The sequence below is a fragment of the Nelumbo lutea genome, chromosome 3 (genome assembly GCF_056320005.1).
Source record: "Nelumbo lutea isolate HS-2025 chromosome 3, American lotus-T2T, whole genome shotgun sequence".
Classification (NCBI taxonomy): domain Eukaryota; kingdom Viridiplantae; phylum Streptophyta; class Magnoliopsida; order Proteales; family Nelumbonaceae; genus Nelumbo; species Nelumbo lutea.
In genome coordinates, this window is record NC_142686.1 from 100,689,866 (window position 1) to 100,750,813 (window position 60,948).

Consider the following 60,948-nt stretch of genomic DNA (forward strand, 5'->3'; position numbering starts at 1 on the left):
CTCCCTGAAGGGAACTTTGCGATCAGCACTCTGAACTTCAGGCAGAAATGACAGAAATGGTCTGACAAGATGCAAAACTCTGAACCCTCCTCCCATTTTGGGCTATTTAAATTAAATCAGTACAACCTAAGGCCACTCATTCATAAAAAAGGAATTCTCAGTACAAACAATTCAGCATAAATACTATGTTGGATTACTATTATTGGTGTTGCAGTTGTTTTTCTTTACATAGAGCTAATCTTAAACAACTTTCAAAAAAAAAAAAAAAACATTTGAAGCAAAGCATATGATTCATTCCTACATTTTGAAGAACAATAATGAAGCATGACTCTAGCAGCAATAACCTGTTCATCAACGAGATATTAGAACAACCACAAGTTGTAGAGCAACAGAGGATTCTGATCATGACCTTCACTTGGGAAATAAAAGGAGAGGAGTGTAAGGAACAACTCAATTATGGAATATGACTCAATCAAACATGTAACAAAGGTCAGCTGGACGGGGGGCAAGTAAATAAAAGCATCTACAGATTAACACACGCGGTACATAATCCATCAAATTTGGAATCGTTGCAGGGAAACCTTATCTACCTAAAAGCAAGGCAGCAAAAATCCAGTGATTCACCCGTTCAGCATGCACATCCATCCCATAGAAATTTAACTTTGAAAGTTTTCACGAACTGACTAAACTGTAAGATCCCGCATTTTCTACATAATTGTGTTCCTATGTTAACCAAGATTCACGGTCGAAAGCAAAACTTTAAGACGAGAGCATCAACCCCGTAGACAAGCCAGGATATCAATAAGCACAGGTTACATAATCAACAGATTCGCTTTTCTCCGCATATATTTTAAAATGTTGACAACTCAACGCAAATTCCAATACGATCCCACGATAAATACATAACGGAAATCACAAAAACCTCGCATTTAGAGAATAAAGATTTAAAGTGTAGTAACAGCTCCTAAACATCCATTTTCCAGATCCAAATCCGACTCCATGAAACGAGAAATAAGATCACCAAAGCACGATGACGGAAGAAATTGAATGAAGACGAGAAGTTTCAAATACAGATCTACAAATTTCCAAACCAAATTAAACAGCGTTGAAAACGATTTGAGAACTCACCCTTTCGAAGATCTGAAGGATATGCAAACGAATCGAAGCCGGATTAAAGAGATCGAAGGCGTACAAGTTCTCCCAAATCCTCCCCCTCTGAAATTGTTTGTTAGAATGGGATCGAAGAAACGAAGAAATACAAAAAGAGAAAACCCTCGCTCAGGGTTTCAGAGACGGAGCGAACCCGAAGTCCAGAGGTCCCGAGGAAAATATGAAACCATGCGGGTGAGAGTTTGAGACATCCGTCGGAAATGCTAGGCAGGGAGTAATAACAACTTACGTGTCTTAATGCCACGGCATATTGCCCAGTGGTTTTTAGCCACGTGTAAATAAAATGACATGGCAGGAGTTGTCCAATTCGGTCATATTTATTTGTGTACATTTTTACCCATGTACGATAGATGAAATTACCACAATAACTTCTGGTTCAGACTAGTTCTTAAATATCCAAATCCAAAAGCAATTTATGACTTATCTGATGGGAGGTCCCACAACATCTGATGTTGCGGCAGGAATCTGACGACTATCTCTTCTTGAAGGCTGGAGAACCAGAATCTGATCTGATAAAAAATGATGTAACGGACGGTGATGATGAACAAGGCCCACATCTTGTGGTTACTTAGGGCCGGCTCTGTCACACTTGAGCTCAATTGCTTGGATTCGGGTCGAAGAATTCACGAGGACGAGGGAATTGGAACCAGATCCAGAATGAAGGAACCGCCGAAGTGACAGCAAAGAGCTGGGTTGGGTGGATTGGCGGGTCGGACTAAATCCACATACTGAAATGTGAGAAAGATGGGTCGGGTCGCCCAATTGAACTAAACAATTCAATCTGGATAATTAATGCATCTACAAATGGAATGAATACACTTGCCGTTGCTGCTGGTAGCGGAGAACAGGAGAAGGTTATAGATGGGTCGGGTCGTCGGTTGAACCAAATAATTCAATCTGGATAATGAATGCATCTACGATGCATGTGTTGTTCCTTTTTGATTCACCCGACCCCTTGGCCGTGCGACACGTGGAGGCCACCCGGTATGACCTGGCAGGAGCGTCAACTCGGCACAGCGATATAGTCATAGCCCAAGAAGAGGCCCGAGCTCCCCAAAGAACCCATGCTTCTCAGGAGGTAGAACCCGAGCTTTCCTTAGAAATCCCGAGCCCTACAAGGAACACCACGAAAGGCAAAGCCTGGACTGACCCACCTCGGGTCAGTCCGGGCCACGCCCCTGTCCGAACTCAAGACTTCACCTCATACACCACTCCGGCACCTCAGCTCCAGGTCGTGTGACTGAACGACCATACCTGACACCAAAGAAGTTCGTACTCTGAGGCGATGCGCCTGACTGATCAGGGATCTGACACATGACAGCCGCACTCCAACAGCCACCTGCTACCGCCATCTCAGTTGTTGTAGAGACGGCTCTGATAGAGAAGGCAGTGGCAGTTTTGTCTGCCCCTGCAGAGGCGGTTACACCTGATCTGGCAGAGGCTTGGGAGTGATTGCACCAGGGCAGTTATAAAAAGGCCCTATTCCCCTAGAGTAAAGGTAAATGATACTTTGCGCCTTCTGGTCTAAGAGAATTTCTCATCTTCCTTGCTTTCTCAAGAGTGCTAACTTGGGCGTCGGAGCATTCCCATCGGGTTCCTCCCCCGGGAATCTCTTGTTTCCTCCTTGTTTCAGACATCTCCCGCTCCGTCAGGGGCAAGGTTACCGACAACTAGGACCAACCGGATCGTGCATCATCATTTGGCGTCGTCTACCTCTAACTCCTTCCTAAAGAAAGAAAACTTAGCATTCATGGCTTCCTCTAACAGTGATAGACGTAATGCTGACCTGAATGCCGTCGGGGAACACCCTCAGCCCCCCACTGTTTGCATTGGGCAGTTCACCATCCCCCTCTCGGTGGACGGAGTCCATAGCCTGAATGTGCCATGAACAGTGGTGCCTGTGAATGTTCCCCTTCCCCCCTCTGTTGAGACAACCTTCGCTGAACCAACCGTAACTCGATGATTTGATGCAATGCATGCGAGCAATGCAAGCCCAAATGCAGTAGCTTCAGCAACACCAACTCTACCAGCAGCAGGAGCTACATCACGTCTCTTAGTACCACTACCAATAGCAGTTCCCCTAACTGCCTCAGAGCCAGCCACAGCTCCCACCTCGGCACCCTGCTGCCAAGCAAGTCAAGCCCTCTCCTCAGGGCGGGCGCCCTCACCGGGGAGAAACTTCCCAGCCTCAAAACCCCTCCAGGAGCCAAGCCTCATCCCCCGGTAGGAGGGAGAGACCAACTACCCCCGCTTCGCAGCATGCCGGCAGATCGGGGACCTCCCGTCCTATCAAGTCAGCTTCACCTCGGCACTCTCAGTTTGGGTTCCCGCTCACAGAAAATCAGTTCGACGCCTTAGCCGCGGACTACCACCAGAAGTCCGGGCCCATTGAGCTCGGCAACATCGAAGCGAGCAGTGCCAACACCGGACCTTCCAAGCAGCCACGGAGGCGCCAATGAACTCGCCGAACTACCACTCGCGTCCTACCCGAGCTCAGAGGTAAAGAGGAAGCGAGCTCGGACGAGGTAAAGGTTACTCCTATCCTTTCAGTCCCTTCCCCCCTGTCATCAAAACTCCTCGTTGTCCCCATGCACAAGGATTTCAAACTCCCCCTGCTAGACAAGTATGATGGTTCCTTTGACCCGAGTGATCATGTTGATGCTTTTCAGTCCCAGATGCACCTGGCGAGGGCTAACGAGTCCTGCATGTGTGTGGCCTTCACTACCACCTTCAGAGGAGTGGCCCGCACCTGGTATGGGAACCTGGCCCCCGGGCCGATAAGGAGTTGGACCCAGTTCGTGCAAGTCTTCACCGCGCACTTCATCACCAGCAAGCGGTGCCCCCGAACTGAGGAGAGCCTCCTCGGTATAGTCCAGAAGGAAGGGGAGTCCATCCGGAGCTATATCAAGCGATTCAACGACGCCTGCTTACAGATACCATGCCTAGACCCCGCAGTACGGCTCGCAGCGGCCAAGAGAGGTGTGACGCACAAGGAATTCAAATGGCACATGGTGGTCAACCAGCTCGCAACCATAGTTGAGTTCCTCAAGCTCGCGGACAGGTTCATAAGATCGGAGGAGGAGATCAATCAAAGAGTTGAGGGCGGGTTCGAAAAAGAAAGAGGGAAAGCGAACCTTCCAACCAAGAGGACAGGAGGAAGAAAGACTCAGCTCGGGGGGCGAAGCCATGTCAGCCATTCCAAGCTCCAGCAGCAGATCGGCCAGACTACACACCCTTGAACGTGAAGCGGGCTGAGATCTTGATGGCGATCAAGGACGCCCCGTACATAAAGTGGCCACCTCGTCTGAGAGGGAACCCGAATGAAAGGAATAAAAATTTATGTTGCAGCTTTCACAGAGACCACGGTCATAGTACCGAGCACTGTAAGAATCTCCGCGACGAGATAGAGGAACTCATTCATCGCGAATATCTAAGGAATTTTGTATAAATAATGGTAATAATAATAATAAAGCAGGTCGGCAGGGGGAGCACAGTAGGGATGCTCCCGAGTCCAACAACAGGCTAGCAGAACAGTCACAGAAGCAACCCTCGGAGGAGAGACCAGTTCAGTGAATGGTCCATGTAATCGTCGGAGGGTCGACTGTACCGGGTTGCACCTTGGCCGCAGCTCGGGCATCAACCCAAGAGGCCGCCAGAGAAGAGCAGAATCCCCTGAAGCGGCCAAGGGCAGAAGAATCCATACTCTTCACCGAGGACGATGCGCGCGGGGTTCACTACCCCCACGATGACGCGCTCGTCATAAAGGTAAAGATCAATGATTTTGAAGTCAAGCGCGCCCTCGTTGATTCAGGCAGTTTGACAGACATCCTTTTCAAAACGGCTTTCGACCAACTCCAGTTCCAAGAGAGTGACTTGAAGCTCGCGAACACCCCACTGGTCGGCTTCAATGGAGAGGAAGTCAAGCCCTTGGGAAGGGTTACAATACCTGTGGAAGTCGAAACGTGGCCTAGCACAGTGAGGCTCAAACACGACTTCTTGGTGGTTGCGAGCCCCTCCCCATACAATGTCATAGTAGGTCGGTCGATCACCCATGCTTTAAGGGTTGTGGTGTTCACCTACTATTTGTCCATGAAGTTCCCCATGGACTTCGGCATCGGGGTAGTGCGGGGCGACCAACTTGAGTCTTGCAAATGCTATGTCGCCGCCCTCAAGAGAAAAGCCAAGGTGGCCAACGACCTCGAGTTGGAGCGACCCATGGAACAAAATGAAGAACGAGCTGTGCCCATGGAGGAGACCGTTCTCACCCCTGTCTCGGTAGAGGACCCAACCCGAGCACTTCAGATCGGTGCCTCCCTAGAGGAGCCCTTGCGATCCGAACTGGTACATTTCTTACTCAATAACTTAGATGTTTTTGCTTGGTCCGCGGCATAAATACCCAGCATAGACTCTAACCTCATAACTCACAAACTCAATACTGACCATGTAGTTAGGCCCATTAGATGAAAGAAACACAACCTAGACACAGAGCGATGGAGGGCAGTCGACGAGGAGGTCGAGAAGCTCCTCGCAGCAGACTTCATAAGGGAAGTTCATTACCCGAGCTGGGTGGCCAACCCCGTTTTGGTGAAAAAGGCTAACAACAAGTGACGCATGTGCGTCGACTACACCAGCCTGAGCCGAGCTTGCCCGAAAGATTGCTTCCCCCTCCCCAGGATCGACCTCCTAGTGGACGCGACCTCGAGGCACGAGTTGCTAAGCTTCCTAGATGTCTACTCGGGCTATGATCATATCAAAATGGACTCGGTCGACGAGGAAAAGACCGCCTTCATAACCGAGTTTGGCCTGTATTGCTACAAGGTTATGCCCTTCGAACTGAAAAATGCTAGGGCAACCTTTCAAAGGCTTGTGAATAAGTTGTTTAAAACCTTAATTGGCACTAAGATAGAATGTTATGTAGACGACATGGTCGTCAAAACCCAATTTTCACATGAGTTAATACAAAATTTGCTCATTATGTCTTTCAAATTTTGCACCAATTTAACATGGAGCTAAACACAAACAAGTGTGTATTCGGTGTCACCTCGGATAAATTCCTAGAGTACATCATCAACCGGCGCGGTATTGAAGTCAACCCGGACAAAATAAAGGCCATCCTAGATATGAGACCACCCTGAAAAGTAAAAGAGATTCAAAGGTTGAACGACAGAATAGACACTCTGAGTCATTTTATGTCCAAGTCAGTAGACCGCTGCCTGCCTTTCTTTAAGGCAATGAAAAGTAAAGGGTTCGAATGGACCCCAGGTTGCTAGCTCGCGTTTGACGACTCAAAAGATACCTCGCCAGTATCCTAGTTTTGACCGGCCCGGCGAGGGCGATGTCCTAGAGCTGTATCTCTCAGCAAGTGACAAAGTGGTCAACTCAGTACTAATAAAGGTAGTAGATCGGGTCCAACAACCCATTTACCATGTTAGTAAAGTATTGTAGGGAGCAGAAACAAGATATCCAGAGATAGAAAAAGTAGCCTATGCATTGGTCATTGCAGCCTGCAACCTCCGCCCATACTTCCAAGCCCATACCATTATCGTCCTCACCGACAAACCTCTAAGGCAAGTGTTACTCAGGCCCAAAATTTCTGGTCGACTGACGAAGTGTGCCATCGAGCTCAGTGAGTACGACCTCCAGTACAAGCCGTGAACTGCTATCAAGGCCCAAGCTTTGGCGGATTTTGTTGCAGAGTGCACATTCAACTCCGAAGTCCCTAGCCCGATTGATCCCGAAGTCCCCAATTTGGGCGAGCTCGGTGCTCCCAGGCCGATTGAGTCCGAGCACCGTGAGGTCGCACCCAATTCGGTATCTCTCCTGGTTAGGCTAAGCGCGAACTGGGAACAAGAGCCCTGGATCCTTCACGTAGATGACTCATCGAATCAGCAGGGCAACGGAGCCGGAATAGTTCTATACGGTACGAGTGGCACAAAACTAGAGTACGCACTATGCTTTGAGTTCGCGACACCCAACAACGAAGCAGAGTACGAAGCGTTGATAGCCGGGCTAGCCTTGAACCAACAAGTAAGAGCTAAACACATCGTCATCTGTAGCGACTCCCAGCTCGTGGTCAATCAGGTTACGGGCGAATACAAAGCCTGCGAACCGACTATGATCACCTACTTGGCCAAAGTAAAGGAAACTCTACTTAACTTCCAATCACACTTCATTAGGAAAATCCCGAGGTCAGAGAATGCTGAGGTCGATGCCCTGTCCTGGTTAGCCAGCACTAGTGATAACACCATGAGGACAATGTACATAGAAGATTTACCTCGGCCTAGCATTCTCGGGGGGGGGGGGGGGGGGGCGGAGGAGGTAGCTCCTGTAGTCCAAGCAGAGCCGAGCTGGATCGATCCACTCGTGAGCTTCCTGCTACATGGGACCCTCCCCGCAAACCACAATGCCGCCAGAAGGGTAGAGCGCCAAGCAGCCAAATACGTCATAATAGACGGACAGTTGTACCAAAGATCCTACACGCTCCCCTACCTACACTACTTGCGGCCTCCCGAAGCCGAGCTTGTACTCAATGACATTCATGCGGGCCTATGCGGCGGACACCTGGGGGGCAGGGCCCTCGCTCAAAAAGTACTACAATAAGGGTACTATTGGCCAACAATGAAAGCAGACACCGTTAAGTTAGTCAGAAAATGCGATAAGTGCTAGAAGCATGCCAATATCCACCATCAACCCGCCGTTGATCTCAAGTATCTCACTAGTCCATGGCCCTTTGCGCAATGGGGCATCGACCTACTTGAGCCATTCCCGCCAGCAACAGGTGGGAGGAAGTTCCTAGTAGTGGTGGTAGATTACTTCATAAAATGGGTAGAAGTTGAACCTCTCGTGACAATCACACCTTGAAACGCCCAGAACTTCTTTTGGAAGAACATAGCGTGCCGCTTCGGGTTACCTCGGATACTGATTTTCGACAATTGCAAGCAGTTCGAGGATATCAAGTTCTAGGAATGGTGCCAAGACTTGGGGATTCGCTAGAACTTCACGTCGGTCGCGCACCTGCAAGCAAATGGTCAAGCAGAAGTCACGAATAGAGCTATCCTCCGCGGACTGAAGGCCAGGCTAGATCGAGCTAAAGGACTATGGGTGGACGAGCTACCCAGCGTCCTATGGGCCTACCAAACTACAGAGAAAACCGCCATCGGAGAAACTCCCTTCAACCTCACCTACGGCACGGAGGTAGTCATCCCAGCCGAAATCGAAATCCCCTCATTACGACTGGAAGCATACGGTGACAAGACCAATGAAGATGAGCTACATACCAACCTCGACCTACTCGATGAGGTGAGGGACCTCGCCTACATTAGGACCGTAGCGTACCAGCAAAGGGTAGCTCGGTACTACAATGCCAGAGCCAATAAGCGAAACTTCCGCGTAGGCGACCTGGTTCTCCGCAAGGTCATGGTACCTAAGCCCGGTGTTGGCAAACTCGAATTGAACTGGGAAGGACCCTACCAAGTAAAGAGAGTGCCCGGAGGAGCGTACGAGCTCGAAACCCTAGAGGGTAAACAAATACCCCAGGCATGGAATATCGTCAACTTAAGGCGATATTACCTGTAAACTACCGAACTGGGTGGACTATGAGTTGCTCCGAAAGCCTAAGGGCCAAAATGCCAAGCTAACAAGGACCTCGGCACCATAAGACCTAATCGCCTCTTCGGCATGGGCAAACCCGAGGAAAGTATTGTAGCCAAAGGGCTAAAGCGTCGAGCTAATGATGACCTCGGCACCTCATCGACACAGACCAAGTGTTAGTGTTGAAAGAGCAGGCAGCATGAGTACAAAGCCTGAGGTGCATAGCCTGCTCCGAGTTAGGCCTATTAAAGAACCGATATCAACTTTGACCCAGGTGGAGAACAGATCGGGTGTATAGCCTTACTATGTTAAGTCGCCTCGAGAAACCCCCGCTTTGGGGACCTAATTCTAACAGTTCGACAATATAGTCACTTCGGCAAAAAGAAAGAATGACAGTGCACAACACTTAGCCAAAAAGGGTATTTTCATTACCAATGTTTCATTTACAATCGATTTAATGCAAAGACAAAGAAAAAACGAGCTCACAGGCTCGACACATATCACTTCGGAGGCACACCTCCCTCGCCCAAGACATTAGAAGGAACTTCGGTGGCACTCAGGGCATTTGCTTCATCTTCGGAGTCTGGGTCATCATCAGCCGCGAGAGCCATCTCCGGAGTAATGCGCAGGTGGTTATGGCACGGGTGTCGAGTCTGGGGTATATATGCCTTATCATCCACCTGCTCAACTTGAAACCCCTCCGATATGAGCCCACCATCAGGTCATCAAAGTGCTCCGACGCGATATAGTCTTCGACGGCCTTCACTTTAGTGTCCTCGATGGCTTGGAAGAAGATCTCAGACTTTTCCTTGATATCAACCTTAAGGTATTCCACCTCATGCTCCAAGACCCCTTTTGAGTTCGCGAGGTGCTTTACAACAAGCCTCAAGGCCCCGTTCTCCCTCCGAAGCCTCTCCAACTCACGGTTAATTGCGACCTTCTCCGACGTCAAGGTCTCGATGGCATTCTTCTAAGCCGAAGTGTCACCCTCGAGATGATAGATCCGCTCTCAAGCTATCCTCAGCTCGATTTGCATTGCACGGGAAGCATTTTCAGCAGCTTGAGCCCGCTTCAGGTTCCTCTCCAATTGAATAGTTAGGGCGTGGATGGAGGAGGGCGGAGAAAATTTCTAAGTCTAGTGGGAGGACATATTCACAATAGAGGGAGATGGTCACAATGTTGCAGATGGAGATCGGGTGGAGTTGACCAACGGTTACACCGAAGTGATTTAAGACCTCGACGATAAGGGAATGAAGAAGAAGGCACAGCCCGACGACAAGCTGCTCCCGAAAAATCACGATCTCATCTGGACCGTGCTCCCAAGGGAAATCGCCCATAGGTAAACTATAGGTGTACTCCACGGGCATATTGAATTGATGAACTAGAGACTAAAGTCTCTTAGACGTCATAGTGGAAGGTCCGAGCTTATCTGGCATCCAAACTTGATGAGAAGTGGATGCCAGACTGCCAGAGGTGACCCGAACTGAAGGCCCTACCTGCGGTTCATCCAGAAGGCTGTCGAAAGAAGCAGCCTGAGCTGAGGTCCCCACCTTACCGGACTAAGAAAAGTGATGCAAGCTCAAAGAACAAATGCTGAAGACTATGGTGAGGGAAAAGTGACCAGGACCGCCACTATTTATAGCCGCTATACCCGCGCATCAACGGCCAAGATCAAACCCATCCAACGGCTCTCAGGAAAACTGGCTGCACGACCCCCAAAGTGAAATCGGTTTAGCACAAATTTTTGACATCCGAAATCTAATAATCGTTTGACGTCCGCGCATGAGCTGTACACGACCCGGGATGACCCTTGGTCGAGCCGAGCTAACCCTGATCGAGCCAAAGGCATAGGTGGATCAGACCGAAGGATCACCGAGCTAGACGAAGCGCACCACAAGGCAAATCCACCCGTCATCCCATGAACTCCCCACATCGGGTCAGGACCTTGAGCACGGGGAATGAGGGGAAATTGATGGAGGGAGATTTGACCCGACCCCTTGGCCGCGCGACACGTGGAGGCCACCGGGTATGACCTGGCAGGAGCGTCAGCTCGGCACAGCGACATAGCCATAGCCCAAGAAGAGGCCTGAGCTCCCCAAGAAGAGGCCTCGAGCTCCCCAAAGAACCCGTGCTTCCTAGGAGGTAGAATTGAGCTTTCCTTAGAAATTCCGAGCCCTACAAGGAACACCACGAAAGGCAAAGCTCAAACTGACCCACCTCGGGTCAGTCTGGGCCACGCCCCTGTCCGAACTCAAGACTTTACCTCATAAACCACTCCGGCACCTCGGCTCTAGGTCGTGTGACTGAATGACCGTATCTGACACCAAAGAAGTTCGTACTCTGAGGCGACGCGCCTGACTGATCAGGGATCTGACACATGATAGCCGCACTCCAACGGCCACCTGCTACCGCCCTCTCAGTCGTTGTAGAGACGGCTCCAATAGAGAAGACAATGGCGGTTATGTCTGCCCCTGTAGAGGCGGTTACACCTGATCTAGCAGAGGCTTCAGAGTGAGTGCACCAGGGCAGTTATAAAAGGCCCTATTCCCCCAGAGTAAAGGTAAGTGATACTTTGCGCCTTCTGGTCTAAGAGAATTTCTCATCTTCCTTACTTTCTCAAGAGTGCTAACTTAGGCGTCGGAGCATTCCCATCGGGTTCCTCCCCCGGGAATCTCTTATTTCCTCCCTGTTTCAGGCATCTCCCGCTCCGCCAGAGGCAAGGTTACCGACAACTAGGACCAACCGGATCGTGCATCATCACTTGTAAAGCAGTAAACCTCACAATTGTTTTTCTGCTTCGTTGGCAAGAAATCAATTTTCATTGATTCAGTTTGAAAATGTCTGGCGTGATGACTCGTGATATAACCCGTTACACATGAGTCCTTATTGGGTGTAAACTTGTAAGAAAGTTTGCAAATTTGTATTTACACCCGATCCATTGGATGGAATACGGATGGGCTCACCACATAGCGTGCCCCACGTGTTATGGGGAGACGTTTTCAATGCAGAGTTGGAAGTGCATGCGGGGCATACTGGGCGTTCCTCACAGCCACATTCTACTGGTATAGGGAACATCCGTGAGGAGCAGATCTGTAAGAATTTCCATTTGATGGTCCAATGATAATAGAAATAAAGGCTCACTTTGGAAAAGAGTACAAATGTAAATATGTACAACTTAAATACATAAAAAATAATACAAAATATAAGGTTTTGATTCTACATATTTGCATTTGTACTCCTTCCAAACTCAGCCAAAAGGTAGGGCTGTCTATGGATCGGGCCTAGGTCGAGTCCAGGTGGAACCAGAAACAAATACTAAGGATCCAAAACTGAATCGGATCCAATAGGGTCTATAATATTAGACCCAGAATCAAATTGATCAGTTGGGGCTTATGCAATGAGCTTGATTATAATAAATCTATTGAAAATATTATAAAAATAATATTAATTTATTTAATATAGAGAGATACACATTATATACACACATACATATATACATATATATATATATATATATAGTTTGGGTCAGGTCCACCCAATCCCAAACCAATAAGATTTGGGACAATATTGATAAGAATAAAAATTATCATATTTTTATCCCTAAATATTCAGTCTTTTATACTTAATTAGTATTTAATTGGACTCATTATGCTTGTATTTCGATTCAGGGCATGAAAGAAGGCGTTAGGAGAAAAACAAGGCTAATTGGGTAATTTTGCACAGTTTCGGTGCCGTGTAGTAATATGGGTATAACTCTCCCATCCAGACTCCGATTGAGATGATTTAAGATGCATTGGAAAGATAATGAAAAAATCTACAACTTTCAGGTTTTGATTTTTAATAGATTCGGACTGCATTAAAGTCAAAATCGGGCCCAAAATCTTAGAAAATTCATAGAGAAGCCCAATTCGCAGCAAAAGCCCAGTTCACAAAAAAGCCTTGCAGTGGCCCAATAAGTTAAGGAAGCCCAATACGAATACAAGAATAAGAAACTGCAAAGAGTCCTATCATATTCAAATTTTTTATGTAATTCTAGATGGTTGAGATTACCAGATAAGAGATAGGATAGGATTAGATCTAAACTAATAATTATGAATTAGGACTTTCTATTTTTGGGAAAGAACTCCAAAAAGGAGTTGGAAACAATCCCTCCTCCTAAAGCTATATAAGGGGGGGGGGTGGACTAGCACCAGGCATCAATCATTCAATCAAGGGAGCAAGGAGAAATCCTCCAAGAGAGCTTCAGCCTCCAAGGAAGCAATCAGCAACCCAAGAGGAGAAGAAAGGTAGCGAAGAGAAGAATTGGAGATTCAAGGGCAAGGAGTTCCCCTTAATCAACTTTTATTCAAGAGTTTTTTTTCTTCAAACTTTACTCTCTGTTATTATTCAATTTCACTTATGTTTAATCTAAGTTTTATCGTTTTGGTGATTATTTTCATTAATAATATGAGTAGCTAAATTTCTTGATCTAGAATTTGGATGTAGTCTTTTGATTTGCCTATGATAGATTTTGTTTAATTGATTGGGTTGTTGATTGTTGGGATTTATCTTTTATCTTAGGGCTTAATGCTAGTAATTAATTGACCATTAATTACTTGAATTAAGGTGTTGTGTGAAATAGCGAGAGTGGAAGCATGATACTTAGTTCATTGAGATAATTGACCTAGGGTATGTGTTGCTTAGAGATAAGAACACTCATTTGTGATTATTAAACTGATTTCCATTGATCTTAATGGGTTTGTGTTCATTGCCCATGATCACGAGAGTAGAAACGCGGTTAGCGTAAATACATGTGTTGTATCTTGAGAGAGAACTTCATATAATTTGGGGAAATTTGATCATAAATTCCTAAAACAATAAACCAATATAAGAAAACATAAGTATGTCATAGGCAATAATTTGATGAAACCCGAATCCTAGGCTTTTTATAATATTATGAATTAAACCTATTTACTTGCATTATCATTTCTTTAATTTTGTTTGAGAATTGAATTTCTAATTTCTAAATAATAGAGAAATATTAAAATTTGGTACTTGACAACACCTTCCCTGTGGGATCGACACTCTATTCACACACTATTACTTGCCCATGATTTGTATATTTGCAGAAATCGTACAACAAATATATTAAGAATCGGAACCAATCCAATTAGTTTGGGTCTATTGGGTCCAACCCAACCCATTGACAACCCTATTAAAAGCATTGGCTTTTAAGAGATAAGCTTTATTGCTCATAAGATCATGCTTACATTGTTCGCACAACCTTTTTACAGTCATGCACTCAGAATATCTATGTACTTGTATGCTTTTTTTCATGGAGAGATATTTCCAATGCACAACTGCAAGGGATTGTGCGAACAGCGTGAGCACAATCTGCAAATGGTGAGAGCACAGTCTTGTGAGAACTGAAATCAATTTCGGCTTTTAAGGGAATGGGGTCGTCTGTCCTCTCAACCCAACAGGCCAACACTCTTCATTGTCCATACATTTAAGGAGTGATACTGTGATACATGTCCCTTACACGATTTCATGTTGTCTAGCATGCGAAATGTAAATAAAAGGTATTTTTGAATAAAAGTTAATTCTTAATTTTTTTTCACTCTCTCCTATTTATCTCCCAAAACTAATTTTTTTTTACTAGCAGTAGGGACCCATGCGATGCATTGGCTTGGTTAAACAAAAGTGAAACAATAGAAATATATAATAGTAAACATATTTTTTATGTTTTCCATCCTAACACTATAGACTAATACCATCATAGGTAAGGATTGTAATGTTTCAATTATATGAATTATAATCTATACGAAAAAAACCAATGTAACTAATGTAAGATTGGTAATATTTTTTTTGTTTATTTTGTTAATTACTATTATTTTTGAAGATTAGTGATAATTATTTATGTTGATTTTGGGTAATTTATCATATTTACCAGAAAAAATGCTAATTAATTTTTGTATTTTTTTGACAAGTTTTGGTAATTATGACAGATTTTCTTAAACATTGGTAATTTATGATAATTTTTGGTAATTTTTGATAAGTTTTTTGTTGTCTATTAATTTTTGCTAATTACTATAATTTATGTTGGAAATATTGGTAATTTATTTCAGGTCATATTCTTGTTTAATTTTTGTTCATCTTTACTAAGATATGACAATTAATGGTAATTTTGATAAGTTTTTGCTATGTATATTGGTTTCTGCTTTTTACTATAATTTTTGTTGGAAATATTAGTAATTTATTGGATCGTTGTTAATTTTTTGGATAATTCTTGGTAATTGTAACCATTTTTCTTAAGTATTCGTAATTTTCTATTGTTTCTATTAGTTTCTTTTAAATATTGGTAATTTTCCATGGTAGTTTTTGATAAAATTTTGCTATGTATATTAATTTATGCTAATTACTATAATTTTAGTTGGAAATATTGGTAATTTATTTCAGGATACATTCTAGGTTAATTTCTGTTCATATCCACTAAGTTATGACAATTTATGGTAATTTTCTTATAAGTTTTTGCCATATATATTAATTTCTTCTAATTACTATAATTTTTATTGGAAATATTGGTAATTGTAACAATTTTTCTTAAACATTGGTAATTTTATATATAATTTAAATGTAATTACAGTTTGAAAGGGAATCTATTTTAAATAATATAATATTAAATAATAAAACTATATTGTTTTGTCATTTATAATTTATTTTGAGAAATGGGATTTTTTTTCCTTTTTCTTGTTAATTATGATTAAAATAAAAAAGGAGATGGAATTGTTCAACCCCTACTTTCACATTCACACATTTGGGAGTAGGCTCGTATAAAGGGTCAGTTGTCTCTCCCTTAGTGGGAAGATGGGAAAACATTGAGAGAGACATGATAGAAGATCCCACCCACTAGTGAATACGGATTTGCTCCTGAGAGAGTGCGCCTCACACCAACCTCACAGTGCCTTGCATTAGAATATCTCCCATACTTCACAGTACTATATCTTGGTCTTCAAAATAGTTTATTATGCATAAGTTAATTAAATAATGTCAGTATTCTCATATTTAAAATTCCTATAAAAGGATAAATAATATTGTTATATAAGAAACATATTCATATTTATGTTATTTAAAATATATAATAATGCTTCGAATCTACACACTGGTTTCGATCACCTCAGAGATTTCTTTTAGCTGCTACTCGTGGGACGTGGGTCTCTCTCCTCACAAGTGATGTTAGAGGCCTTGGCTCTAGTATTCTTTCACATGCAATCTATCATCTGTGTCATTTCGCCATAGAGATAGAGATGAAGTGTATGTCAATAAACCAACGTGGACTGCTACACAAATGGTTGGAACCCTCATCAAATGGTTTGAATCCAGGAATTACAATGGATTATTGGGTTAAATGGTAAATCTGGCTTGACTCGACTTTATAGGGTTAAGTTTATGAAGTGTAGGGTTGGGTAAGGATTCCTATAGGTAGGTATGGCAATCTGACCTGCCTCCAATTGGGGTGGGGTATTTTTTTACCATTGATCGAGGTTGGGGTGGGTTTTGGGGAATCATGAAACTATTCTAACCAAGGATAGGGCAGGGTTGTAAATTCTTGTGAAATGTGAATGATGCTACGCTAACGATGATTAGAATGGTGTTACGGGGATAATCGTTGGGGCCCTATGCGGCACTCGAAAGGGGCGAATAAGCCTATGCAACAAAGTAAATACACACAAAAAGGCAATAAGATGAAACGCAAATTAGCAAAAGGCTATTTGTATTGCAATAATCAGTGGCAAGCACAAGCACACAATACAGTGTCGAGGGGATTTCGTGCTTAACCTTTACATGCTTATGAGCTCACTCGACTACCTATCTCCCCTCAAAGAGTATGTTAAGCTTTTGGGGGAGTGACAATAAGAAACATAAAAAAGGTGAAAAAGAATACTACAATATTACAATAGTGCCATTGACATCCCTCATACAAAAGTATATGCATAGTCCACCCATGACACACACTTGGACGCTGGAGTGGCGACTGTAAGCATGGTGGTTGGCACTTGAAGGCACGGTGAAGAGAACACTTGTTACAATAGGGCATGGAAAATTCGAAGATTAGTGTTTCCTTGAGGGATGGGGATAGCCAACAAAGTACAGAGTATGTGTTACTTATACCAAACCCAACCCATGGCCAAGGGGATTTGTTCCTCACATAACACTCTTTACATGAATTGGGATCTATTCCTCATAGAGCACGTGTGACTTTACAGTCATACCATATTCCACTTTGTATTGAGAATATTTTATGATGAATAATAAATATAAGTATGGGAGATATTTCTAATGTGACCAAAACATGCTACGAAGTCAGTGCAACAAAGACATGCTGAAGCATCCTTATATGAACAGTATATATACATCCCATTGTATATTTGTATATTGTTAACATCTACCTGAATAATAACTTCCCCTTTCTTCCTCTAAATAATAATATACAAAACATTTTTCCCTACATTAGTGCCATTATTGACAACATCAACGTGAGGAGCAGGTCTAGACTTTCTTTTCTTTTACTCCAAGCCTTTTTCCCCGTATTACTGCCGCTATTGAGAACATCTGAGCATGAATGATAGGATAAGGGAGATGTTCCCATTTCCCAATGCGCGTATTGTTTTGTGGGGTAGGAATGTGGGAAGAATTTGTGGTTTTGGGTAATCCGAAGTAGGGCAAGACCAATAGATACAAGCGATGAATGAAACAAGAGATCTGAACCGTCTGGTTCTCGTGTATAGAATTTTTTGTTTCATCACTTTTCTCAAATCTCAAGCTGGGAACTCCTCTGACTGGCTTAAGAATTACTTTGTTGGTCCAGAATCAGAAACATCGTGGAGATGTAAAATTTCTCAGTTCATAATATAAGTACTTTTTTCTGCGTAGAAAAAATGGACCAGAAAAAATAGAGAGCATGTAAATGGAATCCGTTAACTCAAAAGTTATCCTTTTTGTTTATTCTCGCCTGCTGATTCTATTAAAATACATTTCTTTTCGTAAAATGGGTAAGAAAGAATGTGTAAAATTGAAAAGTAGCAAAACTACAAAAGTAATCCAGCTACTCTTCACTCACTACTGCTCTTCACTTCAACAAAAACCACCAAACTGTCTTTCTCTTCTCTTCTCTCATGATTTGACAGACAAGGTTTCTTTTGAAATCTACCCTCGACAATTCTGAATACTTCTGCTGCGCCGAGTAGATTGGAGAGTGTCATGAGAAGATCTGGGTTTTCCCTCTTTTGCTTCGCTCTCTTTGTCTCTAATCTGCTTCACTTTCAAGTTGGAGCTGCTCCTACAGGTTGTATCTAAGAACCCAACTCTATATTTTTTTTTTCGTTAAGTACTTGCTCTTAGATTGGTTTCATCTGACGAATGGGTATATTCTTTTGTGCTCTTTCGATCGTCTCTTATTTTGGATTCTTCTGTTAAGTCAGGGCCGTTAATAAGGCATTTGTCATCATTTCTCAGATGGACGAGGTCTTCTCAGAAAACACCCCAGACAGGTTTATTGAAAGAAGAATTTCTGATTTCTGTCATATCCACACGATCGTTTTGTGATTATAGGAAGGTTTCCTTTTTATGGGTAGTTATGCGAACTGAAAGTGTTCCTTGTTGCTGTTTAACAGATGGGAACGTTGTTCAGTTTGAGAATGGATACTTGGTTGAGACTGTTGTAGAAGGGAACGAGCTCGGGGTATCCCCATATTCTATCCGTGTTTCCCAGGATGGCGAACTCTTTGCTGTTGATGCTGTCAATAGCAACATTGTTCGGATAACTCCGCCATTATCCCAGTGTAGGCTTTCTGCTTTATCCTCCTTAACTGAAATTTCTTAATTTATTTTTTAATTGCAAATCCTCTGTCATCCGGGAAATTTCTTGTAATTTTAGTAATTAGGCCTCAATTCTGTACTCTCAGGCGTGCCTACCATATGGGTCAATTAACAATTCTTTGTCTTGTTGAGTGATAGAAGTGCATTTGTTTCATCACATACTAAATATGGTGGTTGTGCAGATAGCAGGGCTAGGTTGGTTGCTGGGTCATTTGAGGGCTATTCGGGGCACGTAGATGGGAAACCAAGCGATGCTCGCTTTAATCATCCAAAAGGCGTTACCATGGATGATAAAGGGAATGTATATGTCGCAGATACTTCTAACCTTGCTATCAGGAAGATTGGAGAAGTAGGTCTGTGTAGCAACTGAACAAGTCGGTGGATTACTGTGAAAGGACAATCAATTAGTACTTTATTTCTGATTCTTATTCTCTAGGAAAAAAGCTAATTGATTTTAGGGATGCTTGCAGGTGTTACAACTATTGCAGGAGGCAAATCAAATATTGCAGGGTACAGAGATGGGCCTAGTGAGGATGCAAAATTCTCTAATGATTTTGATGTGGTGTATATTCGGCCTACTTGTTCCTTGTTAGTTGTTGATAGAGGAAATGCTGCTCTTCGGCAAATTTCTCTTAATCAAGAGGACTGTGATTATCAGTATCACTCAATTTCTGCCTCAGGTTTGGAACCCTAACTGTTGGTTTTTATTTGTTTACTAACTGTTATCTTTGGTTATTCTCTGATAAAGAGAAGTAGAAGTTAATTGAATAATGGAAATGGATTGTTGTAGCCTATTCCAAATAATTGAAATTTGAAACAAAGCTTAGATGTGGTGTGGTAGTGTAATCACTGGTGGTGGTTAGTCACATCCAGTTCATAAACATCGGATTCACGCCAGAGTTGGCAAATCCAACACTACCTATTTATTGGATGGTATTGGAATTGTGAAGAAAAACTTCTTGCATTGGGTACTAGTAACCTGGTTTTTATTCTGAAAATGATTCTATCTTTTTTATTTATTTATTTTTTTTGAGAAAAGGTGAGATTTCTATTAAAAGAAACAAAGATAAAGGCTGCTGAAGGAGAGGTTTCCTCAACAGCTGAGTACAACAGAACATAAGTAAGACGAGGGCAGTAAAGTCTTACAGCACAAAACCAGCATCCCTGAAAATACTGTTCCAGTGACTAGAAAACAAACTAAAGTTGAAGCCCTTAAATAAATTGCTGACTGACGCCACTTGACTAACATCGGGCCCGTTTGGTTTGTCATTTTGGGAAGATCTTCTGGTAACTCTGACAGTCAAAAGACACATTGAGCTTTTGCATGAAGATCTGAGCAGCCCAAAGTTAGTTTTGCAGATACACGTCTTTCTGTGCATCTTTCCGTGCAAGAATAAAACGCGAAAGATGCGAAAAGCTTCATTTGGAGCTTCCCGAAATCAGCCCAAAATGGGCTTCTCGCGTCTTTATGGCACTCTGACTTTTGGCAGCTAGATCTTCCGCAAACCAAATGGGAATAGACCGAAAATCGGTCTGCCCGGCTTGTAAACAGCCGAAAGACTGTGCAGAAAGACATGCCAGATGGGCTCCTTTCCACCTTGACTAACATTCTATCTTCCTTTAAGCTATTTTTAACTCCCTCTAGTAGTAGTGGCTGCATGTTAGTTACACTGATGAACCAAAATCCCCAAATTAACATTTGGAGGTACATGTGGCCCTACTATTTGTGGACCATTATTGGACCAGTGGAACTTTCTCTTGTTTGCATTTTAATATATCTTGGAACTCTGATATTAATTTTCAGATTATAGGCAAAACCCTGGTTCTATCAATTTCTCCCTCAAAGTTCATGGTTTCCCAACAGCATGACAACTATGAAATTTGGGGATATATTTGTCCAGAAACTAGTCATTGGAGATTGCCTTTGAGTTAAAAGTTGACAGGCATGATAATTTTTTAAAACAACTAGTCCTAACTTTCAACTGCAGGATGTGTTAGGAACTGGATCAGCATTAACAGTCTTCAAATTATTTGACAGGCATGATAATTTTTCAAAATGATTAGCCATTGGAGATTGCCTTTGAGTTAAAAGTTGACAGGCATGATAGTTTTTTAAAACGACTAGTCCTAACTTTCAACTGCAGGATGCGTTAGGAACTGGATCAACATTAACAGTCTTCAAATTATTTGGCATTTGCATTCGCTGACCTATACAACATGCAGGGAGATATGTTATTAGTAGAGATCAAAGTTGCAAGATTCAATTTCAGTGTCATGGATATTCAAGTTGATTTGATCACACAAATTTGTGCTGTTTAAGTGTTCATTAAGCCTCTTTCTTGGTAATGTTCTACGAGTGTGTATTGGTGGCAACAGATGCTAATTTGTTTTATAGATTGGTGAAACCAGAATGAGAATACAATTAATTTAAGTGTATGGCATTGCCTGGACATTTGCCCAGGTGTTTTGGAGGCCCACCACCTAGGTGATCAACTGGGTAAGTGGTATAGAATATAGACAAAAAATTTAATGGGGGAATATTCTTTTTTAAAGGTAAGGTATTGTGTTAAACCGCAAAAAGAAAGAAGATATACAATCTGCCCCAATTCCCTGTACAATGAGAAACTGTACTGAAGGAAACCCCAAAAACTCAAAACACAACTACCAAGCCTTTAGGCAATTACAAATAAAACTATCCAAACATAATCTCTTTGTCAAAAAAAGAAACTGTATGTCTAGATTTAAAAAGTAATTGACTAGCCAACCACGAATACAGCATGCCCATTATGGGGGAAGATATATTCCCCCTTGGTATACTGATACAAGTTTGTTTAACCCATTTTGGTCTATAGGATTGTATATGGAGCTAAAATTAGGGTCTTAATCTTTATAAAAATCAAGTGTAAATTGTTATTTCATCATTTGATGATTTAATTTGTGCTTTACTGATTTCTAATTTGCATGAAATTGCATAATATTTATATATGGTTATAAATGAAGTGCGAATTCCTTCGCTGATGAATTAGCTAAACAAGGGGTTAATAGGGATTATTTTGGGCTCATTTGCAATTGTAATATGTTTGTTTGATAGTTTTCTCATTGGGAAAGTTAAGAGAGATTATCTCCCCTTTTATGTACTCTCATTTTAATCTATTTTAATGAAAAGGTTTTTTGTTATTGATCAAAAAAATATATATATCAACTTGATTTTCTGTTGTCTCTTGAGATGCTTCAAGAATCTCAGATAGAAACCATTTCAGAGGTTTTTAATTCCAACTCAAGACTGTTCCTTTTCTTCTTTTAAATATAGGTGAATTTAGGGCAAACCATTGAGTGTAGAGTTCCAAGTGAAATTAAAATTATCAGTGGTTCAATATGTAAGAGTTAAAAAGGAAAGAGTATGGGAAATGGAATCAATTAATGCTTATGGAAACCCAAAAACTATAATCAAGAAACGAAGCTAAGAAACTAGAACTATAATAAGATTGGTTAATAAATAATTAAAAATCACAAGAAGGATAACTAGAAGGATACAAGTTAGAAGAGTAATTACCTGTCTTGAGCAATAGTTGCACCTTATTCTTGAATCAAAGCCTTGTCGATATCACACCTTGAATAACTCAAGATTCTCTTCAAAGTTTGGGTTGACAGACAGTTGGGTTGATCCACAGATTTGTGTGATCTGTTCCATGTTCCACAAGTTCCATGTTGAACATTTTGGGCCTTATAGCGAAGATTTCTTATGGAGTGACATGTATATCATTTTGCAATTTCTGTACTATAGAGAGTCCAGATTTGCCAAAACTTTCAAGAAAGGGAGGGAAAAAGGGAATAATATGGAAACAATAGTGATGTATTGAAGATGAATTTGTATTTAACTATGTCTTTTGTTCTCCCATGACTATCTTTCATGATGGTTACCACTCCTTAACATAATTGTGTTGTATTTGATGAAGTAAAACAGTTAGCTTTTTTCTCTATTTCCAACTGTTAAGGGATCTGGCAGGGGAAATTTCATGAGAATTGGGTAGATGAGGAGAAAGGGAATCAGATTACCTAAAGCAAGGAAAAATGGTTTCAGGGCTTTGACAGTTGACAAATGAAGACTTGATATAAGAATGATAAATGAGTAGCGACTGTTCTATCTTTCCATGTCCTTCCTGATCTTGAGGTTAGACGTTCATTAATGGAAGTCCAGTTCTCCATTTCATATGTTGGTTCAAAATTGAAGATCAAAGAGTTGAACTGGATGTGGACCTAACCTTTGGCATTTTTCACAAAGTGGCTTCTCTTAGACTCAAACTGTTTTCTCATGCTTGTTAGCCAGAGATTTTACCATTACATCAAAGAAGTCTGGCCAGAGATTTTACCATTACATCAAAGAAGTCTAGCTAAGAATGAGGGGATTAAAGAGAGATGGAAAAGCTTTTTCCAGGGATTGCTAAATGAAGGAACATGTTGTAATAAAATCTTTGTCAAGTTTGCTGAACTTGAATCAGATGACAAAATTGGTTTATGTATGTGTTCTTCTGTGAATAACATGAAAAGCAACTTTAACACCCAACTGACATAGTGTTGGCAAAGGTCCTTGATTAAAATCAGTAGATTATGAAGCATGTGCATATATTGGAGTCTGTGAAGTCTTTTGAAATTTGCCATAATCTTGTTTTCTTCTTGCAAATAGAAATCTTGGGCTTGAGCATGTTGTAAGATCCAGTTTCCAAATGTTATTTCTTTCCAGACACTTTCATCTTTTCTACCATGACCTTGTTCCCACCTTTGACTGTACAGTGAATTGAGACTAGATGAAGCTTTGTTTGCCATAAATGAAATGCCTCTTTGCATTGAATTTGAAGCATGTTATGAATATATGATGCAAAATGATTTGTTTGGAGACAGTGCAGCTCTTCATAGACTTGTGTAAGGGAATCAAGAAGTCTGGGATCAGAGATTGCAATTGGTGAAATCTAAAAAGGTTTCTTATATCTAGAGTACACAGTTTTCTTCCAGCTGTATATCTAATGCCAGAGGTGTAATTTGCCCACTTTACTACTTTAACTGTGAGGATTAATATAAGAATGGATAGAATATTTTTCTCTTTTATGGAGTTAAATAACTAAGTTAGGTTTTGCAATGACAGTATTCTCAATTGGTTCCATCTTCTAGTTGAGGCTGGTGTGTGAATAAAATTTTTCCATGCAGGACTGGACATTTTATTATTGACATTAGTCCTACTCCTATCTACAATGTACATAATGACAGTGACCCTGATGTAAGAACCATTGAGAGAGGTTGCACACATCAAATAAAGGTCAAAGGGGATTGTAGGCTGGTCTAATTATGGAAAAGAAGACAAAAGTGTTATAGAGGTAGAAATAAGGTTGAAGTTGAGAGAACTATAGTTAAGGGAATTAAGGGAAACACAAGATAAATATAAATCGCCTCTAATCTTGGCCAGTGGCTCAAATATCACCATTGATGTAGGGAATCAATCAGATGGCACATGGAAGCAACTTTGCAGAATAGCTAAAATTATTCCTTCATTGTCCAAAAGTATTGTTACAGCAGCATGGTCAGAGCTTATAAAAAAGCCCCTAGATATCACCCCAAATTATAGTCGCAAAGTAATACAAATCACAATAAAAGTCCCTTTAACAAGGCCAACAAAGATGTACTTAGATATCCTGAAGATCCTCTGACAAATTCATGCAAGTCTAACATACATTTCCATAGATGTTATAATCATGTAAAGATCTTAGTGGGGCCTATGGCAGCAGTTACTAATTTTGTCCCTGTTAACTAGTTGGATGTTGGCCTACTGTTGCCTAGACATTGGTCATTAAGAACCCTAGCTTCATATAGGTCCAACTATAGTAAATAATTCAACATATTTTGCTATATTTTCTTTTGCATATATAAGTCTTAAGGGGCTAATTCTTACCTGTAAGGACCTGATATCAAGATTTTATTCATAGGATATCTGTAATTGGTCACATGGGAGAGATTAACTTACTGAAATTGTAGTCTAGAAATTGTAAACTTTTTGAGTGTGCATCCCTGGGCTATTGTTTCAACCATTGGCTTTTCTTGAATTTCTTTGATCATTGGGAAAATTATTGCCACTGGTAATCAATCACAAAAAGGAAGGGCAAAATCTGGTCCAACATCATCAGGATATCTGTTTGAGTTGCAAATGTAAATTGATTTCTTACTCGGATGGTTGGATTACTTGTGCAGATATTGTCATGGTTATTGGTGCTGTATTGGTTGGATATCTATCATACATGAATCAGCAGATATTGACATGTTACTTGGATTGCCTGTAGCAGATATTGTCATGGTCATTGGTGCTGTGTTGGTTGGATACCTATCGTGCATGATTCAGCAGGGATATGGACCATCTATTTTCTCAAAGACGGTAAATTTCATACTTTGGAGTTTTTATGCACCATGTAACAAGTTTTTGTAACTATATGATGACCCCTCTAAACATTTAGAAAGCACCCATTTATTTAAAGCAGCCAGAGTTTTGTCAAGGTCTTGGCTAGCTTGACAGTCACTGTAATATTTACATATTATGATCCAAGAGTATTTTCAGTCTTAGCACCGAGAATAGAGGCCCCTAGAAAAAATGTTAATTTTAAACACCCTGCTGTTCGATGTGTTTCAATTAACCTTCTCATAATAGTTGCCTTCAAGTTAAATTTTGCATTTTGTCAATTACTACATGTATATGGTGGGGCTGTTGGGACACTGTATGTACTCTTCCTTTTAATTTTCTAAGGTGTATGTTTCAAGGAGATTTATTTTTGTTTCTCTAATACCCTTTTGGGTTATTGTTCAATGAAAAATACAGTTTATTGAAACATGGATTGAAGTTCCATATAGTGAAATGAAAATGGTCTTGAATGGTAAGGGTGGTCAAGGAATTGCAACGGGGCAGGGGTCATATTCCCTGTCCCCAACCCCGATATTTAAATAAATCCCCATCTCCGACCCTGTCCCTGCTGGGATAAAAGTTATCCTCCACCCCCGGTCCCTGACGGAGACAGGTTCCCCGCGGGGACCTGAATCCCCGGAATTTGCTAATTAATAATATTCAAAAAAAAATTCACTTAAAATAAAGGGAAATTTTAAAATATAAACAATATTTTAAATATATTTTGAGTTATATATATAATATTTAATATGAACAATATTTAATAATATATAATTGGGATTGGGGTGGGGTGGGGACTTCATTCCCCATCCCTGACCCCTGACCCCAATCGGGGATCCCTATTAACCCCCATCCCTGTCCACAAAGCAACCCCCACCTGCGGCCCCACTGGGTTGGGTTCCTGGCGGGGATGGGAAAATTGCCATCATGGTCCTTACCTGGTTACAGAAAGCTGGTAAAAGACTCATTCATTGAAACTTGTTGGGAACTATATCTTTATAACTGGCATCAAGTAGGAACTACAGGTAGATCATTACAGTTCAAGTAGCCTTGCATGTTTTTGGAACTTGAGAAATATGCAGGATTTGTTCTAGTAACATGTTGTGTTTAAGATACTCCAACTATCTGTTTTGTCTTCTTAACACATGATTGTGAAATGCTCTGCCTTTACTGCTATAGCAGCAAACTTTAGACAGTAAGATTCAAGACCAACCCAACATGGAGAAGCCTACTCTGGTTGTGGAGAGCCTAAAAGAGGAACCTGATGCTGGATGGCCATCTTTTGGGAGACTTCTCCTTGATTTATCTAAACTTATAGTTGAAGCCCTGGCTAGCATATTTCTTTACTTCATCCCTGCTAGTCTCTGGCCAGGGAGGTCAAAGAAAGGTCTTACTCCAATTCAAGACTCTCTGGTGATGCCTGAAGATAAACCTGACCCCACACTGGTGCAGAAGCAGAGAAGTGCTGCTCCAATCTCTGAAACTCGGCAGATCCCCACTCCCAGTGCAACTGATAATTATATGGAGCAGAAGCTCCAAAAGAGTAGATCAGCCAGTCTGAGGGATCCTTCACTGAGCAAGCATCGGTCTTCAAAGCGACAAGAATATGCACAGTTCTATGGATCAACAGAACTAACTCCTCCATATGGCCAATTGAGTTCTAAGAGCCAGAGAGAGCGAACAAGGCACCGCTACCGTGACAGAAGTGGGGAGGTAGCTTTTGGAGTCATGGGGCAAGATCCAAAACCTGCTGAGGTCAAGTCAGTAGACTATGACGATCCAAAATTTGACCATTTCAACATCAGGAGTAAGTATGGATCTGATGATTCCTTCCATTTCTAGATATGCTGCATTTCCTAATGGCATCCCTTATCTTTTACCTGGGTGCCCAGATTGTTCTTTTGGGTTTTCATAGGTGAATAAATCTGGATAATTTCGATAGGTGTTTTATAAATATCCTTTTGCCCTATATCTGGTAAATCTATATTTTTGCAGTTGCATTTTTTATTCTGAGATTGGATGTAGTTTGAGTAACTGTTAAATGCAAGAATTGGTTACAAGCTTTTCCCCAACTATCCCCCTTCTTTCTCTCTAGCCATGCTTGTATATATTTATTTAGTAAAATTGAGAAAAATAGTCTTCTTGGCAAACTTCCTAATGCTTGGGAATTTATAATCTTGCATCCTTTTGGAACAGAGATGACATTTTCCAACAGTTCGCAGATGTACTGTCATTGCATAATTCACATATCCACTAATCCAATGGTTCATCTCCCACTTGTGGATTCAACAAAGGATTATCAGTTGTACCAACTACCAAGAGTTATTATTGAATATCAAATGGTTGATTATTGGGTACTTTTCCCCCTAAAGGTATATTATTTTGGCATTTAAAATCATAACTTATGCTTGTTTTTTTTTTTTACAAGGAAAAAAGGTTGTGCATGTCTGACTTGATTATTCTCAAGGTTTTCATCCTGGAAAATTCTGACATAGTAACTGCTGTCCAAATAAGAGAAAAATCTCTGCAACATGATATCCAGCAAAAATTGAAATTTTCCATACGAAGGAAGTATTGAAAAACATATACAACAATACTGGAAAGAAGCGCATAAAGTTCTTAAATATGCAACTTTATCAAACAATACATTACCATTAAAACCAACCAAAATGCATGTAAATCTTAAACCACAAACTGGCCTCACTGAAAACAGAGAAAAAGCAGGCAAGAGAGTCAAGGAGACAAAAAAGGCAACCATTGAAGAGGAGCCACCATCATATTCATATTCATTGGATGAGAAAATGTAAATACAAAAGCTTTCCCCCTTCTCAGTTCATCTCTTTCCATATTCCACCATTAGGAATAACCGAAAAATTCAGAGAGAAGAAGCTTAAAGAACCCCGAAAGAAGAGAAACAGAGGCATTTTTATCCATTACACCTTTCCTGTCTCCACGCCGTTTGAAACCCATTTTGTTGTTTTCCCTCCGTTCTCTGTTTGGCGGAGAAAACAGACTCAACTTTCTGCCTAGCACCCTTTTTATTGAATCTAGCCAGCGTTTAGTTGGCGACGTCCACATGCTAACTAATTCCCAGCCTCCCAGGTCGTAGCTACCTTGTTAAGAGTACACAATCAATGAGTTCAACGACAATGAATGAAAGCCAGAAGTCATCTACTACTCCAGTTTTAGTTTCTTATGAGTAGGAAAAGATCCTTAAGAAACAAAAAGTCTCTCTTTTTATTCCAATGAATTTTCTTTCCCTTTGTTGTACGATATCAAATGTTTCTGCATATAGAACTCCCCCACTACTGTCTAGGATGAAGATGAAAAACTTGAAAGTGAGACGTGTTAAAAAAGTGAAACCAGCAAATGTGAATCATCCCATACTAAAATATCGATAAGTCAGAATCTGACTGTCAGATGCCTAGAGTTGCATATCAGTACGTACTTTGAATGATTAAAACATTGATAAATCAGATACCCAGGATTGCATATCAATATGGCCGACACTCTACTTTTCACTTTTTAATTGTATTAACATCATACCTGTGTACGGATTTTAGATACCATACCCAGAACATCCAATATATCATATTCATATCGACATTTTAATCCTTACATAGATCATAATTTCATTATTAATCCCTATTGGTCCATGTTGATCCAATATTAACTGATGACCACCAACCCCATCCACCCATGCCACATGCCGGCCTCTATGACCTGTATCGACGCTTAAAACGTTGCCAGGCCAAGACAGAATTTCCATTGGGTTTCCCATTGCATGTACGTGGTGCGGACTCAGGTACAAGCATATTGTTGGCATTGTGGAGCTGCATTGGTTTGGTTCCATCCATCCCTAGTCCTCAGTATGAGATGACGAGGGTTTCTATTTGTCAGGCAAAATTTTATATTTATATTTGATAAGGAAATATTATGTTCCTTGAGTTTTTCGAGGAAACAGAACTCTCATCAAGTTGACTTTCAAAAAGAAGGCAGAAAGAACACTTTTTTTTTTTTTAACATTTCATGAATTATCTGCAGATATCCATAATTCAATTTGCCATATGTGAACCAAATCCAAATGGCTGGTTGTATAAGGTTAAATCTTGTACTAAAGACTAATCAACACATCAACTCTATCACCCCCACGAGCAGGGGTGTGGTCTTATCTACAGGTTGGTGCCAGGTGGAAATCTTCAGTTGGCCCACAAGTACTCCTTCGATATTTGATAGTTTACCCGCATTCAAAATTATGGGACTTGTGTCCTTTAACATAATAGTCATCTCCTGAAAAGAGCATCAGCAACTGTAGAAAACCATGGAGTAAACAGCTTCCAAATTATTACAATACCCATTCTCAGCTGTTTCAGAACTTTTATATCCCTAGTTGGGTCAAGCAGGCAACTGAAGCTTCGCATTATTTTTCCAGCTGCAATACAATCGGACGGGAATTAATTTTGACTTGAGCTCATTATAGGATGATGAAGAAGTTTAGAGGGTTCCAACTTAGGTACCTTATGAAGTAATAATAGAAGAAATCGGCATAAAGAGCTGTCTGGACAAGACCTGAGATGGCAGCTGAAATAAGACAGAAATAGAAGGGGTCACAACATAGCATGCATCAACAGTCCCATCAAGTGGAGAGTCTCTCAACTTCATAAAAAAAAAGAGAGAAAAAAAAAAGGAAAGAAGGCACTCTTTTGATCTTTGTAATATAACATACATATCCATCGACTGAAATGCTTCTCTGTGAAGTAACGGTAAATCCAATTGAGGATGTAGAATGCACGATAAGCCCTGTAGGGAAATATACAAAGATTAGAAACTTACCATAAAATAGAATAGTAGTAAGTAGTTCATACTGCATAATTTCTGTTTATTTGTACTGTTTCACATCACCTCACCTCGATAACCTTTTTCCCTTTCACTACCTGAGGACCACTAGAAAAATAACATAAATGTGCCGTCTCAAATGCAGCTTCCATTGTACTAAACTTGGGGGAAGGGCTTGTATGGCATCTAAAAGTTAAGTAATGCCTAACCTTTCCCCTTTTCATGAAAAATGTGGCAAAGCACTAGTTATTTATTTTAAATATGCAATACCTTTTAACAGTGGTTTTAAAAATAACGGAGTGGCGAAACAGGATTCATGTAGCTGACCCCATATAATTGGGATAGGGCATGGATGATGATGATGTAATTAGGGGTTGCAAATGAGTCGGATCTGATGAACCTTTTATCCAGAACTTCTTTGTATGTGGGTTCTGATATGCCTTCTATACTTTTGTCAACCATATACATAATCCCATCTGAAGGAGGATAGAGGATGGAACGCGAGGAGAGAAATGAAAGGAATTTCAGGTTGGCAGGGAAGTGGCAATTGGATCTGGTGATCAAAGCAAAAAACTTCATTTTCGAACAGGGGTGGATGAAAGGTAAAATGTACCTGAAAATTAGAGAAGGTAACAGGGCTATGATTTTGCTACCAGAAGAAGCAAGTTTATGGCTGAAAGGTTTTGTCGATGGAACAGTTAATAAGTAAGAAAAGAAGGTTCGAAAAACTCCATGGACTGCTCCAGAAAAAGGTTTGAGGCGGAGTTGAGACGGAATGCAAGAGATTGGTTTATTACAGTAACAGAGCATTCTCTAACAAAAAGCAAATGATTTTGTGTGCCAGAAGGTCCAAAGGAGCAAGGATGGGTACAGTCATTCCTAATGGAAGTTGAAAGGAAGGTGAGAGAAGAATGTAGTAGAAGTTCCAATGGAAGTGACAGGGCCAAACAGCATACACCGGGGGAGTAGCAAGATGCAGAATCCTCTCTGTCAAGAAATTCAGTCGCAAGCTCAACAGAGAATCGGAAAATAATGTTGGAAAAAGGGAGAGGACCTTGGGAGCGCAGAATGGTCTTATAGGCAGATATAGTGGTGAAGGATTGGACAAAGGTGTTAGATGCTGTTGCAGAGAAGTTGGGGCTAGAAGCTGATGCTATGTTGCTGCTGTTTGCCAAGGAAAAAACTATCCTTGATGTAGCCGACGGACATTTAAGCTTTAACACAGTGAAAATAGATGGAAGATTGATACAGATTAAAAAATGGGTCCCAATCTGCAATAAAATTGAACTGAATGAAGGCAGTTTTATGGTGAAACTGCTAGGGCTTCCCTTTAACCTATGGAATGAATCGATCTTGGAGAAAATTGTTAAAACCTTGGGTGGAGCCCTGGTGGAGGTAAATCAAAGGAGCTTGTGTGCAGTGGAGATCAGGGTGGCACCAGAAAACATGCCCCAATCGATCAAAGTTCTCTCAGCAGGCGTCTGGTATCGTGTCTGGCTGGCTTCAGGAGTTGAAGCGCCGCTTTGGGGAAGACGAACAGAGGTAGGAGGTGAAGGTGAGGTGGCAGGCTGGAGGACACATGGCTCCCAGGGAGAGGTGGACAGATCTGGCGTGTGTGGTAGGATTAAAGAAGTGGAACAGCCACAGGAGATAAACCACATCCAAAATCTTCCAATTAAGGCATTAAATTCAAATTTATTTGAAACAAAAATAAAACAAATGGGTAGACCCTCTTATGCAGACATGGCCAAAAAAGGAAAAGGACCAGTTGGTCTCAACCAGGTGGCTGTTTCTGAACCGGTGGGGAGAACAGGTGATCCAGACGCTGGACCGCATGAGTTTTTAAGTGACGCACATGACATCTTAAGTGGTCATGTGGGTCAGGAAAGAAAGGAGTTGATAGACGAGATTTCCATTCTATCATCGTCAACAAAGGGGACAACTGAAGTGGAGAAATTACAGAGGCAGCGAATAGGAAAAGAGGCTCAGGAAATTTCTCTAAAATGGTCTCTCAACAGGACCAAGAAGAGTGGTTTCACCATGTAGATGATCGCCCAAATCCATGCTACTTGAGGCACCAGCTAGAAGTAAGGGAAGAGGAAGATCAAGGTTGGGTAAACTGCAGCTCAGAGGAGGAAACTGCAGATGATGTGTCTAGTCTGGGAAATGAGGGAGACAAAGGGATCCGAGAAGAACAAAGTAGGGAGACTTTAAATCTGCAACGACTGTATATGGGGGGGGGGGGGGAATCAATGCCCAAAAGTGAACAAGCCCTTACCAAGGTTAGCGTCAGAACAAGAAGCCAACAGGGAAGTAGCTCAAGTGGACCTAGATCGAAACAGGGGTACACCACAGAGGGGTAAACAATTGAATGAGGGAAGAGATCCTTGTGTTGCCTAAATGACGGGAAAGACTTCTCACCAAAACGAGGAGATAGAAAGCTCCAAACACCTCATACAGGGAGTGTCAGCCAATTGCCCCCTTGCTCTTGACCCTCAACTGAACCCGGGTATCTCTGTAAACCCTGTCCTTTCAGTTTTTGCTACTGATGAATGCTGTGTCTCTTGTTCCAGATTCTCTTCCCATCCCAGTGTTGGAAGCCCATGTTCAGAAGGCAACCTCAATGTTGCAGGGGGAGAAGGAAGGGGAGGAATCAGTAGGGGAAACAAGTAGGGATAAAAGAATTTGGGAAATCATAGTAACTTTGTGGAATAAAGCGGGTGGCTGCTCCATCTTGGGGTTCCTCGGGTGAAATAGTAACTTTGTGGAGAAAAAAGTGGTGATAGGGTTGGAAGAGTTAATAGGTAGTAACTAATGTAAGGTATGGGAAGGACCTTGGTGTGTGGGAGAAGATTTTAATGTAGTGAGATTCACAGGAAAAACCAACAACCCTAGGTAGAAGGTGACTACCAGTATGAGAAAATTCAATATGTTTGTGGATTCCTATGAGCTCAAAGAGATCCTGCTCCTAAATAACAACTTTACATGACCTAATCTTCAATCTAGACCAATCTGCTCCAAGCTGGACAGGTTCCTGTTCTCATTAGACAAGGAAGAACATTGGAGAAATGTGACATCTAGAGCACTCCCTAGACTCACTTCAGACTACTGGCTCATAGTGTTGTGTAAGGAAGAAATAAGAGGTGATGGTCCTGCCCCATTCAGGTTTGAGAATATGTGGTTGCTCCACCAGGGTTTACTAAGAAAATCAAGGACCGGGGGCAATTTAATCCTTCAATTAACTGGGAGGAGATACGATTCCACAAGAAGCTTCAGTACCTAAAAGCCCAGATTAAAGAGTGGGACCTTTTGAAGTTTGGAAGACTAGAGGAAAGAAAGCAAATTTTGATGGAGCAAATCAAGGATTTGGACTCGAAGGAAGAAAGGGGATCCTTCGGAGAGGTAGACAGAGAGAATAGATGGAGTTTGAGGAAGCAATTGGAAGATCTAGGTGTAAATAGTTGAAGGAGGGAGATAGAAATACTAGATTCTTCCATTCTGTGGCAAATGGTAGGAGAAAAAAGAATTTCATCTCCAAACTGGAAGTTGATGGAGTAGTCAAATCCCACCCGACAGAGATAGCAAAAGCCTTTGTTAATCATTTCAAATCTATCTTTATAAGGCCCTTAAATGAGAGGGTTTGGTTAGAGAGTTTGGAGTGGCCAAATTTGGGAGAAGAAAATAGGAAGTGGATAGAAAGAAAATTCGAGCTAGAGGAAATAAAGGAAGCAATGTTTTTGATGGACAGAACAAAAGCTCCAAGCTCAAATGGTTTTACAATGGCTTTCTATCAGGACTGTTGGGAAAATTTGGAGCATGATCTAGTGTCAGACTTAGATGAATTTTATAGAAGGGGAGTAACTCATCCGGATTTGAACCGAACATTCATTGCTCTAATCCCAAAGAAGGAAGAGGCATCACAACCGAAGGATTTTAGACCAATAAGCATGGTGAATAGTCTGTACAAAATAATTGCAAAAGTGTTATCTCTTAGGATTAAGGAGGTCCTCCCTACTATTATTGCACCCAATCAAGGAGCATTTGTTCGATCAGATCTTGATTGCAAATGAGAGCTTGGAGAGTTTTAGGAAATCAAAGAAGCATGGAGTGGTTTGCAAGCTAGACCTAGAAAAGGCTTATGACCTAGTTAATTGGTACTTTTTATTGGAGGTGTTGAGGGTTTGGGGATAGATGGTGCAAATGGATTTGGGGCTGTGTTAGGAGTTGCCACTATTCCATTCTGGTTAATAGGACAGTGGTGGACTTCTTCCCTACTTTGAGAGGAATAAGGCAAGGTGACCCACTTTCCCTCTTTTTGTTCACTTTGATTGCGAATGTTCTTGGGAGATTGATTCATAGAGATAATTCGAGGAATTTACTAAGAAGATGGAAAGTAAGAAGGAAGTTCCACTTACACACTTGCAATTTGCAGATGATACAATTCTGTTTTGTGAAGGTGGAGACATAAATTGGATTAGGAACCTAAAATTGGCAATACATCTCTTCAAGCAAATATCTAATCTCAAGGTGAACTTTGATAAGAGTTGTATTGCGGGGGTAAACATGGAGGAGAGGGAAATAAGAGTTTATGCAGGTGAGTTAGGTTGTGCAATTTTGGGTTGGCCTTTGAATTACTTAGGGCTAGGAGATATTCCCAAGAAAGAAAGTTTTTGGAACCCGGTGGTAGAAAGATTCGAGAAAAGACTTGCTTCTTGGAGGAAGAATTATTTATCCTTGGGAAGGAGGACCACTTTGATTAGGTCTATCTTAGCTAACTTAACTGTTTACTTCCTATCAGTGTTTAAGATTCCAACCAAAGTCTTAAACATGTTGGAAAAATTAATGAGGGACTTTTTGTGGGAGCCAAGAGAGGAGAAGGATCATAGGGTGGGTTGGGAGGTGGTACCTAGAAAAAAAAAAGCCTAGGAGGTCTTAGGATAGGGAATATTAGGAAAAGAAACATGGCCTTGCTAGGGAAGTGGTTGTGAAGATTTCCTTTGAAAATGGAGAAATTGTGGATGAAGATAGTGGCTAGCATTCATGGGCTAGAGGACAATGGCTGGGATCCTAGAATCTTGGCAAGAGCTACAACTACATCTTCGTGGAAAGCCATCCATGATATACTTCCAGCTTTCTCTCCTTAGATTAGGTATGGCTTGAACTTAGGTAACCTAATAAAATTTTGGGAACAAACTTGGGTTGGGGATTCCCCTTTGATGGAACAATTCCCCTCTTTGTTTGCTCTATCAGACTAAAGAATGAACCTACTTCTTCCTTCTTAGTTCCTTCAGACTCAATTTCTGGCTTTGGGTGGAACCTAAGCCTGAGAAGGGCCATTAGGGATACAAATTTGGACTGCATTTTGGCATTGTTAAACATCCTTGATAATGTTTTCCTGGACCCCACTAAGGCAGATATCAGAATTTGGACCCCCTTCTCCTCGGGTGCCTTTTCCTGTGCCTCTTTTTTTGAAACCTTAACTCATCCTCCTGCTCCTCTTGGGTTGCTCTTCCCTGCTAAAGAGGCTTGGAGTAAACCAATTCCTCCTCGGGTTGGTAGTTTTTGCTGGGAAACTTTCTTGGAAAGAATCAACACAAGTGACCTACTTCAAAGAAAGAGACCTAATTCTTGTTTATCCCCAAGTCGGTGTTCTCTCTGCAAGGTTGATGGCGAAACTGGCTACCACCTTATGGTTACTTGCTTGTTTGCTAAATCTATTTAGGAGTGGGCTTTATCCCTTTTGGGGTGTAATTGGACTCCCCCCTTGAATGTCCAAAGTCTATTCTCTTCGTCCTTCAATTGGCTTAAGAAAAGAGGGAGGATTATGTGGATATGCATTAGGGCAGCAGTTTATTGGTCCTTATGAGGAAGCATCTGGATTTATAAAACTGAACTTTGATGGGAGTAATTTTGAAAATCCAGGACTGTCTTGGATTGGGGGTGTCTTCAGGAATGAGGAAGCGTCTATTCTGGCCTTGTATTCAGGCCCAATTGGAGAAGGGGACTCTCTCAGGGCTGAGATCTCTGCGGTTTTGGAAGGAATCCAAAGAGCAAGACAATTGAACATAAGAAGATTGGTCCTTGAAGGTGATTCGGAGGTGGTGGTTAGATGGCTAAAGGAAGACAACACTACCACGTGGAGCTACAGTAATGAAAGGAAAAGGTTCAAATGGTTTGCTAGGGAAATTGAGGTGAAGTACAGCTGGGCGAAAAGAATGCCAACACTTTTGCTGATGGGTTAGCTAAGCAAGGGGTGAATAGGGTCTTTGTTTTGGGCTAATTTCTAATATACCTCTTTGTGTAAATTGTTGTTGGGGAGTTAAGTCATTTTACCTCCCCTATATTTTGTAATTGCTCCTTCCTAATTTAATAAAGCTGATTGTTATTGATAAAAAAAAAAAAAAAGGATCGGATCCGAAGTCCAATCCCATTTTTGTTGGATGAAGATATCCCTATTTCGGATTTTTGGATCAGATTCAGATCACCCCTGTCCAATCTGATATATATGTTGTTTATTTATTTATATAATATATGTTATTTTGCATTTTTGTAAATTTTTTATATTATTTCTTTTTTATAAAAAACATGTATATATATGATGAAAATAGTTGAAAAAATACTTGTATTTTTGTTTTCTTTATTTAAACTGTTATATTTTCTTTTCCTTTTAATAATATTTTTAAAAAATAAATCAGAATGGATCAGATTCAGATATTCAACATCTGATCGGATTCAAATTCGAATCAGCATTCATGAGATCCAATTGGATCGGATCTACAGTGTATTGGATTGGATTCGGATATTCCCTTATTCAGTCCAATCCAATCTGTTTGCATCCCTAGATGTAATACCTTTTATCCATCAATTCATTGTAACTTAAATCAAGGTTCGTGCAGAAAGAGATAAGTCACATCTAGGAGAGATCATCTAGACCAAAATTCACATAATCTGATGATCAACCATCTGATTTATCTTTTATATTTGGAAGGTTCATACACAATGTTGAACATAACATGGTGAAAATATCTGATCAAGCTGATTTTCAATGTAGGCACTCTCCAACGTAGGACCCATTCACTGGAATGGAAGAAAAAGAAATCCCAAAATATTAAACAAAATAAAAAAGAGAAAGACTGTTAAATTGTCAGTCCTTTGCATCTTCTCTTGTTCTCTTGCTACAACCAACATTAATCCTGAATCTCCTCCCCTCCCACATCCCCATCCCCATCCCCAAAAATCATCTTTTAGAACCCTCACTCTGCAAATTGCAACATATAGCTTCATCCCACTTATGATGCATATGAGAATATCATATCTTAGTCGACTTTCTCCATTCTTATGTCCTGTTGGGACTACCTCCGTGTTTCTATAAATGCATTCATTTCTAATTGTATCTTTCCAAGTCTTACCATTCATCCAACTCAACATTCTCATTTCCACTAAATTCATCATATCATAACCTGACATTTGATGACATACAACATTTGCAGTCTTGTCCGAAGCTGGAGAATTTTTATAAATGTTGGGCCTGTTTGGTATTCTAGTGTTAATTTTGGGTTTTTGGTTGTTTCCTGATTGCTTGGGAATCTTAGTAAGTGTTAGCGTAGGGGTATTTCAGTCTTTATACCTTGATTGATGTTGATGATTTGTAGTGTTGTGTTGGAACATGTGCTCTTAAGTAAGGGCACATAGGTCTTTTCAGTCATGTTTTAATAATAATATAAATACTTACTGGCCGACTAGGAGAAGTCGACTCTGTCAGTTCGAACCAGAATTCTCTCTTCTCTCTCTCTCTCTCTCTCTCTCTCACCTTTTCTTCTTCTACATAACTGAACTCAGTCAGGCCGAACTCTAAGGCAGACCTGAATTGTAACATGGTATCAGAGCAGGTTAAATCTGCCTAGATTTCTACTTGCCTAGGGTTCATTCTCTACGCACCCTATCTAGGGTTTTCCTCTTTTTTTCTGTGTTCGATTGGAGATAAGGGAAAGGGCTGAAAAGGAGTGATCGCCCTCTTCCCTTGGGGGTCTCTATGCCTCTAGTCAGGTCGTATGTGGTCAGTTGCTGTGATTTCTGAGATCGCCCTCTCCTAGTAGAGGAAGAATAGAGGGCCGAACTGTGTGGGCAGTGGCTGTTGTGTGTGAAGCGGCTGTTGTGTGTGGACTGCTCTCCTGCTCGTATGGGTGTTACTTCAGCGATAAGGTAAGAGATTTCAGTGCATGATATCTGTTATGGATTAAATAGGAGGTGTGTTTCAGACCATATGCTAGGGTTTCGGCCAGTAAGTGCTAGGGTTTATGCTGGTTTCTTTGTGCTTTTTGAAGAGATATGATCATATAGTGGTGAGATTTCAGGTAGTTGTAGGAGTAGGGTTTGTGGTGTGAGCACACTTTTCAGCAAACAACAAGTGCTGAAATCAGTGTGATGGGTGTGATCTAGGGTTTGTGGTGTAAAGAGCACACATTCCAGCAACAATGACCTAGTGGTGTGTAGTGTGCACATCTTAGTGATAATAGAATTCAGCAAGTGTGCAGAATTGGTGATAACATAATGGGAGACAATAATGATTATAAACCTAGTGTGATGGTGCCTACAGACTACCTGAATGTTCAGATGACCTCCATTATGTGCCTTGGGCTAAATCCATTGAAGTCTTTCTGAAGGCAAAGAAGAAGGTAAAACACATCAGAGAGGAGAAACCCTCCTCTGACTCTCACGAGTATGAAGACTGGGGGCAAGAGGATGCTTAGATCATCACATGGTTGTGGAACAGTATGGAACCCAGGATTAGTGTGAACTTCATGTTCCTTGATACTACCAAAGATGTATGGGACCATGCGAAGAAATTGTATTCGGGGCAGGACAATACAACCAGAGTTTATCAGCTTTATCAAGAATACTTTAATCTGCAACAGGGCAATCAGAGTCTTGAGGAGTACTATGCCAACATGAGAAACATACGCAATGAGTTGAATGTCTATCATCCTCTCACTTCTAATGTCAAGATTCAGCAACAACAGAGAGAGCAGCTTGATGTGACTAGATTTTTTGTGGGACTAAAGTCTGAATATGAACCAGTACGGGCTCAGATATTAGGGGGATCAGCTCTTCTGTCCCTAGAAGAGGTATTTGCTCGACTTTGGAGGATTTCTATTGGATCTACTGAGAACTCTAATATCTCAGATAGATCTGCCTTTGCTGCATCGAGAGGCCGTGGTAGTAGAAGTGGAGCTCGGGGAGCTCAGTCCGGCCGTGGTGGTGGTAGTGGTTCTGCATATGGCCGAAGTGGCAATGGTGGGTCTACTCATAATCGTGGTGGTGGTCGTATTGGGAGCAGAGATTCAAGGGGAGCCCGGGGTAGAGGACGTAGCTCAGGCCCGAGGAAGTGCGCTCATTGTGGTATGGATGGACATACCATCAACTATTGTTAAGATCTACGTGGTCCTCCCTCAACCTGGGCCAATCATGCCGCGACAGGTAATTCAAATTCCGGCTTTAGACAGGAGAATCGTTCATCTGACCAGTTGCCTCCTACATCCATAGATGGTCCCATGAAGGAGATGGTGAGTGTTCCCCGTGATGAATATGAGAGGTTTATCCCATCACAGCAGAACACGACGACTTCTGCTCACTCAGGTATGGCTTGTCTAGCATCTACACCCAATCCCTGGATCATTGACTTTGGAGCCTCCGATCACATGACTGGAACTCCAGGTGTGTTTTCCTCCTTATCTCATTGCTCAACATCACAATCTGTCACCCTTGCTAATGGTTCCACATCCTCAATTTGTGGTGTTGGTAATGCTGACCTAGATCCTGTATCCCTCTCATCAGTTCTGTATGTTCCTAAATTGCCTTTTAACCTTATGTTTGTTAGTAAGCTGACCAAATCACTTAACTACTCCATTACCTTTTATCCTTTTATGTGTGTCTTTCAGGATCTCAAGACGGGGATGAATTGGTGGAGGGCATGAAGTAGGTGGACTGTATTAGCTTGACGGTGGTGGTGGTAGAACTTCAACAGCTCTCCAGTCATCTCTTTCTCCTCTCTAGTGGCACTGCCGATTTGGTCATCCGTCGCTAAAAGTCTTGAAGTTCTTGGTTCCGTCCTTGAGTCAGCTTTCTGTTTTGGATTGTGAGTCGTGTCAGTTTGAGAAACACCATCGTGTTCCCTTTAGTTCTAGGGTTGATAACCGTGTGTCGAGTCCTTTTTCTTTAGTTCATTCAGATGTTTGGGGTCCTTATAAAGTAATGTCATATAATGAATACAGATATTTTGTCATTTTTGTGGATGATTTTTCAAGGATGACGTGGCTCTATTTAATGAAAGAAAGAAGTGAATTGTTTACCAATTTTCAAAAATTTTATGCTGAGATTCGTAACCAATTTGGTACCCATATCAAAGTTTTTCGTTCTGATAATGGCCGGGAATATTTATCCTCATCATTTTAGGAATACCTGGACCAACACAACATTATACATTAGACCTCGTGTACCTACACCCCACAACAAAACGAGGTGGCTGAGAGAAAGAATCGCCATCTCCTTGAAACAGCAAGATCCCTAATGCATCACATGCATGTTCCCAAACCTTTTTGGAGTGATGCAGTGCTTACCTCTTGTTTTCTAATTAATCGGATGCCCACGTTCATCTTTGATTGTCATTCTCTGTTTTAGGTCTTGTTTCCCACTTTGTCTCCGTTCCCTCTTACGTTGAGAGATTTTGGGTGTCTGTTTTGTCCATAATCTGGGTCCCGGGAACGACAAGTTTGATGCCCGTTCTCTCAACTTGGCTATTCTCGGACCCAGAAAGGTTATAGGTGTTACCATCCTGGTTCTCGACGGTCCTTTGTGTGTGTTGATGTCAGTTTCTTTGAGTCTACTCCGTTCTTTTTGGGGTCTGGTGATGCTTCTTCCTCCTCATCACCTCCTCTTCCACTTCCCATTGTCGACCCTCCTCCCTTTGTTCTAGTCGTGACCAAATCCTTGCCTCCGGTGCCACCACCTGTTGAACGCCCACCTATCCGTCATGTGTATACACATCGCCCACGTGCACCAGCTACTACTCCTTCGGCTACATCTCCGTCGACGGATCCGGCACCAGACCCGCACTTAGCATCTGAGATTGATCTACCCATTGCTTTGCGGAAAGGTAAACGTACTTGCACTCTTCATCCCATTTCTAATTATGTTTCTCTTACCTTTCCGCTTCCCATCGCCAGTTTGTTACCTTGTTATCATCAGTTATTGTTCCTAAAGATGTCCAGGAAGCCCTTGCCTCTCCAGGGTGGTGCCATGCCATAGAAGAAGAACTCTCAGCCCTTCATCATAATCATACTTGGGACCTCACTGCTCTTCCTCCTGGGAAGCAAGCTATTGGTTGTAAATGGGTTTATACGATTAAGTATCTGCCTGATGGTAGTGTTGAATGCCTGAAAGCGCGATTAGTTGCAAAAGGGTACTCCCAAACCTATGGCATTGACTACACAGAGACCTTCTCACCGGTTGCTAAGATAGGGTCCGTTTGTGTTGTGATCTCTCTTGCAGCCATGTATGAGTGGCCACTATATCAGCTTGATATCAAGAATGCCTTTTTGCATGGTGACTTACTCGAGGAGGTCTACATGGAGCAACCTCCAGGGTTTGTTGCTTAGGGGGAGGATGGTAAGGTGTGTGCAGACTAAGGAAGGCCATATATGGGCTTAAATGGTCTCCTCGAGCATGGTTTGGTAGGTTCAGTGAGGTGGTAAAGAAGTTTGGTATGAAACAGTGCAAAGTTGACCATTCTGTATTTAGTCATGACTCTCCAGGAGGAAAAATACTGTTGGTGGTGTATGTAGATGATATTGTTATTACTGGGAATGATAGCATTGGTATTGACAGGCTGAAGACTTATCTGCAGGATCACTTTCAGACAAAGGATCTGGGTAAACTGAAATACTTCTTGGGGATAGAGGTAGTGAGATCCAAGTATGGGATTAACCTGTGCCTGAGGAAGTATGTGCTTGATTTGCTGGAAGAAACAGGCTTGTTGGGTGCCAAACCAACTGAAACACCCATGGACACAAATACCAAGCTAAGCAGTGATATGGGTGAAGTGTTTGAAGACCCTAGCAGATACCGACGACTAGTGGCCAAACTGAACTACCTAACCATTACCAGACTAGACCTCATTTGTAGTTAGTGTGGTAAGCCAGTTTATGCAAAAACCTCTGATTCCTAATTGGAATGCGGTTCTGAGAATTGTGAAGTATCTAAAAGGGGCTCCGAGTCGCGGTCTGATATACAAGAGTGGGGGAAAACTTGAAATAGAAGGGTATTCTGATGCTGATTGGATCGATTCTATGTCTGATAGGCGGTCTACTACAGGCTATTGCACGTTTCTGGGAAGTAACCTGGTGACATGGAAAAGTAAGAAGCAGACGGTTGTGGCAAGAAGCAGTGCAGAAGCAGAATATAGGGCTATGGCGCACACCGCTTGTGAATTAGTGTGGCTAAGGAACCTTTTACAGGAAGTAGGGTACAACATTAACACTCCAATGAAGCTCTATTGTGATAACCAGGCTACAGTTCATATCTCCTCTAATCCAGTGTTTCATGAAAGAACCAAGCACATTGAGGTTGACTGTCACTTTGTGAGGGAGAAGGTGCTGAATGGAGAGCTAGACACTACACATGTTAATACAGGAAATCAGTGGGCTGACTTGTTTACAAAAGGCTTGAGTCAGGGAAGAGTGGACTACATATGTAGCAAGCTGGGAGTATATGATATATACTCACTAGCTTGAGGGGGAGTGTTAGCGTAGGGGTATTTCTGTCTTTATACATTGGTTGATGTTGATGATTTGTAGTGTTGTGTTGGAACATGCGCTCTTAACTTAAGTAAGGGTACATAGGTCCGTTCAGTCATGTTTTAATAATAATATAAATACTTACTGGCCGACTGGGAGAAGTCAAGTTGACTCTGTCAGTTCGAACCAGAATTCTCTCTTCTCTCTTTCTCTCTCTCTCTCTCTCTCTCTCTCTCTCTCTCTCTCTCTCTTCCTCTATCACCTTTTCTTCTTCTACATAACTGAACTCAATCAGGCCGAACTCTAAGGCAGACCTGAATTGTAACAGTAAGTTATTAACTCAATTAGAAACTTACTACCATTAGTGTCACCAGTCTTATAATTTATGATACAAGAACATATTTGTTAGGTTGTCTTGTCCTCTTGGGCATGGCAGCTTCTCTTGGGACCTAAAAAGTCCCAAAATTCTCCCCACATATAACACCTTGAACATGTTATGCACATTTTCCTTTATAACATGCCAAAAAGATTTGAAAATGACCATGTTGAACCAATCAGGACCCAGTGCTTTTTTGATCAATAGGATCCAGTGCTTTATCACCATTAATTTCTCTTAAAGCTTCCTTTTTTTCTTTTTTTCTTTTTCTTGGTGAAAGCTTCCATATTTCTTCTTCATAAAATCCATTTTTCTAACTATCTTACGATATGTTCCTTCAACTTGCAGTATTTGACTCTCTTTTTTTAAGGCAAGTACAGTATTTGCCTCTCTTGTCAACACTCAACACCTCTCCTTTTCTAACTTGTCCAGATGCATCATCCTAACACAGCTTTCTTATGATCATCAACCCTCCAAAATACTTACTTTTGTTTCCACTCTTTCAACAATTACAACTTCCTTATTACTTCAAAATCTGCCCTTTCATCCACTTGAAAATTTCCCCAACTTCTTTCATGATGAATCATGAACTCATTTTTATTTGTGATAGCACTCAGATTAGATGTTCGTATATGTTCAGATCAGAAGAAAGAGAAGGAAAAGAGAGAGAGAAGGAGAAGATGAAAGAAAAGAAAAAGGAGAAAAGTCACAGCTGAACTAGAGAGAAAAATCAAATCCCTCTAGTCGGCCCTTCTTTTATTTATACTCTTCTAAGATATACAAGGATTACCATTGTGCCCTCACTTAAGTGAGGGCCACATTAGCTGAGTAGTACATATATAACTAAACATAAAAGGACTGTACTACCCTTGTACAACCGACTCTAACACTCCCCCTCAAGCTGGTGAGTATATGTCATATAGTCCCAACTTGTTACATATGTAGTCCATTCTTCCCCGATTCAACCCTTCGGTAAACAAATCTACCCATTGATTTCCTGTGTTCACATATGCTGTACTTACCACTCCACTAAGCACCTTCTCACGTTCAAAGTGGCAATCCACTTCTATGTGCTTCGTCCTTTTGTGAAACATTGGATTAGAGGAGATATGAACTACAGCTTGGTTATCACAGTATAGCTTCATAGGAGTGTCAATCGAGTATCCCATCTCCTCTAGTAGATGCTTCAACCACACCAGTTCGCATGTCGTGTGAGCCATAGCCCTATATTCAGCCTCTGCATTACTTGCTACCACTGTCTGCTTCTTAACTCTTCCATGTCACTAAGTTCCCACCAAGAAAAGTGCAATACCCTGTAGTAGACCTTCTGCCAGATATGGACCCAGCCCAATCAGCATCCGTGTATCCCTCTATCTCAAGACTTCCTCCACTCTTATACAACAAACCACGACCTGGAGCACCCTTCAAATACCTCACAATCCTTAGGACTGCCTCCCAATGTGGGATTCTAGGATTCTGCATAAATTGACTCATTACACTGACCGCAAATGAGATATCGGGTCGAGTGATGGTTAGGTAATTAAGTTTACCCACCAGCCTTCTGTATCTTCCCGGATCCTCAAACTCCTCACCTGTATCACTACCCAATCTAACATTCAGTTCCATAGGTGTTTCAATTGGTCTGGCACCCAACAACCCTATTTCTTCTAGCAAATCAAGAACATATTTCCTCTGGCACAGATTAATATCATTCTTGGACCTTGCAACCTCTATCCCTGGGAAGTATCTTAATTTGCCAAGATCCTTTGTCTAGAAGCGATTATGCAAGTAAGTCTTCAACTTGTCAATTCCTGGTCCGTCACTACCTATGATAACAATGTCATCTACATACACCACCAAGAGAATATTCCCAACATTTGATTCATAGTTGAATACAGAATGGTCAACCTGACACTGTTTCATTCCAAACTTCTTCACCACTTCACTAAATCTCCCAAACTATGCACAGGGAGATTGTTTAAGTCCATAAATAGCCTTCTTAAGTCGAAATACCTTCTCACCCTCCCCCTAAGCAACAAACCCTGGTGGTTGTTCCATGTACACCTCCTCAAGAAGATCACCATGTAAAAAAGCATTCTTGATGTCAAGCTGAAACAAGGGCCAATCAAACATAACAACAAGAGAAATCAGAACACGAACTGACCCAATTTTGGCAACCGGAGAGGTGTCTGTGTAATCAATACTATACTGCTGTGAATAACCTTTGGCTACTAACCGAGCTTTCAACTGTTTAACACTTCCATCAGGTAAGTATTTAACCATGTACACCCACTTACAACCGACCACATGCTTACTAGGAGGAAGAGTGGTGAAGTCCCATGTATGAGTACAAGTCAGGGCCGAGAGTTCTTCTTCCATTGCTTGGCGCCACCCTAGAGAATTGAGGGCTTCCTGGACATCCTTGGGAACAGAGACAGAGGATAACATAGAAACAAACTGTCGATGGGAAGCCAAAAGGTGAGATGCAAAAACATAATTGGAAATGGGATAGAGAGTGCAACTGCGTTTACCTTTCCGCAAAGCAATAGAAAGATCAAGGTCAGAACTTGGGGTTGGGGCTGGGGTGGGATCAACTTCCGGATCTGTCGACGGTGACGAAGCTAGGGGAGGAGCCGATGCCTAATGATGTGTATACACTTGCCGGATAGGCGGTCCTCTCTCAGGTAGCTACACTAGAGGCAAAGAGTGGGTCACAACCGGAACAAGAGGAACTGGAAGAGGGGGTGATGGCAACAGAGGAGAAGTATCCGACCTGGAGAAGAAAGGAGCAGACTCAAAAAATGTAACATCAGAACGCACAAAAGAATGCCGAGAATGAGGGTTATAACACTTATACCCTTTTTTAGTCCTAGAATAGCCAAGAAAGACACACTTAGTGGATCTAGCATCTAACTTGTCCATTCAAGGCCCAAACTCTGGGAGTAAGGGGAAAAGGAGACAACGTGGGAAACAGAACAGAGAAAGGAGACCAACCTTCAAGGAGAGACAAGGGCATGCGGTTAATAAGAAAGCAAGATGTAAGTACATCATTACTCCAAAAGTATTTGGGGACATTCATCTGATGTAAGAGGGACCAAGTAGTTTCCAAAAGGTGACGGTTCTTTCTTTCAGCCACCCCATTTTGTTGAGGGGTGTAGGTACATGAGGTTTGATGGATAATGCCATGTCGTTCCAAACATTCTTGAAAGTGTGGAAAAATACTCACGACCATTATCAGAACGAAGAATTTTAATATGTACACCAAACTGATTGCGAATTTCAGCATAAAATTTCTGGAAGATAGAAAACAATTCACTCTTTTCTTTCATAAGGTAAAGCCATGTAATCCTTGAAAAATCATCAACAAAAATTACAAAGTACTTGTAACCAATATAAGACACTACTCTGTTTGGAACCCAGATGTTCGAATGAACTAAAGAAAAATGACTCGATGTACGACTATCAACTCTAGGACTAAAGGAGACACGATGATGTTTCCCAAACTGACACGACTCACAATTTAAATTAGAAAGACGATGCAATGACGGAACAAGTAATTGAAGAGCTCTAAGAGACGGATGACCAAGTCTGCAATGCCATTGATGAGGGGAGAGAGATGACTAAAGAGTTGTTGCCGAACTACCTCCATCAAGATAATACAGTCCACAAGCTTCATGCCCTCCACCAATCTTCATCCCCGTCTTGAGATCCTGAAGCACACAAGAGGAAGGGTAAAAAGTTATTGAGCAATTAAGAGACTGAGTCAATCTACTAACAAACATCGGGTTAAAGGGAAACTTGGGAACATATAAAATTGAGGAGAGGGATAATGAGTCAGTGTCAACATTACCAACACCACATATGGCTAATGTAGAGCCATTGGCAAGAGTAACAGATTGGGAAGTGGAGGATGGAGAAAGGGATGAAAAAACACCTGGAGTTCTAGTCATATGATCAGAAGCCCCAGAATCTATAATCCAACGAGAAGATGTGGATGCCAGACAAGTCGTACCTGTGTGTGCAAGGGTATATGTGTTCTGTTGAGATGTACCTTGAATGAACCGCTCATACTCATCTCGTGAAACACTCACCATCTCCTTTCTGGAAGCATCTGTAGATGTAGTGGGGATCTAATCAGTGACTTGAGATTCTTGTCTTGAGATGCCACCATTTACAGCTGCATGATTTGCCCAAGTTGAAGGTGGGCCATGGAGATCGTAGCAAAAGTTGATAGTATGTCCCTCCATACCACAATGAGTACACCTTCTTTGAGTATTACCACGTCCCCTACCACAGGCTCCCCTTGAGTCTTGTCCTCCAACACAACCATCATCACGATTATACATTCCACCACCACCACGACCATGATGACCTCCACCACGACCTCCCCCTCTTGTAACTGCAATGTAGACCTATCTGACATAGTGGAAGTCTCTGTGGGTCCAACTGAGACCCTCCGAAGACGAGCAAACACTTCCCCAAGAGAGGGAAGAGCAGATTCACTTAATATATGTGCCCTTACGGGTTCATACTCAAATCTACTAAAAATTTGGTCACATCCAACTGCTCTCTCTATTGTTGTTGAATTTTGACATCAGGTGTAAGAGAATGATAAACATTCAACTCATTTCGTAAATTTCTCATACTGGCATAATATTCCTCAAGACTTTGATTCCCTTGTAGTGTTATCTTGTCCAGAATATAGTTTCCTTGCATGATCCCAGACTTCCTTGGCTGTATTTATAAACATGAAATTCACACTAATTTTGGACTTCATGTTCTATAGCCAAGTCATAATTTGAGCATCCTCCTGCTCCCATTCATCATATCCCGGAGAATCAATTAGGGGTTCTCACATGTTTCACTTTCTTTTTGGCTTTCAGGAAAACTTCAACAGACTTAGCCCAAGTGACATAATTCTCACCATTTAGTTTTATAGAGATCATCTACACATTCAGATAATCAGAAGGCACCATCACACTTGATTTGTATTCATTGTTGTCTCCCATAACTGCACACAAAAACAGTGGGAAGTTGTACCACTAAATTGTTACTCTACTGCCCTAATAAATCACCACACTCCACACGAATGACTGAATACCACTAGGGTTCCTAGTACCAGGTTTCGGCAGCAACACAACTATTCACCACTATTTCAACAACAATATTCACAACTATTCACCACTTTTAGCAACAACACTACTGTTGTCGTTTACTGTCAGCACTAGAAACCCTCACAACACACCTCACGAATGATATTTTCAGTTCTGCAACATATAAAAGAAACTTGCTACATACCACAACTTAGTTCAAAGATCATGTACCTGTTGAGTAAAGGGTACCAAGTCTGCACTGCCACCATCACAAAACCAGCCCTCTTCGAATTGCGAGTAGAGGGTTTTCTACCAACCACACAAAACCACAACGACTGCACTCATTAGAGGCATGGAAACCCCCAAAAGGAGAAAACGACCAGTCCTTTTCTTTCTTTCTGGAAAACTCTCTAAATATCAATGAGAATTCTGCAAAACCCTAGAGAGGAATGTGAAGAACAGAGAGAAAATGAGATAATTGATCTGAACTGATTATTGTGGCTCTGATACCACAATAACACTCAGATTAGATGTTCGTATATGTTCAGATCAAAAGAAAGAGAAGGAAAAGAGAAAGAGAAGGAGAAGAAGAAAGAGAAGAAAAAGGAGGAGAAAAGTCACAGCTGAACTAGAGAGAAAAATCAAATCCCACTAGTTGGCCCTTCTTTTATTTATACTCTTCTAAGATATACAAGGATTACCATTGTGCTCTCACTTCAGCTGAGCAGTACATATATAACTAAACATAAAAGGACTGTACTACCCTTGTACAGCCGACTCTAACAATTTGTATCCAATATTTTAAAAGGTGTGGGAGACGTGCCCTCCAGGCGAGGCACCTCCAAAATGCCCTGAGGTGTATGCCAGAGGTGTTGATACCTTTGAAGCGTATGCATTAGGTGCAAAAGACATACACCTCATACACCTTTTTCATGAGGCATGCTAGAGGTGTATGCCTTATGCATATCTCATACAAAAAGACAAAAAAAGAAAGGGAAGGGAAAGAAAAAGAAAAGAAGAGAAGAAAAAAAAGGAAAAAAGAAAGAAAGAAAAAGGGAATGGAAAAATAATGAAAAAAAGAAATCCTCCTTCCCCTGGACTTAACTTTTTTGTGCTGGGGGGGGGGGGGGCTTGCTCCACTCTGGCTCACTCGCAAAAAATGAAGAAAAAAGATATAGATATCCTCCCTTCCTCTTTTTCCTCCCCCTCCTTCTTCCTCTTAAGGAGGCCTCTGCATTTTAAAAACATTGTTTGTATCTAGTGCTTGAGAATTCTTCTTTTCTCTTTTTTGATGTAGATGGAACCCTCCAGAGGATTTTGGAAGCATTTTCAGCACCTCTTTTTCTTTCCACCAAAAAAGAGAGAACTTTATGTAGAGCACAAAAGCAGCATTACCATATGCATTAAAAAAAAAAAAAAAAACAAAGCAACATAACTATGAGCTGTTTAGGAAGAAAGGAATGCCAAAATCTTTAAAGAAAAGAATCAGATGAAAGGAACACTAATTAAAAACATCTGTGAAGGTAGCTTATTGGGTAAAGATCTTGAAAATATTTTCCCCTTTCTTCATTAATGATATCATTCGAAATCGGTAGATTGTGACAGGTTGATCAGAAATTGCCATCGCAAATAGGGTAATCATGGGTGTTCAGGTACCTATGTAGTAGTTGGAAATAGAAATGGCAATATAATTAGCCGTATTAATTATTATCTAGCCCTATTGGCAATAGTGACTCTACAAGGGCAGAATCGACAGCTGCGTTTCTAGGGCTTAGACTAAGGAAATCCCTATATTACAAAGACTTTGGTGGTGGAAGGGAATTATAGGATAATTATGAGCTGGTTTAAACATAACAGTACATGTTCTTGAATATATAGACATGCTAGAAGGGCAGTAAACACTAAAAAGACTGCCTGGGGAATTGAGAGTAATTTTTAATTGGATTCGGACATCAGCTAACAATCTATCCGATGCTCTTTTTTACAGCAAAAAGAAAATTTCATTAAGAAAAAGGAATACGAGAATATGTTACAAGTGATCACCAAAGAAGAAAAAACATACAAGCAACATCAACTCTTCCATACCCACTAGAATGACAACTAAAGATCTAATTTATAAATTAAATTCCACAAGAAAACAGCCCATCTATCTTCAACAAGTTGCACCATCCACTGACATCCCTAGTCCAAGCATCACATCAGCAGTCACATCAAAAAAGAGAAAAAAGATTTTAACTGTAGACTGTACAACATAGTCAATATCCCAGACTATCAACACAATCTATCTGATGCTCTGGCAAGAGGAGTCATAAGGTAATATTTGAAGGCATGTCATTGTTAAGCTAAAAGTTGCAAACAGTGGTGGATGGTAGATGCTAGCCCAATCATAGTGGTGCTTGGCATAATTGTGACTGTACAACATTCTTTTATCTAATTATCAATAAATTTGTTTCTTACCGATAAAAAGAAGGGTTAAAACCTCTTAACCTCCTTGCATTGGATTATGATATGAGGGGTTATTCTTCCTCTGCATTACACAAACAGCAAATGTTCTCCATCAAGGGGTGCAGTTCACAATTCAATTATGAGCGGAACAACTTTTGGTTGAAGCTGACTCCAATGTGGTGGCAAGGTTCAAAGTATCGATAAAATACGCATATTGGCCGTATCGTATCGGTACTTAGAAACGGCCAAAACACCTTTTTTTTAGTTTTTTTTCAAATTTTGGTTTTTTGGGAAGCTTAAAACGTGTTGGGATCCGAAACACCTGGAAACAGGCGTTTTGGACCGTATCTTTTTCAAAAGATGCGATACGATACGCCTGATATGGGGTGTATTGTATCGATACTTTAAACCATGTGTGGTGGTAGGGTGGTTGAAGAACCCAGAGCAAGCTGTGTGGTGGTATAAGAATGAAATCAAGAAATTTAAATGGCTGACACAAAATATGCATGCAAGAATACAGTGGGTGGGGAGAACACAAAATGCTCTAGCTGATTGGTTAGCCAAGCAAGGGGCAAGAAGGGAACAATTATTTTGGGCCCAGCTGTAATTTGTTCTTTAATCTTTTTGTGATGTAATCTCTTTGGGAGAGGCTGCAGCTCACGCCTCTCCAGGGATGCTTGTATCAGTTTCAAATCTCTGAATTAATAAAATTCCTCATTACTTATCAAAAGAAAATGTTCTCCATCAATCTACCCCTAGACATGAGATGATTGATGGTTAATATTTTGTCCCAACAAGAAATGAAAAAATGAATATAATGAAATGATTTTTTTGAAGATAAATAAAAAACGTTTATTAAACAAATAAAGAAGATACAAGGGAAGGTGATAAGCAATCATCCGAGGAGAAAGAAACAAACAAGAAAACACCCAACAAGATGAAACAACAACCTTACAGCCCAAACCAACCCACACAAATGATCCTGTTCTTATCCATCTTCCAAAGACAATAATCTTCTGTCCCTACTTGGATTTTGACTTGCTCAAATGCTCCAGTAAAGCCAATACATTATCAGCCTCCCAGAGTCCTGGTCATTCATATGACTTCATAATCTAGGGGGCCACACCACCTGGCCATCCATCACCTTGTAAATCCTTTATAAATGCTGCTATAGGTGGAAATGGAAAATATGTCAGGAAATTCTGATAGCAGTGGATGCTCCTGATACCAAAATGAATTGAGATCCTTCACCAGGCCTATATCTAATTTTATAAATTAATTCTTGCAGATCTGTTTATTGCCCTTCATGTGCATGGGGTCCATATGGTAATGACAACAAGAGAAGATACCCAATCAAAATATCACCCGTATTTGGAGCCAATAACCTTCCTCCATAACGTTTCCTTCTAAGCTTCAAATCACCATAGCCACTTTGCTAAGAGAGATTGGTTTGTCATCTAGAGTAAACGTAGCCTCTATCTTTGGAAGTGCATAGTTGGGAAAAACCCACCAAACCAAGTGATATTTCATTTGCCATTAAGTTTGTCTCAAGGGAAATCTTGCCCCATTCTCTAAAGGATATCACTTACTGAGGCAGGGATGGAGAATAAAGAAAAATAAGCAGTCTTTTTTTTTTTTTGAGAGAGAGAGAGAGAGAGAAACGAGTAACTGATTGTATTTAGAAAAAAAAAGGGGAGTACATGAGATGATGTACAAGAAGAGCCCAACTCAGAGATTACAAAGGTAAAATTCTGTCACTAAATAAAGCTTCTCTGTGAGCACCAGACTTGGCTAAATTATCTGCTAAAGAGTTTAGTTCCCTAAGAACCCAGATCAGTTTAACAGTCCAGGAATCCAAAAGACCTCTTGCCTCGGTCAGATAGTGAGCCAATCTCAAAGGTCCACTGTCCCTCTCCCCTAGCCATTTTATAGTGTTAATAGAATCCTCTTTAATGGCTAGAGCAGTCAAACCCTTCACTCTGGCTATTCCGAATCCTGTAAGCACTGCTAGAACCTCAACCTTTGTGGAATCAACAATCCCAATAGGACTGCTGAAAACCCACCAAATGCTTCATCTCTTCCTCTTTCCTTTCAATAATGAAACTAAGATTCCTTGAAGGGACTAGGGGATGAACACAAAATTGCCACTGCATCCAGCTGAAACTCATTCAAAGAAACTACTATAAAGTCCAAAGAATTCAGAGTAAATGTATCTTACAAGTAAAAAGTTATCCATGTCATCTTGTGTCCAAATTGGAAAAGGACAACCAAATGAAGCTGCAATGATGCCCTAAATGAAACAGTTATAATCCCTAGATAACTAGCTCCACCCATCTCAAAGTCTTACCATATGGGATTCATCTAGTGAATTTAAGTGTTTAGGATTGGCCAAAAAGCGTAACTTGGCTAATAGTCCAAAATCAGAAAAGATAAGACTTACGAAATAAAGAAGGATACCTGGGAAAAAAATAAGAAAAATTGAAAATACAAAAAGGAACATAAAATAACAAAATCACAGGGCAAAGTACATACTTGACCTCTTTTAGATCTACATTTACACCAACTAAAACTATGCAAGTATTATGGTATCTTCACAATGATCAATTACATCAGATTAACTAACACAAGGGAACTGATTTATTAAATGAAATTATTTCACAAATCAAATTAATAATATAATAATCCTACTTACAAGGCTAATTATCAAGTTAAACAAAATATGAACTACACTTACGCCATGTGAGACAACTCAATACCCAAGCAACTGTGATAAAGCATTAGAATAAATTCCATGGTAACATTTTAATCAAATTGCAACACTACCCAAAACGCAGTGGCTACCACAATATTATTCACTTCAAAACAGAGGTCAAGCAACTAAAGAAATGTCAAATGCAATACCCAAGAAAGAAAACATATTGTCCTGTTAAGTTGTCTACATTCCCGCTTCTCTGCAGCAACACTAACTGGGGAAGAATTGCAACTGCCTCCAAATATAAAGAAAATGCCCAAAAGATCTGCACAAGAATCATAGCATATATGAATGCACATTCCGGTGCAAATCTTTTTACAATGGAGACGAACAAGAGGTAAAACTGAATATATATATATATATATATATATATATATATATATATACACAGATGACAATGAGAGATCAAGAACCAAGGTTGCTAAACAGTTTTTCCTCTCTTCTTTTTCCTCCAGTGGTGAAAATAATCACTATGTAACAATTAAGTAATGCAACAGCTGAAATTGAAGAGAAATCAAGGAAAAAGAAATTCAAATTTTGGGAAGAATATAGAAAGTTGACCTACAGTAATTGTTGGAGCCCACATATCCATCCACTAAAGGAGAGTCCATTAGGTGTTGTCAGATAGTCATAGATACAAGTTACAATAAATTTTATTACTTGGTAAAAAACAATATTATTATTTATTACTTATTATGTAGACTAATGCTCATAATTATTCTAGTTATGGTAAAACTGTGATTTATTGTTTTTGGTAATCAGGTTTCTTTGAAATAAATTTGGATATGTTTCTTACTTGCTTTAAAGAGTTTGTGTGAGATTAGAAGTTTCTTTCATGTTAAGTACTTTTAGGGAACCTTTTTCTTCATCATTTTGGATTTGAATTTGTTAGCTTAGGCCCGGCTTACCCTAGAGCTTTATAAATCTATTGTAAGGCTTCACCAAAGATACAGGTTGGGTTTTGAAACAAATTTGAAGTGATTTGATTGTGGTACTGAGAGATATGATCTTCCTTTTTTTCTCTCTTCTTCTCTCTTTTCTACCAATTCTAAACTCCCCCTCTAATTCTCTCTCTTAAGCTTGCATTATAATCTGAAATCTCTCTAACATCAGATCTAAATGTTTCAACCAAAAAAGCATCTTTCTGAACCTTCCATTAAACCCATTCCAAATCTGAAACAATTTCCTCCCTTATTTTCAGATCTAACCCCTCCCTTAACACCATTGACAGCACAACCCCTATCAAGGCATCTCGATATTCTAGTAGAACAATTTCCACAAGTCCTTAAAATATTAATAGTCCAAGAAATACAAGCTTTAGGAACTTTGTTCTTATTTTAATTGGAACAAGGAATAGCATGTAGTGATAAAACATGACCCCCCTCTCTTATAATATAAATGCAATTATTATATATTTAATTTGTTCATCTTTTATACATTCTCTTCTGTAAATAGTGAAGATCCGTAACAAATTAATGGTGGTCTTATATAAAATAAAAAGGAACGGGAATCATATGACATCCTCCCACCCACCAAAATCATGAGGTGTACAATGCAAAGAGGAGCAAAGTTCAGCTGTGAATTCAACTCGACTCAAACTTATTCTAAGTTCCCAAATCCCAACTATTTTGGTTATATTCAAATTTTGGTTTATTTTATTAGATGATTATGCCAATTTATCCATTCACTAAATAGCAATTGTTTCAATTCATACCACATGGGAACTTGCTTTCAGACTTAAAATGAACCCCCTGGTTTGTCCCAATGTCCTTTGTTAATGGAATAAATTTCAGCCTAAAACCCATATGACATGTCTGACACAGGCCTTATAGAATATACACTTTCTAAATTAATAAAAATTAAGGTTGTTAGACAATTATGCCCTTTAGCTCCAATCACATTGATGTACCTTTTTGACATTTATTGTAAATGAATAAAGTACATAATTGATTCATGTCATTGTAGTGTATTTCTGTGTAATACCCTTAAACTGGACACATACGAGACTCATGTTAGTTTAGAATCTTTACAACCGTTGAATAGATTTGGGAAGATTTATCCTGCCAAGGCTGACACTAATGTGCCACCAAGTTGGTTGGGGTGGCTTGTCTCAGCTGCCAGGGTGAGACCTGAGGTGCATGTAGTGTGGGTTTTCTTGAAACCCTAAACTGGACCAGAATTCTAGTATTGCCCTGGACCTTGGAGATAGATGGGTAAAACTGGAATGTTACACCTGACCCCTAGACTCGATTATGATATTACACTAAGTGTCGGATTGGGCTGTCTTTGATATGCCAATCAGTGAGATCCTTAGAGGGGGTCAAAACCTGGGTATGTTGGGACAATATGAGAATTCATCTGAGTGGGTGATCATAGTGATAGGATCAACCCCTTTGTCTGAAAAAGTTAATGATCAGGGATGCACTTTCTCTGATGGAAACCAAAACTGTCGACAATCGATTTCAACCGTTGAAATTTGTTTTTTGCAAAATATATTTATAAAGATATACATATATATTATGGTTTCAAAAGGTTTGCAAAAGGTTTTAATTCCCTGGATCCATGTGAGTAGAGAGTGCAGCACTTTACCTTACAGTCGAGGGAGAGGTCATCTCTTGTCGAGCAGTGTTTGATCATTATGGGCTGAGAGGTTAAGTGTAAGACCATTGAGGGTAATACCTGATGGGCTAATCTTGCATCTGCCCACAGTCCTTGGGTTTTCATAAGGTGGCTGGATGCAAGGACCATTTAGTGTAAATGTTGGGCCCATTAAGAGCCCATGGTGATGGACTTAGGGATTCATTGTCTCCTTCAGTGAATTCGGCCAGGCCTTGTAAAGGCTGGGCTAAACCCATGTGGCTGGTGTGTAGGTCAATGTTTGGGTCCCACACCATACAAGGATAGCCAACTACGCAGCAAGTTGAGAGGTTAAGTGAGCACATAGACTTAATGGGCCTAAAGCCCAATTCGAACTGGCTTAATAAGATTAATTAAATAGGGGTGGTTCTGGGATTTAGATCAACAGATAGGATAAGGGATTATCCCTATCCATTTAAATAGTTCACATCCAAATAAAGATTTGGATTATGAAACTCCTAATTTGATAAGGAAGGTTGATCTTTATCTGCAGATAAGATAAAGGATTATCCTTATCTCTTAAAGAGAGTCCAGATCCAAATAAAAGATTTGGATTAGGAAACTTCTAATGAGATTAGGAGAACCTCTCTTTAAGGCTATAAATAGGAGAGTAGGGTGGACCTCAAAGAAAACTTGGTTCGCAAATCACAGAGAGGAGGATCTGCAGTTTGATTGCTCCTGCCTTCTGCTCTTTCCTGCTCTTGCCGCCCCTGCCAATTCGATCTCCACCTGTGGGAGTGATCAAGAAAGGTTCTTGATATTATCTTTTGGTAGAAAAGATAATTTGAAGTCGTGCTCACCAGCCCTCCATCACATTCTTGCTGAAGAATCCGATTCTTACTGAAGAATTGTCCTGTTGATTCTGCTTCATCCTGCACCATGTCATCTTTGGTGGAAGCAGTCTTTGGTTTTTCTCCTTGGGCGTGAACACCTTCGTTGGGAGTTATTGTTACTCCGTATCAGGTATATCCCTCTCCTCCCTTTTGGTTTCAGATCTGGTCCGGTTTGGTTTCAAGATTGATCATTGAAAATGCAGTTTTCTAAAATAGGGAATGCGATTCCCACATGGGAGAGAAATTTTTGAAATTTCGCCCAACCTTCCTTTAGGGTTCGGCCATCCATATGATGGATCTCTCATCCCTTCAAAGGCCCCGTTTGGTTTGTGGGAATTGGGGTCTAGAATCGGAATTGGAATAGGTTATTCTGATTCCAACTGTTTGGTTGGGTGGAATCAGAATCCCATTCCCATTCCTGTTGGAATGGCATTCCCCCATTTGAGGGAAGGGTCATTCCCTGCTCCTCCCTTGGGAATGAAATCACATTCCTGTTGATTCCAATTTTCATTCCCATTCCTGTCAGAACCAAACTGACTTTGGGAATAGACCATTCTGATTCTGATTCCAAAGGATTTCGATTCCGATTCTAATTGCAAACCAAATGGACCCTAAAATGTAAACAACAATCATTAATTGGGTTAAACACCAATGGAAGGTGGTGCATACTGTATAGAGCTGGTATGGACCACAGGATTGGACATGAGGCTAATATAAAGGTACCATAATCCAGTGAATGTTTTGGATTTGCCAAATGATTGGTACATATGATAGAAATAATGCCTGTGTAGGGTGTAGGATGTTCCCTACTCGACTCAATTAGGATATCTAAGTTCTAGAATTAATGATGATGCAGAATTTATGTTGGGAGGGGGGGTGGATTCAGTTAGGTCAGTAAATGTCAAAGTTAGAGCAAGAGAGGGGCATAATGTCAAACTGTAGGTAGGAAGGGGTGAATGACCAATGACATGTGGCGAGAGGGACACTGGTCCAAGGTTTTCCACATGCTACAACAACGCCCCCACCCCCCACCCCCCACCCCCCAAAAAAAAAGAAAAAAAAGTTTCTGGGCAGTGAGCTGATGAATTGATATCCGATAGTTCAAAACAACTTAAATCTTTCTTGATGGCATCCATCATCAATAACAATGTCATACTTACCAAAGCTTCAAAAATATCTAAAGAAACCCATATGCTTCTGCAAACCACAAACAAGTTAAATAAAAAGAAATAGGGAAAAAGGTTTTTCAAAGTACTAGAGAAAAAAATAGAAAAAAGAAATAAATGACTAAACAAATGTATTAGATAACACAGAAATTCAAGGATTAAACAAAAAAACTCAACCCAAAAAAAAATATCATACTAGAAGATTAATGCTTCATAAAGATGAAAGGAAAAGCCAATGAGTAAAAAATTTAAGAGCTACACACAAAAAAAAAAAAAAAACATATGAAGAAACCATAATTGGGAAAACAATAAATACACTAATGACTTTTTTAAGATCATCTTTGGACTTTGGTTTGAGAATAAGTTCATCTATTAGTTCCCACATTGGATTAAAAAAAAACACATTTGTGGTACATTACTTGTGAGCACGCTCAAGGGATTTTTTTTTTTTTTGGAGAACAGGTAAGTATCATTTCATTAATAAAATAAAAAACCCTTTGTACAACCAGGCCACATTTTTTGGGCAGAGACTCCAAAATGCAACACAAACACACATGAATATGTGAATACCTAACCAGCTACATTTATTTTATTCTGTGAGTGTACCAGAGGAAAGGGTTCTTTTCTAGTTTCTTTCCTGTCTCACTAATTATAGTTTTACTGTTTGCAGTGTCCATCTATTTGTGATCAACAATTAAATTATTTTTTCCATTTAGTTTTATGAAGAATGGTTAGCTATGTTCGTGGTCCTAGATTGTCCTTAGTAACATGTTGGAGAGGCATAAACTTTATATATTTTGGGGTTCAATCTTGGATTAGCTACACAAGGAAAACATTGATTAGATTTTGATGCATATTTGAAAGTTTGTTTTGGGCCCTAGTTCATGCTTGGACATTGTTGTGATGAGAATTATGATTGTCATACTCTCTAAAAACCAATTCATTGGAATTCGGGGTTCTTAATTTCTGCTTAAACTATCATTACAAGTATTATACAATCTCACAAAAACTAGATGTCAGAAAGCCTCTTTTTCCATTATTAATAAGTTCCGCTATAATGAGGCCATGATGATCACATTTTGACAAAGAAAAAACTGGAATCCATTCGCACTTTACATGCTAAATATAAAACATCAGAAACTCTTCCAAACGATAGATTATGGGTTTCTGACTTTTAACAAAGACAACAAGTGCTCAAGACCTCTTTTAAAGCAGCCGTCTTGTCAAGTGTCGAATAGCAAAGAGCAAGCTTTTTACTACAAACCTGGCCTACAGATAAGCTAAGACATGCCGCCCGGATCAATGTACTATATTTAATCAAAGTTTCAATTTACCAAGCAACTCCAGATAAAATGAAATGAGAAAAATCGTCCACAGAAACAGAGATAGGAAAAAACAGATGGCGGATTACCTCCTTTAATGTGAATTGCTCATGAATAAAAAGCGCCAAAACAAAGCTAACGAAAACCAGAATATAATGCCGAAAAGTGTCAAGCTCCTTGTCATAAGACCGCTTAACGACGCGATGACTTCGCATGCACCACACAATCGCTAGAGAACTCGCTACGAAGACCACCTTCATCACAGTGTTGTAAACAGAGATGATGTCGGTGAAGAGATCCAAGTACCGAGACAGGAACACCAGCGCGTACAGCTCCTGCGTCTTGAGCGAAATCCCTAATTGCAAGAACAAGATTCGAGAAGAAGAAAAATTCAGCTCTACCACCTGATTCAACTTAACAAAAAGCCTAGAAAACACTGAGCCGAGGACCGTAATTTCCAGTCCAAATGGAGAAATTTGCGTCACCTGAACACGATTTGGTAGCGTAGATTTTGAGCAGCAGCACCAGAATACTGATCAGATGCGTCATATCGCCTGCAAGTCGAAAGATATTCATGGCTGCAGAGATTGAATCCACAGGTTCCGTGCCCTATATTTCGAAAATCGAAAGTGAATGAACGAAAAACGTCAGAAACGAGGAAGATTGAGACTTCTTCGAGACCAGAAGTAGAGGGAGGATGGGGGAATATAGAAACGTTGCGCAATTCGCATTGTGTGCTTTTTTTTTCTTCGTACAGAGGGGGGGGGGAAGTGAAGAATCTGACGTGGCGCCGGAACAACGGCTCTTGCCCTGACGGAAGCCAAACTCAATTTCCACGACAATCCCGGGAAAACATATTTATTTTTTTACTTCATTAAAGAGGGAAAAATATCTTATGCTGTTAACTTAGATCATCATTGATAGTCCCGTACCCCCAACATGTAGAACGTTGATTTATTGAGATCTTAACCCTCGGAGGATTATAAGGAGAAAATGAATAATATATAGGGAGAATGATTGAAATAGCAATAAATGAGAAAATGAATAATATATAGGGAGAATGATGGTTCAGCCCAGGGTGGTTCAAAGTTCTGCTGAGTAGTTGCCAAATCGGAATGATGCCAATTCACGGCAGCCTTGAATGTGGATTGTTGATATTTTGAATATTTATAGTCCTGAAGTGAAAATCAAAAATATGCATTGGGCCTTCTTTTATTACAAATATAATGTTCATACACAACTCTTTTAGCGTGACCTTATATGAATTGCAATAATTATTCATGATGCAAGTAAAATGAATAGGACCCACTCCTGGAAATGTAAAACATGAATAAATCAAACAATATAATTACGGTTTGGAAACTACTAAGGCACATGGTAGCAATATAACTCACTCACCCCATGGCAAAATATATTGATTATGCAAAGTTCTAATGGCTTGATTTTATTAAGATATTCCATGTTCCGCAAGTTAGGTTCGTATTTGGCTCTATGTGTGTATAGTTGGAATAAGGTTTAGATGGTGATGATGATGATAAAAAATATAACTGTATGTAGGGGTGTTCACGGGTCGGGTTGGATCGATTTGAGTCATTTTCTTCAACTGGCCCAATCTAGTCGGTTTGCTTATTGACTAAACC

At 40.7% G+C, this 60,948-nt stretch overlaps 3 protein-coding genes across 9 annotated transcripts in view; 1 reads left to right on the forward strand and 2 right to left on the reverse strand.

Annotated features, from left to right (window-relative positions):
- LOC148867170 (uncharacterized) overlaps positions 1-1,379 on the reverse strand; it is a 6,238-nt gene extending 4,859 nt beyond the window's left edge. Inside the window, exons 1-2 of one of the 3 annotated variants that reach the window (XM_088980981.1) lie at positions 1,129-1,379; positions 1-126 (exon numbers count right to left, since the gene is read on the reverse strand). The exon at positions 1-126 is cut by the window's left edge and continues 248 nt beyond it. In XM_088980981.1, coding sequence (XP_088837107.1) covers positions 1-96 — 96 coding nt within the window. In that variant the 5' untranslated portion in view covers positions 97-126; positions 1,129-1,379. Of the gene's footprint in view, positions 410-1,128 lie in introns of all 3 variants that reach the window. The other 2 variants (XM_088980982.1, XM_088980983.1) reach the window with 2 other exon arrangements.
- Positions 1,380-17,258: 15,879 nt separating this feature from the next.
- LOC148867171 (uncharacterized) lies at positions 17,259-27,555 on the forward strand. 5 transcript variants are annotated; one of them, XM_088975953.1, is made up of 8 exons: positions 17,566-18,085; positions 18,222-18,290; positions 18,414-18,581; positions 18,801-18,971; positions 19,089-19,298; positions 24,948-25,036; positions 26,237-26,864; positions 27,254-27,555. In XM_088975953.1, the coding sequence occupies exons 1-8, from the start codon at positions 18,001-18,003 to the stop codon at positions 27,448-27,450; spliced, it is 1,617 nt and encodes a 538-aa protein (XP_088832079.1). In that variant the 5' UTR covers positions 17,566-18,000; the 3' UTR covers positions 27,451-27,555. The 5 variants fall into 5 exon arrangements, with proteins under 5 accessions (XP_088832082.1, XP_088832079.1, XP_088832078.1 ...); XM_088975952.1 differs by having other exon boundaries at positions 17,686-18,085; positions 24,945-25,036; XM_088975954.1 differs by having other exon boundaries at positions 17,686-18,085; positions 24,945-25,036; positions 26,240-26,864.
- Positions 27,556-29,048: 1,493 nt separating this feature from the next.
- Positions 29,049-60,447, reverse strand: LOC148867172 (ER lumen protein-retaining receptor A-like). Its single transcript, XM_088975957.1, has 6 exons — positions 59,794-60,447; positions 59,398-59,663; positions 53,500-53,615; positions 29,784-29,857; positions 29,575-29,638; positions 29,049-29,489 (listed from the first exon to the last, which is right to left on the reverse strand). Exons 1-6 carry the CDS (start codon positions 59,882-59,884, stop codon positions 29,453-29,455), a joined length of 648 nt encoding a protein of 215 aa, XP_088832083.1. The 5' UTR covers positions 59,885-60,447; the 3' UTR covers positions 29,049-29,452.
- Positions 60,448-60,948: the final 501 nt, after the last annotated feature.

What these genes read in the sequence shown, in the direction of transcription:
- LOC148867172 (XM_088975957.1), bottom strand. Translation starts at nt 59,884, where the DNA reads ATGAATATCTTTCGACTTGCAGGCGATATGACGCATCTGATCAGTATT. An exon ending in CGCTACCAAATCGTGTTCAG is followed by an intron (nt 59,664 to 59,793) that starts GTGACGCAAATT and finishes TCTTGCAATTAG; the next exon opens with GGATTTCGCTCAAGACGCAG. An exon ending in CAATATGTTTTCTTTCTTGG is followed by an intron (nt 29,858 to 53,499) that starts GTATTGCATTTG and finishes ATTTCCCTACAG; the next exon opens with GGCTTATCGTGCATTCTACA.
- LOC148867171 (XM_088975952.1), top strand. Translation starts at nt 18,001, where the DNA reads ATGAGAAGATCTGGGTTTTCCCTCTTTTGCTTCGCTCTCTTTGTCTCT. An exon ending in TCACTCAATTTCTGCCTCAG is followed by an intron (nt 19,299 to 24,944) that starts GTTTGGAACCCT and finishes GATTGCCTGTAG; the next exon opens with CAGATATTGTCATGGTCATT. An exon ending in CATCTATTTTCTCAAAGACG is followed by an intron (nt 25,037 to 26,236) that starts GTAAATTTCATA and finishes TTACTGCTATAG; the next exon opens with CAGCAAACTTTAGACAGTAA.